The sequence below is a fragment of the Liolophura sinensis genome, chromosome 2 (assembly GCF_032854445.1).
Source record: "Liolophura sinensis isolate JHLJ2023 chromosome 2, CUHK_Ljap_v2, whole genome shotgun sequence".
Taxonomy (NCBI): Eukaryota; Metazoa; Mollusca; class Polyplacophora; order Chitonida; family Chitonidae; genus Liolophura; species Liolophura sinensis.
The window spans coordinates 18,998,688-19,070,776 of NC_088296.1; the positions used below are offsets into that span (position 1 = coordinate 18,998,688).

Genomic DNA, 72,089 nt, shown 5'->3' on the forward strand with positions numbered 1-72,089 from the left:
AAATAAACAAGCATTCCTACTGTTATAAAAACACGATAAGTACAGTAAAGTATTTTAATCCATATCGCTTTGAAATGTTTTGTTATGTACTTAAATATTTAAATTGCGGGCGAAATTGATGTTTCACCTTAACATCCTTAAGCATTACCCCAGGGCAGTCTTCAGAGATCGCTTGTTTGAATAAATTCGTGTTTTTATCCTAATGCACAAAGGGTTTTCCGTTATTGCTCTGTACTTTTGGCTCAGTATATATAAACATTCACCTTCTTCAATGGGTAAGTTGTATTATCCCGCGTCAGACAAAATACTCCGCTTTTAATTGGACAACGACGGTCACATGTAGTACAGATATATTCTCGAACTGTGCAGAGGCCGTCAATTGTGTTTGCTGAGTAGGTTATCTCCCTTTGTTGTGATACAACAATGGTCACCTCGCTGGAGCGATTCACCTGTGCATCGGTCTTCTGCACTGAATTGATAGGTCTTTGCAGGATAAATTCGTTACATGGTGACACACTGATAGGTGGTGTTTACCTGTGGTAGACAGAAGTTAAGTTGACATTTCTTAGTTAACAATCACTGTCTCCTTTCAGCTGGATTGCTGGTTTCACCCGTATTGGGGGACTGTCTGTTCTCGTCACTGACATTCAATCGGATTAAGACACCAACAAGAGAAATAAATTAACATCAAACGATTTAGTATACATATTTAGGTCATTTTATAACCACTCAGTACGACATGCACAGCGCTGGACCATCTTCATATCACTATATGTGGATAACCAATAGATATAGGTTGTGGATAAAATATAGCAACGGACACTGAAAACACAAACCATGTCGTCAGTCCAGTCCAGAACATTTCTTAGTTAACAATCACTGCCTCTTTTTAGCTGGATTGCTGGTTTCAGCAGTACTGAGGGACTGTCTGTTCTCGTCAATGACATTCAATCTGCTCACCGGCCTGCATGGTTTCTTGTGTCGCAGCCGGAATCACTCAAGAATATGGAAGTCCAGCTCATGCTGGTTTCCTCTCAGGCCGTACGTGTGAATGCCTTTCAGCAACTTCCGAATGGTGGTGGATTTCCCCTCGACTGTGCCCGGTTTCATCCCATCGAAATGCAGGGCGTTATCGAATAAGCGGAATATTCTTGAGTACGGATTAAGACACCAACAAGAGAAATAAATTAATATCATACGATTTAGTATACATATTTAGGTCATTTTATAACCACTCAGTACGACATGCACAGCGCTAAACCATCTTCATATTACTATATATGTATAACCAATAACTATAGGTTGTGGTTAAAATATAGCAACGGACACCGAAAACACAAACCATGTCGTTAGTCCAGAGCCACCAGACACCTTCAGATTCCTGATCTGACGCTCCAATTCACACCACAATTTTTCGCCAGGACGACGGCTCGAAAAATCGGGATATCCGTGGATCCAGTATCCTCGTACCCGTCCATGGCACGGTTTTCGCCAAATGCCCATCATCCCGCCCACAAAAGGCCGCTACATCTGCAAAAGTAGCGTCGTTTCCGGAAATGCTGTAGATCTTGCCCTTTTCGACATATCTGTTGATATCGGCACGGCTGAGTGCTGCAAATGTTTCATCAAATCATTACATTATCTATACCTATCTGTTATTGCATTATGTTGCGAGGCAACAATATTCATTTGTGTGACAGCTTACAAAACTTACCTTCAATAAATAATGATTTCCTTCACCAAATTGTATCTCAAATGGAGTATTAATGCTATAAAATTAATGTTACAATAATTTAAGTAATAATAATAATGATTTCTTCTCTGCATAGGTTCTGACAAAAACATTATTACATTAACTTGTACCAAATCTTTACCTTCTAAAAACAGTAACTCGCTTTATGCTGTTAGTATTAGGTTTTCATTGTTTCACGGATTTATAAGTATTGTTATAACTATACTAGGTCATTAAATATGAACATACAATCTGGGTAATGTAATACTCGTGTAATAATCAAACACATCTTTACGAGTGGGACATTATGCATTTATTTATTTAATTTATTTGTACTCAAGAATGTTTCACTTATCGGACGCTGGCCAGCATTGTCCTGTGAGGAAACCCACTACCATCCGCCATATCCGCGTCTGCAGAGGAAACCTGCATAAGCTGGACTTGAACTCACAGCTACCGCATTGGTGGGAGGCTTCTGGATCATTGCTCCGATCCAGCATGCTATACCCCTCGGCCATGGAGGACCCCGGAACACTAAGTTAACATGTTCAGGCCTGAATTGGGATTAAGACGAGAACACAAACATTGAATCTAGTATGATGTGAATATTCTTTTACTGTTTTTAATGTACTCCAAAAGAAATGTACACAAAAATATAGAAAACATGGCTGTTTGATGCAACTGCGGAAATTTCGAATACATGTGTCAGCTAATTTCTCACCTTTCCCTGTGGTCGAAATCGGCACAAGGGGTGTTGTACATGTATTTCCGCAGTGTTCAGCATCGGGGTCTTCTGGAAGCCAAAAGTACACTGTACACAAGCGAGGGAAAAACATTTCAACAGAATACTTATTTATGATACCATCATTTGAAATAATGGCTTTGTCATCCAGATTGGCCATTTTTGGCCATGGTTGCCCCAAAACGGACAACTTTCCCATTTCCAGTGCAAACTGTTTAAGCATTTCGATCAAAACCAGAAGAGAGATTAGAACAACAACCACCAGACACACCTGTACAATTGTAAACAATGTCAGAGATTAGAACAATAAATGTCTCTAAATGAACAGAAAATTCTGCCAGAGGCTGAACAGAAATTATGTTACTTTTTCGGGAAGATAATATACAGCTCATGGAAAATTGGTTTAAATGGGGTGCAAACGACTGAACAGAACGAAATTTGGGTCACAAATGTCAAGTACAGAGGCTTGAATTATCGGAAAATATACACGTAGCTTTGGGATATACTCTTAATGTCATTGTGTAATGGTTGGGTGACAACAACCACAGAGCCAAAGAGACGAGCATAATATCGCTGCAAATATAGCTGGCTCATGTGACATTCATTCACTTGGATATATATATATATATATATATATATATATATATATATATATATATATATATATATATATATATATATATATATATATATATATATATATATAATCACACACACACACATAATATATATAATCACACACACACACATAATTACTGATAAAGGCCAATGGCCCTCATGTATTACATGATGGCATCGCCAGTGAGGCTCCAGGCGATTGGTCGAACTGGACCAATCCAACCTCCAATCTCTATCTAAGCAAGGGTCATGTGCAGTGTTGGGCTTAAAAATCTCGCAAGACTAATCTCTTCCATCAAGGATCGCAACCCACAGCAAACAGGTACACCGTTATCATCAGGTACTTTACCACCTGGGGACATACGGCTCTATTATATTCATATGGGCCACATGTAGTAGCTGTAGGTTAGTCGCCGTGTACGACAAGGTTGCCTAGAGGCCTGATTTCACGCCGGAGACTCCACAGGGGGTAATGTCACTTGAATTCAATGGGTAACTGTTGCAGCTGTAGCCTAATCTCATTTTACTGGTTTCAGAAAATCCATTCAACAGTTCTCAGCTATATTTTCAACTTTGGATTCTGTTTGGAACCGAAAGTGATAACACGTACACATAAATTGCACACATCTGCTGAGGTAATTCTGTAGGAAATTGATTGCTTGCTGAATTGTGACATTCGCATATAAAGCTGAAGGCGAGCTATGCAAACCATTGTTGAGATGTCACAGAGTATAAATGTGTACAAACATCATGAGAGATTTATCTCCCTTGCATAGATCACGTCCAATTTTCAGAGCTAAGTATTTTATATTCCAGTGTGCTCAGTTTTATCAATTTGTGAAGCACGGTGGTATTTGTGTCGACAGGTAAGTCATTTAAGACGGGGTAGGTGTATTTGGGGTGGAAATACTTGTCAAGCTAGGGAGTTGTCTTTACTTGATCGTTTTACCGACTGTCAGACACTGCTTAGTTGGTTGAGTCATCCTCACATCTCCACGCCTCCACATTAATAAGACGTACAGCATACAGAGACAAACCAGAGCAGCAACGACAGTGCGATAGCTGACAAATGTTCAGACGTAACCGGTGAAATACGGCCCTTGTCAATTTACCTCAGTCAGACCTTTAATCGAACTGTTCAAGTAAATGCGTGCATAGTAGCAAATCACAAGCCCCCTAGCACCATGGTTTAAGCAGAATTAGGTAAAAAAGGCAGTGATGTTAATTGCAGACCTAAGACAGGGGCGTGTTTTTGTATAGACTCTACCCTCAGCTTGTGTGTGAACCTGTAACACTGTCGATAAACAGTCTGAATACTTACGTCAAGGTAAACAACTGGATTGGGTTCAGGATCATGCTGTTTAAGTATGTTGATCTTGTCACTACATGTACGTGTATATAAAGGGCTCTACTTTATTGAGCTTCTGAAGCTTTGACATAAAGGCCTCAAGCAGAGTTAAGCTGAAGGTCGATTAATGGCGGTAACGTGTTGTCTGTGGTACACAAAGTCCGAATGTATTGCCTTGACCATGTATCGCTGTTGATTGTTTATTTAGCAACGTTTGGCTGTGCGCTCCAAATATAAAACTGTGGTAGTCAAAAATTGATGGTTAGGGTATACACTTCCCCTTTTCCATGTACGTCAGCCCGTCTGTTATACGATAGCCTATATCAATTAATCATGACGTCAAAGTTTAAGGAATGTCTGTATACGTAAATGGTGCTAAAGTAAAGCGAATCTTAAGATTATGTACGGATGTGCACAGATTATTTGCAGCCTTACTCTAATGTATACAGAGATAACGTCTCTGTAAGGCTGTCTATTTTACCATTTTAAGACCCAAATGTATATGTATCCATAGTTAAGAGGCTACATGTATTATTAACTCCGCGCTTTTCACACAGACAGCTCTAGCTAATCTATAAGAAGGCCCACATGAAGTATACTCTCCTCCTGACCGTCCAACCTGCAACACCCTCCTTTATCGGTGAGCACTGGTCGAGGCTATCATGTCTGCTGATATAGCTTAGCCAGTCAGGGCAGCCGAATATCTCCCTGCAGACTTGCTTATAGTTTACCTAGGATTGTCTTTGTGAAGATATAACTGACGCTGACCTACTTCTACAGTCTACCTGAGGTTACATATCTGCAATCAGAATTTTGGAGTGTCTTTAAAATGTCACCGTAAGAATACTGTAGACCATATGTTTGACTCCATTATCAAATGGTCAAGTTCCAAGATTGCTTCTGGAGGCCTTTTTTGTGTTTTTCCCACTTTTATATCGAGCAAGTCATTTTCACACACTGCTTTTTTATAGAATGATAATAACGAAACTCGCCATATTTCTAAATGAGCATAAGGCATGACCTTCGAGGCAAGCTAGGCGCACATACTGATATAGGTCTTACCATGCTCTTGAATGAAAATTACATCACATCGGCCTACACACTTATATCACATGAATCAAGTGTTTTTTGAAGAAAGGGATACTGTGTAAACAAACACCGCAACACTTTATCATCATTTAGTTGGTTGGTTTCATGAGAGAAAATAAGAAAGCTATTATATGGGTGAACAAAAACAAATTAGCTTTAGAAAGGAATAAATCTTTTCTGGTTAGCCAGTGATTGGTACTTCATATTTGAAGACTTTTTATGATTACCTCATGACACTGAGTACAAAATTAAGTTGACGGGTAGAAACTTGTTCTGGAGGAAACTGTTTAATTGAACACGTAAAGTCCTTAGGTTGTTACAAATATAACATGATCAGTTCAATACAAATGACTATGTGCCTTGTGACAATATTAATAAGCAGTAAACCCCCCCCCCCAAAAAAAAGCAATGGTATTCATCTTGTATTGCAGTTGTCCCCTTGAATGTGCCCAGGCTTTGTGCAAATGAAGTTTACTTTTCAGCTCAATCGCATCAGCCGTTCTGGAGAAGAAGATTTGTTTTAGGTTGGCACAAAATCCTATATAGCCACCAAATGTCACCAAAAGCCAAAAAGCACAACTTCAGATACATTCCTAAAACATACTGAAGTTTCAGGGATGTATCACTTGTGGTTTTCTCATAAAATGTATCACCAAACTGCCTAGAATAATAATAATCATTCGAACAGAAATAATAGAGGTTTAAGCCTTGGTATTCGAGCATGTATGGCTGCGGATGGTCGTGTGTCTCCCCCGGTTAGCCCGGGTTGCTCCAACCATAATGCAGGCCGCCGCCGTATGAAAAAAATATTCTTGAGGATGGCGTAAAACACCAATCAAATAAATAAATCAGTCATTCTTGTGGGTCTTGTACCCCTAATAATCCATACTATAACATTAGGGTTTTCAAACTTTTAGTTTGGAAGCCTAAAAACAAAAACATCTGATGTTTACCTGGATCAGATATTTATTTAGATTTTAGTTAACTTAAGTTAGAAAGGAAACTCCGGAAAAGACACACGAGTTATGTAATCTTCTTTGACGTTAGCCTCAGAATAAATTACTGAACACGAATATCAAACCATCTATCTACATATATTTACACCTCCTAGTCGTAGGCAAGCCATGTTGGATGTGCTTTAAGCTTTGTAGAATGTTGACTGTATGCGATATACACCTGTTATATACTAAAGATCGGTTAGCCACAACTATTGTAGCTATAGCCTAATCTCATTATGCTGGTTTCAGAAAATCCATCCGATTTATTTACGATGTATTCTGTTGGGAACTAAACTTCATAAATATATATGATTTGAACCCATTTGCTGAAGTAGTTTTGTGGAAAACTGATTGTTTGTTGAAATGTGACATTCACATATAGGCCTAAAGTTAATGGCGAGGTGCGGAGATTTGTGTCGACAGGTAAGTTCCGTAAGACGATTATATGTAGTTTGGATGGAAACGATCACAGGTTAAGGAGTTGTCTTTACTCGGTCGTATCACCGACTGTAAGAGACAACTTAATAGGTTTTGTCGTCCTCAAATCGACACAACTTAGATATACGAATGGGGTGTTACCTTTTACAGACTTCAGCATTAGCCATGTCAGCCTGTGTGTCAACCTCTAACAGTCGATATTTGTGTATCAAGGAAAACGACTGATTTGTGTTCAAGTTCATACTGGTTAACTGTGTCGATCTTGTCACTATATATACAAGGCGATAGTACGTTACTAATGCGAGGTTCTGAAGCTTTGACCTCGAAAGGCAATATGCACTTATGCTGAAGGTCGATTACTGGTGGTAACATGCTCCCTATGGCACACAAAGTCCGAATATCTTACCTATATGGATCGCTGTTCGTTTACTTACATCGTTCGCCTGTCTGGTCCAAATATAAAAAACTGTGATAGTAAAAAAAAAACCTGCTAAGGGAACAAGCGTTCTCCTAATCCATGTACATCAGCCCGTCTGTTATATGATACCCTATATCAGTTGCTCATAGGGGAATTAGTGACAGAGGGTATCAGGACGCCAGCACGGCGCAATGACCAAGAAGCATCCTGCCATTGCGATCGCCGTGAGTTCAAGTCCAGCTCATGCTGGCTTCCTCTCTGGCCTACATAGGAAGGCCTTCCAACATCATGCAAATGATCGTGGGCTTCCCCCCGGACCATAATTCTGGCCGCCGTCGTATAAGTGAAGTATTCTTGATTAAGGCATAAAACACCAATCAAATAAATAAATATTCTTATAGGTAAATTGTTATGAAGGCCAACATTTTTAAGATTATGTGCACATTCTTGAGTTCGGCGTGAGACACCAGTAAAAAAATAGATAAAACCCATTGCGCATAACGTCAAATGTAAGGACTGTGTGTATACGTAAATGTTGCTGAAAGTAAATAGAATGTTTCAATTATGTAAGGATTTGCACGCATTATCTTCAGCCTCACTATAGTGATGTCTCCGTAAAGTCTTCATATAAATATAAATGACTTGGACCCAACTGCTGAATTAATTTTATGGAAACTGGTATGTTTGTTAAAGTATCGCATTCGCGTTTAAAGGGACTGTGCTAAAAATTGTGGGGATGTCATAGAGTGTAAATGTGTAAAAGCATATTGAAAGATTTACCTCCCCTGCTCAGATGACGTGTATTTCTCACAACTAAACATTTTCTATTTCAGTCTGCTCAGTTTTATCAAGTTGTGCAGCACGGTGGGAATTGTGTCGACAGGTAAGTCCTGTAAGATGGAGTACGCCTCTGTTTATGTAGGGGTGATTCTATCAAGTGAGGGAGTTGTCTTTACTTGATCGTGTGAACGACTCTTAGACAGTATTTAATTGGTCCTCAAATGGACACGAAGTGGACGTACGACTGGGGGTGTGTCCAGTCCCAGCCTGTGTGGGAACCTCTGACATTGTCTATAAACAGTCGGAAAATTTTCTTTTCACGGCAGACAACTGATTTAATCGGCTGAAGTTCACACTGTTTAATTATGTCGATCTTCTCACTATATCCAGGACGATAGTAAGTTATTAATGTATTTTTCTGAAGCTTTGACCTTGAAAGGCATTACGTATGGTTTTGCTGAAGGTTGTTGGTTGCCCGTGACATATTGTCTGGGGTTGGGCGTACATATATGTAAGTAGCCAGTACAACCGACATGTAAGGATCGCTGTTTGTTTACTTCCAAAGTTTGCCTATCTGGTCCATATGTAAAAACTGTAATAGTCAAAATTTCTAGTTAGGATATACATGTTCTCATATTCCAATCGAGGCAGAAACAAACACTATTTTTGAAATATTTGGTTTGACCCAGACTTGAGTTCGATCTCTGGTCTCCCGACTTCGAGGCGGGCTCAAACATAAGGAGTGTACTACACTGTATAAGTAAATCGAATCTTAAAATTATGTACTGAATTGCACACAGGGTTTTCAGTGTTACAGAACTGAAAGGCTACATGCATTATTAACTTCCCACTCAGCAAGCATTACAACCTCGCCCAATGATCACCGATAACGGGAGGTGTAACTTGACACAGCTGAGGCAGTCAGAGCTGTCCTATACTGCATGTAGGTCTACTTATACATTAGCTCGGGCTGTGTCTATGGAGATATAACTGACGCTGACCTACTTCTACAGTCTACCTGAGGTTATAAATGTCCAATCCAGGCTTTTTTGGTTCTCTTTAAACAGTCCCTGACATAAAACTGTATCTAATTGGACATGTACTTCACATTTCTACAAAAGAGTGAAGTCCGCATTTATGGTTTAAACATTCTGTTTGATAAGTGTTGATCGGAGGGTGTGGCAACTCTGTTGTAGTCAGTACTTCTGTGGTTCCTGACAATAACATAATAAAACACTGGGAGCTGGAAGACTTTAACTTTCATATCCGTTTTAATCTAAGTAAAAAGAAATTTTCGTATTACTCGTCACTATTAATAATGTGATATTCAGTATGTCTCTAAAATTCTGCAGATGGAGATGTTCCAAAAATTTGGTCCTATTATCATACAGTATATAGGATCAAATTACCTTCATAACCACACAAATCTGCTAATTATGAGTGGCAGCTATATACATATCGAACACATCTGCCCAAACTGGCTTGACCAGACCTTTGTCAAAAAAGTCTCTCGTGCGTAATAAAAGGTAGAATCGCTAAATTTCTAAATGACCAGAAACGATTCCTTTTCAGGAAAGCGATTTAGGCATACTCTCCTCGTACATGTATAGGTGCTTTAATGCTTCTTAAATGACAATTAAAGAATAGCGACAAAAGTACTGTACCCAATATGTTGTTGGAACCCGGGAACAGATGGTGGATGTGTGCTGTCTTGAACGTTAATATTTTTGTAAATAGGAACACCCTCACAGGTGCCAGTCTGAGCGATTTGCCGTTTTGATTTCAGAAAAAAAAAAACGGAGCGAAAAATGGCTGAAAACAAGCACAATCGGGATGATGTTCTCGAGTGTTCTATATGTATGGAAACATTCCGGAAACCAGTAACGCTACCCTGTCAGCACAGTTTTTGCATGGAATGCATTGCTTTGTATGTTGATAAGTCCAACTGTGTACATACAAATGAGATCTCGGGCAGCTCGGGGAATGAGGACGTTCATCGGCTGATAGCATGCCCTGTGTGTCGGGCACCGACTAATCTGGGGAGAAAAGGTTTGGCTGGTCTGGCTCCCAACTTTCATCTGGTAAAAATTGTGGAGAGGTTTTCGTCTGCTGTGAAGGTTGAGGATGACACCCCATATTGTTCCCTGTGTGAGGAGGATAATCAAGCTAAAGCTGTCAAGTTTTGTACCAAATGTAGTGTGTTCTACTGTCAGGAATGTCTTGCAAATTACCATCCAATGAGGGGGCCTCTGAAACGTCACCGACTGATTTCCCCCCTGGAGTACCTCTCCCAAGAAACCTCACAAGTTCAAGTCAGCAGAGACCACCAGTCGACTCAGCAAGGCACATGTGCTAGGCACGGTCAGCCATTCGGCTTGTACTGTGTACCGTGTCGGATGGTGATCTGTGTGGGATGTGTGGTTGACCATCCGAAACACGCTATGCAAGATATAAAATCTGCAGCTGAGAATAACAAGGTAAGGCGAAAAATACATTCGTATATCAGTCATCAACCAAAATGGATGTTCTGAGTCATTAATAGTACGGTCGATTCCCAAAACAACGATTAATATGAACTACGAAAAAAAAAACAAAAAAATTATATAAGTTCAAAATTACTTTGGAATCATGCAAAGTAGTAAACAGTGTTCAATGATATTAGAAAGAGTCAAGAAATGTTCTAGGCGAATAAGTCAAATCACTATCTAAATCGTGTATTATGCTAGTATATAAGTCGATAATCAAAATAAATATGGCATGATTTGGAAATATATGTTAACCCAAACTTTGTGATTAATAGTGAAGAATGGGGATTTTGTCCTGTACTGTAGTGAGTCGTTTGAAAGGCGAATGTTTTAATGTAGCGTTTTTTTCCATTAAAGCCAGCCCTTTTGAACAAGACTAGTCAACTGGAAAAAGTCTTACAAGAAACCAAAGAATCACTGTCAGGAGCTATGAGGCTGCACAATAAGTTACAGGTTGGTATTTTCCATGATACCTGTTCACCCTGTGTTGTACTGCATACCCTGGTGACTGATTTTGACTGTAATTCACAAATCCAGGTAACATACAGCTGCCTATCATCTAGTCTTGATAAAGCTGTCATCTGTCACATGTTATATATGTTGATTACAATTAAAGAGTTAAACCCGAACATTGCCGACTTTTTATAAGGACATGGGAAATGCACAGACTGATACGGGGATTTATTTGCGAGAAGGACAAGTCTGTTTTACCTATTTCTGTGTTGTCTAATCAGACTTTCGTATCAATAATATGAGTTTCTTCTTACTGACACACATGCGATATGTGCAGCTCAGACAACTCCATTTGATATATCATCGCCGATCATACGCTGTAATAATGATATCTATAATATATATACGTACACCATTTGATCTGATGGGGCGACAACTTTCAGGTCTGAACCAGCCCCATCCATGTATCTGAGGTACTGTCCGGAGCATCTATCGCCCTGCTCGAAGCATCAGTTGTGATCGTACGAACCTTTTGGGGATTGAACCACGTACATTTGGGTCTTGAGTCAACACTTACAAGTACATCACTGGACTAAAGGGAAATTCCCTCAATCGCGGAGGTGTATTGTAGACCCAGTTGTGTGGCGCTTATATTTCACCCTGTTACACATACATATATAACTTCTTGAACACAAACAGGTTTGGATGAAGTAATAAACGATTTTTCTGCTTGACAGGAAAAGCAGGAACTTCACACTCAGGAGGTAGAAAAAGCTTATTGTGCAGCCTTGGAAGCTTTACAAGCCTGGAGGCAGCACTCTTTAGATGGCATAAAAACCCGCTATTCACAGTGGAGTGTGGAGTCCTGCGCTATACTCAAACATTTCCAACTACAGGCCCAGGAAATAGAGAGGATGGTACAGGCTTCCAAAGATTTATTGGCGTCAATGGACGTCGAGTTTTTACAGGTAAGTCAAACATGCACAATATCTAACATTGGTTCAGCTACCTCAATGCCAGATGTTACCCATGACCCAGTCACCCTTAGAAACTATTATCACGTGTTTAAATCCATCTCATGCTGCCAGACCTCCTAAAGTTGTATATCCTCCAACAGCTCTATTTTGCTCGGTGGTACCCTGCGGTCGCTGTCCATTTTTCTTCCCATAACCGAACCACTGTCCGATTAAAGCAATAACATGGTAGCATGTAACGTCAAATATATTGCATGCTGTTTTTGGAAAACAAGGTTTGTAGGTAAACAGATCTTTGGAGAAAAATTCCATTGTATGAAACACTACTGTGGAATTGATTAGCCGGCACTGGAAGCTGATGTGGACTATGTGGTAGATCAGGGAATGGTCTATGTGTTTTAGGTAAAAGCCAAGGGTGCCTGTGTACCTGGAGAGTTAAGATCTTTCAATGATAACTGTGTTCATGTTACATGTTGAGGTGAAAAGATAGCTACAGTATCTCAGTTTTGGTTATCATCCCTACATGATTTTATATGTGTTTTCAATTCTGTTTCTTGACAGGGTTCCTCGGGCTTGACCAGAACGTATGTATAAATGTGTTATACCTCTCTAGGTTTGTTATACATATGCACGTGACTATTGTTAGCAGATGTTTTGCTGTAACGCTAAATATCAGCACTGTAGTTGTCCAAAACATGTCCCACGTGTAAACTGTACCTATTGTTCAAACATACGTTTGTCCAGGCAAATCAGATCTAGCCTCCTAGGAATAGTACATCATGGCATTCTCATAACTGCGTGGTACTCAAAAACACAACACCGCTGTCTCTAGGTTTTCTTTCCTCTTCTCACAGACTTCATGACCAGCTGAATAAGATTAAAGCAGATATGAAGAAATATGAGGCCAGCGAACAGAAGCTTCTAGATTTTGTACAACGTGACCTTGTTGTCCCTAGACACGTGACAGTCAAAGAGAGAATGACAGAAAGTCAGAACTTAGAAGCAGCAGTCGGTAGACAAATGCCACGCCCACTTGTTACAAGTAGGTTCTTATATGTATAAAAGGCATAAAACAAAAGGATACAAACTAATGTGAGGCATGCAATAGTGTGGGGAAAAATATACAAACTAATGTGAGGCATGCAACAGTGTGGGGGAAAAGATACAAACTAATGTGAGGCCCGCAATAGTGTGGGGATAAAGATACAAACTAATGTGAGGCACGCAATAGTGTGGGGATAAAGATACAAACTAATGTGAGGCACGCAATAGTGTGGGGATAAAGATACAAACTAATGTGAGGCACGCAATAGTGTGGAGATAAAGATACAAACTAATGTGAGGCATGCAACAGAGTTGACAAAAAAGATACAAACTAATGTTAGGCATGCAATAGGGTGGGCAAACACATACAAACTAATGTGAGGCATGCAATAGTGTTGGGGAAAAGATACAAACTAATGTGAGGCATGCAATAGGGTGAGCAAAAAAGATACAAACTAATATCAGGTATACGGTAAGATATGCCTAGCAGACAAAAAGTAATGTGAGGTATACAGTATGATGTGCACAGTAGACACAAACTACTGTGAGATATACGGTAGGATGTGCACAGAAGACGCAGGCTAAGGTGAGATGTACAGTAGGATGTGCCCTGAAGACACAGAGTAATTTGAGGTATACAATAGTGAGATATCGGTGCCCGGCTGATATATATCAGCAAGTGCACTGTTATAAAAGATCACATCGCAGGGTATCCCTCAGTGTCTGGGTGATATATACCTCATGTGTATAAATTAACAAGTGCAATGTTAGAACAGGACACAGGGCAGTGTACCCCTCAGTGCCTGAGTGATATATACCTCATGTGTATAAATTAGCAAGTGCAATGTTAGAACAGGACACAGGGCAGTGTACCTCTCAGTGTCTGAGAGATATATACCTCATGTGTATAAATTAACAAGTGCAATGTTAGAACAGGACACAGGGCAGTGTACCTCTCAGTGTCTGAGTGATATATACCTCATGTGTATAAATTAGCAAGTACAATGTTAGAACAGGACACATGGCAGTGTACCTCTCACTGTCTGGGTGATATATACCTCATGTGTATAAATTAGCAAGTACAATGTTAGAACAGGACACATGGCAGTGTACCCCTCAGTGTCTGAGTGATATATACCTTATGTGTATAAATTAGCAAGTACAATGTTAGAACAGGACACATGGCAGTGTACCCCTCAGTGTCTGAGTGATATATACCTCATGTGTATAAATTAGCAAGTACAATGTTAGAACAGGACACATGGCAGTGTACCCCTCAGTGTCTGAGTGATATTCACGCCAGTTATACAAATCGGCAGGAGCACTGTTAGAACAGGACACATGGCAGGGTACCCCTGAGTGTCTGAGTGATATTTACCTCATGTGTACAAAACAGCAGGAGCACTGTTAGAACAGGACACATAGAAGTGTACCCTTTGGTGTCCGGGTGATATTCACCTCATGTGAAATCAACAAGTTTACCGTTAGAACAGACCACATCGCATGTGTACAAATCAACAGGGGTACTGTTAGAACAGATCAGATAACATGTTGTACCCCTGAGTGTGTGGGTGATCTTTACCCCATGTGTACAAATCATAAGGTGTACTTTATATCATGTTGTACCCCTGAGGGTCTCAGTGATGTGAATAAATGAGCAGGTGTACTGTTAGGACAGAACAGATAACATGTTGTACCCCTGATTGTGTGGCTGATATTTACCTCGTGTGTACAAATCAGCAGGTGTACTGTTAGGACAGAACAGATAACATGTTGTACACCTGAGTGTCTGAGTGATATTTACCTCATGTGTACAAATCAGCAGGTGTATTGTTAGGACAGAACAGATAGCATGTTGTACCCCTGAGTGTGTGGGTGATATTTACCTCATGTGTACAGATCATAAGGTGCACTGTTAGGAGAGAAAATATAACATAATGTACACCTGAGTGTCTGAGTGATATTTACCCCATGTGTACAAATCAGCAGGTGTATTGTTAGGACAGAACAGATAACATATTGTACCCCTGAGTGTGTGGGTGATATTTACCTCATGTGTACAGATCATAAGGTGCACTGTTAGGAGAGAAAATATAACATAATGTACACCTGAGTGTCTGAGTGATATTTACCTCATGTGTACAAATCAGCAGGTGTATTGTTAGGACAGAACAGATAACATATTGTACCCCTGAGTGTGTGGGTGATATTTACCTCATGTGTACAGATCATAAGGTGCACTGTTAGGAGAGAAAATATAACATAATGTACACCTGAGTGTCTGAGTGATATTTACCTCATGTGTACAAATCAGCAGGTGTATTGTTAGGACAGAACAGATAACATATTGTACCCCTGAGTGTGTGGGTGATATTTACCTCATGTGTACAAATCAGCAGGTGTATTGTTAGGACAGAACAGATAGCATGTTGTACCCCTGAGTGTGTGGGTGATATTTACCTCATGTGTACAGATCATAAGGTGCACTGTTAGGAGAGAAAATATAACATAATGTACACCTGAGTGTCTGAGTGATATTTACCTCATGTGTACAAATCAGCAGGTGTATTGTTAGGACAGAACAGATAACATATTGTACCCCTGAGTGTGTGGCTGATATTTACCTCATGTGTACAGATCATAAGGTGCACTGTTAGGAGAGAAAACATAACATAATGTACACCTGAGGGTCTGAGTGATATTTACCCCATGTGGATAAATCAGCAGGTATGATGTTAGGAAAGAACAGATAACATATTTTAGCCTATCCCTCGGTGTCTAGACCTGTGATATTTAACATATAACTGATAACAGAATACATGTCATCTCTCTTAATTAATAATGAAACAAGTATCCAAGTAAAACACACTATTCAATTGTAGTCAGACTCTTTTTTTAAAGCTAAAAATCCCTCATATCTGTTTCATTATTAATATTAAAGGGTAAAGATCCCATTTCAGGTATGTATATAGAAATAATTGTAGATCTAGATGAATTTCCTCACTTGATACAAGTTTGTTTTTAATATTTAAATATGTTAAATTTCTTTTAAAAAATCTATTGAAAAAAAAAACTGAAACCACGGTATGTGTACAGATAATTACCCTTCAGTCTTACAGCGTGTGTTTATGGTTCGCAGTTGTTTATGCTGCTTCTGTTGTGTTTTTGCAGAGCCGACGCTGGTATTCACGGGGACAAACGACAGTAAGCTGAGAATTTCTGATAGCGGCTCTGTAGTAGAGGGTGAGGGCTTGTCCCGGGCGAGAGCTGTGACAGACGGCCGTTGTCAGACGGGCAGGTACTACTGGGAGCTACAGATCACCTGTTCACCTGGCTGTGTCTGTGGCTGTCATGTAGGAGTTAGACAGGAAAGCTGTGATGTGATGGGGAGGACAGACCCTGGCCGTAACATCTGGTGCATTGTGATGGAGTACCGTAGTGATGAGGTCAGGTGTGGCAGTCACCGTAGTGGTGAAATCAAACCTGACTATCTACAGTGGAGACACTACACACGACCTCATCACCTGGGTATGTACCTGGACTGTGATGACCACTCACTGACAGTCCTGGACTGTGACAACAATCAGGTAATGTACACTGTCAGTGATGTTGTTGTCACAGAGCCTCTCGTGCCATCGGTTGGGTTTGGTGTCAAGTCTGGATCTGTGTCTGGATATGTGTCTGCTCGTCTGGTAACGGGTGACTCTGCAACTCTGCCTCAATTTCTCTGTGACATGATAAACACTTCCTGACCTTCGGGTAATTATTCGTTACATCTTTTCGATCATATTATAATTTGTTTCAAATAGACTGGTTAATTATGTCTGTTTAAACAAATTTTTGCGTATAGATGTTTTAGATAAGGTCAGCAGTGTGGCTAATTCGGTAATCTACCACAAGCTTTCAGCTTGGTGTAGTTGTACACAGTCTGTCTGACTTGTCCTTAACATCAATGTCAGTTTTCTTCAAAATACATTTAGACAATAACTGAGTAGTTTTATTTTTAGTAATGGTGACTTGTAAACCAGCATTTCCAGGAGTGTCACCGAGCAAAACAGGCCACAGTTTATACATGACAATTGCTAGTCCTTCTGTTTAAACATGACACATGTAGTAATTCTTGTTGTGTAACTTTAGTTCCTAAAAAAAAAAAAATAAATGAGAGAAATATCCCTTACCCATTAAGGCTAGACAAGAGCATTGATTTTCCTTAATACTTATGTAGTAAATCTTCAACCTCAAAAATATATATACCCTAACTTTCGCGTGGTACCATACCATACCTCCACATGCAGCTTGTACTTATGTCTACAACATTCCCAGCTGCCATGTTTTTAGCTGTAGTGGCTGAAAGTGAAGTAATAACATTTTGTTACCTTGGTAACCTCTACAGAGGTAGGTAATACCAATGGAGGAAAAGTTTTCAGTTCTATCGAAAACAAATACAATTCTGATGTATTTTATTTAGGCATGCTAGATGCAAATTAGCATAGCACAGATTTAAAGTGTATGAACAACTTAAATGCCTCTGTGACAGTTTTATCCAATCAATCTGACTTCAGTTCAGAGGCAAATCTCAGACCCATTGTCCTGAATTGCGCATGTGTAACCTATTAAGAGGACACAGTTTTTAATTTTTTTTTGTTAGTAATATCTTTATATCAGTTTGGCACTAAAACCAAAATATTACAGGGCTAATGGCAATAGTCAAATTTCAGGGCCAGTGGCCCACCTGCGTCGATACTCTACACGTTAATGGCTGGGATAGGATGTTTTGTGGAGAATGGGGTTTAAATTTCTCTTCTGTCAAAAAAAACCCTGCAGAAATGAACATTTACCCTGTATTTCCTTAAAATGCAACACCTGTTGTCCTTAGATGCTAAAACTTAACCACTTCTCCCCGGCTGGGCAGAAGTTATGTAAGAATTGCTAAGGTTATCCCCACTTGGACCTGTAGAAATGAATTTAAAAACTGAACAAATTTTTACTATTATTGTTGCACAGACAGCACATTTAATCAAATTTCATCAAAGATAAGAAGCAGATCAACTTTCAGTATTTTTTTTTTGTAATTTTGTGGTCAAAAGTTTGTTTGCAGTAAAATGCCTGAATCTGATCTCTTATTTTAAAACTTTAATAAAAAAGGCTGAGGTTTATCCCAGGTACATAATCACTGCATTATACTCCAAAACTTTTAAAGTTTCTAAGGTGAGCCTTATGTACATCCTCTAACATGTGCAAGTGTTGGTAATTTTCAGTTGCTAAGGTGTATTTCAGATATATTATCTCATATTCAAATATTGTTCTGTGTTCTTTACGTATATCTGAGGTATAGACATATGACTGGTGTAAACGTGAGGTACAATATACCTCAGATAATATAGATGGGGTGCACATCTATACCTCACACGGAGGTATACATGAGATGCACACCCCATAGGTGGGAAGGCCCTACAGCAACCTGCGGATGGTTATGTGTTTCTCCTGGGCTCCCACCATGATGCTGACAACTGTCGTATAAGTATGTACGGCCTAAACACCAATCAAATGACTCAAATCTTGATATCATTGTTTCCTGTATGTTTGGCTATTTTTTTTTTAACTTTGTTTATTGAAACTTTACCTTCACTAACACATTCTTACTACATGTACCTGGCCATAGTTTGGGTAAATACATGAATAGTGTTATGCATTAAAATGTAAACATGTCACATCTTTAGAATATTAAACATTTTGAGGAGTATTCAAGTTTATCAGCTGTCTACACTCAATACAAACGTGTTTACTGGAACATGTCTTTTTGTTAATATATCCACCCCAATACTATGTAAATATCTGATGTGTTTACCATAATAAACACATCTCTTAATTCCTTCACATATTTTCTTATATAATAAAAGACATATATAATAAAAATCAATATGTGTTTCAAATTGTAACAGAAATGTGTTTAAAAACTGGACTCATTTTTAGTATGGTAGTAGAGTGAGGAAGGATGCTATGCATTTATTATAAATTATAAATATTTCCTTTAAACGAGATTTCCATTTAAGTGCTGTGATGTTAGATACTATGAATTACTGCACATTGTATTCACTAAGCACGTAGATCTCTGCCCTGTAAGTATTACACCATGTCTGGTGATTATATTTGATGACATTGTGATAATTTCGCTCAGTGCAAATCATATGTTTTAGCTGTCTTATATGCTTTTCTTAATAAATGTATATGCGTTGATTATACTGTATATATGCCGTGTGTCAGTTGTTTAAGGATTTTGCCGAAAGTGGGAAGGTCTTGCAGCAACCTGTGGATGGTCGTGGGTTTCTCCTGGGCTTTGCCCGGTTTTATCCCACCATGATGCTGGCGGCGGTCATATAAGCGAAATATTCTTGAGTTCGGCCGACACCAATCAAATTAATAAATAAGTATTTTGTTCAGAATATAAACTGTGTTTGGCTTGGATGTGCTTATTACGGTGAACTGATAGGTGTATTGTTGTTACACCGTCTTGCTTTGGTTTTTCTTTTTGAAATTTTGATGTGAACAATAATTGCAACAATTATTGTTCACAATTTTTCTTTCAAAAACCTAGTCAATTTATGTTGTACATGTACTGAGGGCTAATTCTCTTATATTGCATACATGTATGAAAAACTACAACATGAGCTGTCTCCTTCTTGTGTTTCATTAACTTCACCCAGGTCTGTATACCTACACGTGCTTAAAGTAAATTGACATGTATAATATATACCCTGACATTGTCTGCTTGTAAGACACTCACAGACAGCTGGTAATGGCACGTATGTGTGCTCTACAGAATGGGTAGATAGTTCCATTTTAAGTTTAACCCCACAGACCTTTGTATTCCAACTTCGGAGAAATGTGCTAAATAAAAATGAATGATTGTGTATTGTGTAATTCTCGTTTTAATGGTTGAGGTAGTGTCAGTGAAATGTAGTTATACACACTTAAAATCATGAACAGTATGTAGTATTGTTACACATTTTTTTACGTATACCAATTTCATAGCCAACATATTTAAGGTACCTGATGGGTATCTTATCAGTATTGCTGGGTTTCCTCTCAAATACCGAGTCCTTCCATTACCTGATCTGTGTCTTCTCAGGAGAGCTGGTTTTCCTCTCTTTCTAATACCGGGTCCACACATTACCTGATGTGTAACTTCTCAGGAGAACTGGTTTTCCTCTCTCTCTTATACCGGGTCCGAACATTATACACGATGTGTAAATTCTCAGGACAGCTAGTTTTCCTCTCTCCCTAATAACGGATGCACGCATTACCTACTGTGTAACTTCCCAGGAGGGCTGTTTTTCCTCCCTCACTAATACCGGATACACGCATTTACCTAATGTGTATCTTCTCAGGAGAGCTGGTTTTCCCAGCTCTCTAATACCAGGTCCACACACTATCTGATGTGTAACTTCTCAGGAGAGATGGTTTTGCTCTTTCCCGAACAACGGGTCTACACATTATACACCATGTGTAACTTCCCAGGAGGGCTGGTTTTTCTCTCTCTCTAATACCGGGTCCACACATTACCTGATATGTATCTTCTTGGAAGCTGGTTTTCACCTATCTTTCTAATACTGGGTCAACAAATTACCTGATGTGTAAATTATTAGGAGAGCTGACATTCCCCCCTCTCTAATACTGGGTCTACACATTAGACATGACTTGTAACTTCTCAGCTGAGCTGGTTTTACGCTCTCTGTAATACCGGGTCCATGCAATATACATGTTGGGTAACTTCTCAGGAGAGCTGGTTTTCCTCTCTCCCTAATACCGGGTCCACACATTACCTGATGTGTAACTTCTCTCGACGGATGGTTTTCCTCCCTCTCTAATACCAGGTCTACACATTAGATATGATTTGTAACTTCTCAGGAGAGATGGTTTTTCTGCTCTCTCTAAGACCGCGTCCACACATAACATAATTTGTAACTTCTCAGGAATGCCCACATGGGACAAATAATTAATAAATCTCATGAAGTATTAAATATCAAAAGAAGTGTATCTGGGAAATCCTGGGGGGGGGGGGGGCAGGGGAGGTGGGGAGGGATTGCAGATAGACAGGGTTTTCTTTTACTGTATCGTTCCTTAATCCGTTCTCGGCTGGACTACTACTGTGAAGTGTATGACTCTGCCTGTAAGACACTTAAGGGTGGGTTATATTCGATTCAGTGCGCTGCGCTGCAGATTTGTACCGGGGTTACGATTGACGCCACTACACGTTACGCAGGTTTTCTGTAAGGAGTGGCGCTTGTGCATCCGTCGGCGTCAACACACTCTGAGAGTCTCTCTAATCCTTATGTCTTCTGTTAATAACTCTCTGCTGTTCTTTATATTCGATTCAGTGCGCTGGGCTGCAGACTTGTACCGGGGTTACGACTGACGCCACTAAACGTTACGCAGGTTTTCTGTAAGGAGTGGCGCTTGTGGATCCGTCGGCGTCAACACACTCTGAGAGTCTCTCTAATCCTTATGTCTTCTGTTAATAACTCTCTGCTGTTCTTTATATTCGATTCAGTGCGCTGCGCTGCAGATTTGTACCGGGGTTACGACTGACGCCACTAAACGTTACGCAGGTTTTCTGTAAGGAGTGGCGCTTGTGCATCCGTCGGCGTCAACACACTCTGAGAGTCTCTCTAATCCTTATGTCTTCTGTTAATAACTCTCTGCTGTTCTTCAAACTTCATTTTATGATTGCTTCTATAATTTACGTCGCTGTAGGTTCAAGTCCAGCTCATGCTGGCTTCCTCTCCGGCCGTAAGTGGGAAGGTCTGCCAGCAACCTGCGGATGGCCGTGGGTTTCCCCCGGGCTCTGCCCGGTTTCCACCCACCATAATGCTGGCCGCCGTCGTATAAGTGAAATATTCTTGCGTACGGCGTAAAACACCAATCAAATAAATAAATAAATTATATAATTTACAGGATTCTCATGCAGTACCGTTCAGTTTAATATCCAAACAAATTTCTTCCTTATCGCAGTGTAATGATTTAAATCTTCAATTATCGTTTGTACCTTCCTTTCCTCCTGTGGGAGTTGCACATACCATATACATCCGCGGAACTACACTCAATGATCAGTCAATGTGACAATTCAACTGCGTCACTGTTATGTGCCAAGGATCAATTTCATTGTAATTGGTCACAATATCTTCACGTATTTACAGGCACTTCAAAATATGATACAGATACCAAATAGTGGGTTTCATCCTTCACCGTACCAACGTATAATACATGTCAATGGTTTAGAATATCTGATTTAATTTCAGTTTTTACAGCTGAACCGACTGCCATTATATCTGTTAAATGTGTTGTGGGTGAGGGCATTGACCATTTACTGTTCCATTGTCACGGTCATACTTACGCTCTAAGTTACTTTATAGATAATTACGTACCTTTGGTATAATGAGGATGAGTACAATATCCATTTTATGTCCCACTAACAACCACAATAATGTATTTCAGGCAGTTGCCAATTTTTTTAACACGTTGCTATCGTTTTTTTAATTTATCCTAGGATATAACGGCATTCTTCTAGTCAATAACATGATGTTATCATTAAGACGTATTATTTATGATAATAAACAGTTGCCAATTTTTTTAACACGTTGCCATCGTTTTTAACTTTATCCTAGGATATAACGGCATTCTTCTAGTCAATAACATGATGTTGTCAGTAAGACATATTATTTATGATAATAAACAGTTGCCAATTTTTTTAACACGTTGCTATCGGTTTTAACTTTATCCTAGGATATAACGGCATTCTTCTAGTCAATAACATGATGTTATCAGTAAGACATATCATTTATGATAATAAGCAGTTGCCAAGTTTTTCAACACGTTGCCATCGTTTTTAACTTTATCCTAGGATATAACGGCATTCTTCTAGTCAATAACATGATGTTATCAGTAAGACATATCATTTATGATAATAAGCAGTTGCCAAGTTTTTCAACACGTTGCCATCGTTTTTAACTTTATTCTAGGATATAACGGCATTCTTCTAGTCAATAACATGATGTTATCAGTAAGACATATCATTTATGATAATAAACAGTTGCCAATTTTTTCAACACGTTGCCATCGTTTTTAACTTTATTCTAGGATATAACGGCATTCTTCTAGTCAATAACATGATGTTGTCAGTAAGACATATTATTTATGATAATAAACAGTTGCCAATTTTTTTAACACGTTGCTATCGTTTTTAACTTTATCCTAGGATATAACGGCATTCTTCTAGTCAATAACATGATGTTATCAGTAAGACATATCATTTATGATAATAAGCAGTTGCCAAGTTTTTCAACACGTTGCCATCGTTTTTAACTTTATCCTAGGATATAACGGCATTCTTCTAGTCAATAACATGATGTTATCAGTAAGACATATTATTTATGATAATAAACAGTTGCCAATTTTTTTAACACGTTGCTATCGTTTTTAACTTTATCCTAGGATATAACGGCATTCTTCTAGTCAATAACATGATGTTATCAGTAAGACATATCATTTATGATAATAAGCAGTTGCCAAGTTTTTCAACACGTTGCCATCGTTTTTAACTTTATCCTAGGATATAACGGCATTCTTCTAGTCAATAACATGATGTTATCAGTAAGACATATTATTCATGATAATAAACCCAACATATTAAAAACATGTATATATAGGGGTAAATAGAGGCTAAGTATATATATACATATATATATATATATATATATATATATATATATATATATATATATATATATATATATATATATATATATATATACTTAGGCCCTATATATGAACATTGTCTTGTGTGCGTCAGAATAAACGGTACATGATGGGATCGACAATCAATATCTCACCACAATTTGTAGATTAGCATTTTGGCAACATGAACTGGCCCTGCCACAAGAACACACAGTAGGCCTATATGGGCACACACCTAATGATTCTACATTCTATCTGACAAAACTGCTAAGCATGACGCCAAAACCCAAGGATACATACATACATGCACGCATGCATACCTTACCAAATTTACATTAGAATGTTTTGCATGAAGCGAGAGTGGCAGGACAAAAATAACATGTGTACTGACTGCGTTTTAAAAGGACAAAGGGGAAATAACCCACGGCTCTCCACTCACGTAATATCACTGCCACGAGTAGACAAGCTTGACCTGTGTGTCCTTAGCGACATACCTGGGGCAGTTTTGGCTCAGTCGGACCTATAGGCCTATCCATATGTCGTCAACAACCCTGCTTCAGGTGGCATGATAGAATCATCCTATACTCACATGGAAAAAGGATAATTCATATATTTGTCAAGTTTTGATATACACAGATTTCTTGCTGACGTTGTTGAAAGAAGAAAAAAAGAACGCGTGAAAACATTCTTTGGTGCTGAAAACAAAGGGAAAAAACCAAAGGCTAACATAAAATTCAACACCAATGAGTTATCTCCCTTTTCATTACGCCTGTTTTGAATCTGGGAAACTGTTGTGGTAGAAAATGTAAGGGAAGAGTTACGACACTGTGGAACTCTTCCATGTTTTATCGTCTCTGAAGTTCGCCGTGTCCCAGGTCTGAGGTCGAGGTATCCTAATACTGTACTTATCGTCGTTAGAATTATCGTCTCGACCTGAAAACGCGAGCAAAGGCATATCATGAAACTGATTTATTGTTCTTACTTATTGTGTTAGTTATCTATTTACTTTTTTATTTTTTTTTTCACTCTTTAATCGTTCTTTTTATTATTTTAATTCTTGTTTAACACCAGAATTTTGTCATTTCCACCATGGCAGTCATTTTTATTGGTTGAAGGAAGCAGCGGTGCCCGAGATAAATCTTCGACCTTTGACAAGTTACTGTTAATTTGTTTGATGGTGTTTTACGCCATACCCAAAAATATTTCACTTAAACGACGGCGGCCAGCACTATTGTGGGAGGAAACCTGACATAGACCAGGTGAAACCCATGACATCAATTTACTGATGACCTTTCTCTCGTGTGACATATAGATATATGAATACCGGTTCATTTTTAATGTGACAAAGCAGAGGAGTGTTGATCAGTTAAGAAATAATGACTTTTTATCGAGTCATTGATCTTTTTTTTTTATTTCATGCATTTGATTGTTTTTATACGGTTCTTCAAAAGTATTTCACTTAAAAGAGGGCGGCTAGTATTATCGTAAAAAATCGATTAGAGCTCAGGGAAAACCCACGACCACCCGTAGGTTGCAGCCAGACCTTCTCATTTAAAACAGAAACCTATGTGTTTTTCTATGATGTGGGCCTTATTATGTAGCCCTCCTGTCTCTCACTAATCAGTCAGGGCTAGAACATTCAGACATGTGTCCTTCTTTCTTCCCGGTTAACAGTCAATGAAAAGGTTTCAAAACGCGTACTGACGACAATTGATCGTTCCTTTACCACTGACGTCACGGGGGGTATGTCAAGGAATTATCTTTGTCCTTCCTCTATATTTAGAAACACTGACCAACGTCAAATAAGTAGTACGATGTTAATTTCCCAATTAAATAAATCACTTTGAAAGATAAATAAGGCTGTAATACCTGTAGAGAATCTCACAGACGTAAGCTGATGTAAGACTGCACTAAACACTTCACAAATTCGACCAGAGAACAATAGGCTAATTTTAGGTGTGATTTGAGAACATAATACATAGTATTATGAAAAGTGACGTGTGTTGTTTTGGCAGGAGCGCAAATGTAGAAGTTATAAAAATAATAAAATAACCAGCCCAGATCATATAATATCCATCTTCCTCTCCGGCCGTACGTGGGAAGGTCTTCAGCAGCCTGCCGATGGTCATGGGTTTCCCCCGGGCTATGCATTGTTTCCTACAACTATAATGCTGGCGGCCGTCATAAAGGTGAAATATTCTTCACTACGGTGTGAAATTCCAATGAAATAGATAAATAAAGAATATTCATTTATTATACAAAAGACGCACTCTATAAAATTGACTTTGAGCTTGTTGAGGAATTAGTGTAATTTAGACCAGATGCCGCTTGACGCAATGCAATTGGTTTGTCACCACGTGACGCACATTCACCAAGCATCCTACAGCGTTGCAACATAGGTGCACTTAGATGACTTCTCGTGAAACTGAAGTCGAGTGTACCTGCGAGTGCTGGCATCGAAATGTGTGCATCGAAATGGCTGATGATGATAGTACAAACTATTGTCATCTCATCAGGTTTGTATTTAATTTTATTTACTATGGTTAAAAAAGCAAATTATAAAACCAACTGATTTATTACCAAGTACATGTAATTAACCAATATCTTCTGTCTGCATACTGAGGTCAAAATGAATCTCCGTAATCAACTATTTGACCACAGACTGCAATACAGTGGGATTTGAACCCAGACCTTCCCTGTCCACAGAAAGCTTGGACTGTAAAGATATACTGGACAAGCACCACAGCCGCAGCACATCCGAGGGCAGCACTGTTTGCTTGTAACATCAGCATTCCAAAGATTTTTCGTAAACCAGGAATTAAAGCTACATGTATTGTTTTAATCATGAAGGAATCATGCCCCGAAAAAGGATCTTGCCTAAAGGTGTTTCTTATTTATTTATTTTATTGGTGTTTTACGCCATAATCGAGCATATTTCACCTATACGACGGCGAGGAGTATTATGGTAGGACAAAACCATAATGACCTCTTCTATAGGACTTGACATCTTGTATATCCTGTGTAAAAGCGTAAAGTCTGTGTGGGCTTCACTCTCTCCTCAAACGTGGCAGCCATTTTGTTTGTTTACAACGAGCGAGTGTATGCTAATATACGGTTCTGAACTCAGCTCATTTTTCAGGTTACTAGTTGTTTCAGCATGTTCTGAAATTTTGTAAGTGTTCCGAGAATAATTTTTCACTTTCTTAAGAGGAAGTTTTGATGTAAGCTTTTTCTGATGTGGACTTTTTTCTTGCGTGACATTTCCCTACGCTCCCACAGCAGTGCTTGGAGTCGGGAGTAGGGGGACATTCAACTGTGTTTTTTATTAGTTGGGTTATATTGCTCCTCAGAATATATTGTTAAGTAAACAAAATCGCCTTGGTCATGCTGATCGAAAGAATTCTTACTACGGTCTGCACTTGACACTGCGTAATGTGGAAGTGGGGATAGCCATACCCCAAACTGTTTGATCCCTTGCTAACTTTTTGTCAATTTTCCTTATTCAGTGTACATATTTGGTGCTTTGTAAACTTCAAGAAAACGCTCTCACATACGCACAAAAGCTCTTGTTATATAAAGTTTTATAGTTACAGTTTTCTGTGTTTTGTCTGGGAAAAGTTCTCAAAATCTGGCCGATCAGTAAAGCTATGTCCTGATTGGTTGACTTAGGTCACGTGACCATAGGCCTTTGGAGTGTAAACACGGGAGCCTTCCCAGTATTTGGTATGACACACAGCATCTCAAACGGTAAACATGCATCTAACTATGTAATAATACATCCTTTAGTAAATACCACTGTATTTAGTGGTAAATATATGGATGATTTGGTATTATATGTACATAAAATACCGTGGTTTAATATGGGAAGTTGGGCTTATTTATTACTGAAAAATTGTTATGTACGACGTTAAGCTCACCTCCTTTTCAGGAATATTCATTTCTGGGATCAATTGAATATGGGTCACGACGTGTTCTACACTGATTGGTGGCCGCTGGAAAGCTGGTTTGACGAGACTACTTTGTTTTCCCGTGCCTGCCACATACGAAGGGGACGAAGCCGAACTTCAAGGGCGTGTATTAGGCTCTGCAAGAACTGTGTTACAGATATTTTATCAACTGTGTATATATTGAGATTCCGTGTGTTACCTCCAGTTTAAAGATATCAGAAATTCGGTGAGTTTTACTTCTTCCTAAATTGTATATCTGAAGAACAGCAAAACGGACTTGTACAGTTCCCAGATTTCAACACTATTAAAAACAATGATTTCATACACTCTGCACTTTATTCTGTCCAAATGTGAGCCATGTAGTCGCCCTGTTTGCGGAAGGGTCCAATTTTTAGAAAGTACTAGGTTAGCTGGCAGCCATTTTGGCCTGTCAACATTCAGTTGTAGGGCTGACCCTGAATGGCATTATGCAGAGTTATGCTGAAGGTCGATTACTGGCGGTGACATGAGGCCCAGTACACAAAACCGGGACAACCCAACGAGGGATCGCTGTTTGTTTCTTTGCTTACTTGTATACTTTGTTTACCACGCTTGCCTGCCTCAACCAAATATAAACACTTGTATATAAGCGACAGATGTATATTTATGTATGAAGTGACTGCATGTTGTATTAACGCCACACACAGCAGACATTACAGCCTTCCCTAAGATCACGGATAATTTAGGGTGTAACTTGACACACTTAGCCGGTCAGGACAGCCACATACAGGTCTGCTGATACATTAGCCAGGGTTGTTTGTGTGAAGTTTACACAGACACTAACCTACTTCTACAGCGGACAGCTTACATAACTCCTGTCCAGGCTGGTAGGTTGTCTTTATATTGTACCGCTACGATGGTGGCAGCCCTGTATCTGTCTAGACATGTATGTCACATTTCTGGTGCGCAGTGAAGTCAACACTTACGGTTTGAACATTGTGTGTTTTATCAGTCTTAATCGCACGATACAGCAGCATTATTGTAGTCTGTACTCCTGTGTTTCCTCACAATAACACAAACACGGGAAGCTAAAGAGGTTGACCTGTTACAAGTTTTTTCAGATAGAGAAACTTTAGACATTCGTCCCAATTATCATATAATGTCTGGTTCTCTTCACTACCACTGTAGTCCAGACGTTTGACTCGATTATCCTACAGGGTGATGCTTCCTTCAATATCGCTATAGTCCAGATGTTTGACCCAATTATCTTATACCTGAAGTCCCACCGTTTCTGTTGAAGGTGTTTGCTAATTAGCTGGTCTTACCTTTAAATCAGCAGACTCTCGTTTTCACGCAACAATCTGCTATTCATGGATGGAACTTTTTATAAAGGTGTCATCACCTACAAACACGTCTGGCCAAACTGGCTTGACCAGATGTTTGTCAAAAAAATGTCTCATACATGATAAATGCTTAAATCGACAAATGTCTAACTAAGCAGTTATTTCTACTCAAGGAAGCGAGGCGCTCAAACTCTCATATACTATATGTATAGTAATGCTGCTTCAGCAATAGCGACAAAAAATACTGTACCCCATATGTTGTTGGAAGACAGAAACAGGTACTGAACTGCAGATGGAGACTGTGTACTGTGTTGAAATTTTATATTTTCATAAATGGGAAGACCTGTATTGGTACCAGAGAAAGTAATTAGCTGGTTTTGTTTCAGTGAAAAACCGAGCGTGTAATGGCTGAAAGCAAGGAAAATCATGAAGAGGTTCTCACATGTCCGATTTGTGTGGAAACATTCCGGAAACCAGTAATGTTACCTTGTCAGCACAGTTTTTGTAGAGAGTGTATTGGTGTGTATGCTGACAAATCTAAACCTGGACAGACAGATGAGGTCTCCTGTAGCACGGGGAGTGAGGGTGTTCACCAGCTGATCTCATGCCCTGTATGTCGGACACCAACCAGTCTGGGGATAGAAGGTGTAGCTGGTCTGCCTCCCAACTTTCATCTGGCTGAAATAGTGGAGAGGTTCTCTTCTGCCGTGAAAATTGAGGATGACACCCCATATTGTTCTCTGTGTGATGATGATAATCAGACTAAAGCTGTCAAGTTTTGTACCGATTGTTGTTTTCTGTATTGTAAAGACTGTCTGGCTTCTTGTCATCCCATGAGAGGGGCTATGAAACGTCACCGGCTGATTTCGTCCTTGGAGTACCTCTCACAGGAAATCTCACAGAGACAAACCAGCGGCAGGGATGAACAATCAAATCAGCAAGCGTCATGTGCAAGACATGGTGAGCCATTCTGCTTGTACTGTGTACCGTGCCAGATGGTGATCTGTGTGGGGTGTGTGGTTGAGCATCCGGAACATGCTGTGCGGGATATATCATCTGCAGCTGAGAATGACAAGGTAATGCGAAAAAGATATTCTTATATCAGCCAACAACCAAAATGGATGTTCTGGGTCATTAACTGTAACGTTAATTCCCAGTGCAACGATTAATACGAAAAACTAAAAAATTGTGTAAGTTCAAAATTACTTTGAAATCATGCAAAGAGAAACAGTAAACAGTTTTCAATGATGTTAGAAAGACGCAAGGATGTTCTACGCGAATGACTTAAATCACAATCTAAATCGTGCACCACTCTAGTATATAGGTCTATAGTCAATGTAAATATGTCATGATTTGGAACCAAATATTGACCCTTAGTTTGTAATTTATAGTGAAGAATGGGGCTTTTTGTCTTGTACTGTAGTGGCTTGAAAAGTGGATTTTGTAATGTAGCATCTTTTCCATTACAGCAAGCTGTGTTGAACAAGACTTGCGAACTGGAGAAAGTGCTACAAGAAACTAAAGAATCACTGTCAGGAGTTTCGAGGCTGCACAATAAGATACAGGTTGGTATTTTTGATGACGTGGTCAACATGTGATTTATTGCATACTTGGTGACTCATTTTGCATATGTAATTTATTGCTATCATTCACAAACTCAGGAAACATACAGCTGTTAATTATGTACCGACAACTCTAATACATCATTGCCGATCATACACTGTCATAATATCTATATTGTATATACGTACTCCACATATGTGATGGGGACTGGCCCCGATAACACAGTTGGTGGAGTGTCCGCTTAGATCCAGGGTCAAACCTGGGTGAAGTAACGCCTAAGACTTTAGAGGAAGAGGAAGTTGTAACTTACTCCCTTGGTGTTCAGCTTGAAGGGGATAATGCAACGACTGGTTGACCCGTATCAGTATAATGGTTCAGGCGGGCCAGCTTACCTGCCTTCGGTAAGGCGTCTCACTGAAGCAACTAGATAAAAGAGCTGTGGAAATCTGTCTTGCAACAAGGAGGCACATTACACGCACTCTAAGGATATCTTCATCGTCATATGACTGAAAAATTGTTTAGTACGACCTTAAACCCCAAGCACTCGCTCACCCATATGTGATGGTGCGACACCTGGGATTAATAGACGTCTCTTAATCCAAGGGTGACACTCTTGGTGTTTGAACCAAACCACTGGTGATCACAGCATAAGGGCGGCAACATCTCACCCTGCACGGACCACCAGTTGTGATATTGAACCAACAACGTTTGAGTCGAAATATGAACCCCGATAGACTAAAGTGAAATCCCCTCCAGCCAGGAAGTACATTGTAGATACAGTTGTGTATAATCTCTTGAACACACCTGTAATGGTCAGGATGAGATAATAAACATTCTTTCTGTTTGTCAGGAAACTCAGGAACTTCACACTCAAGAGGTTGAAAGGGCTTATTGTGCAGCCTTGGAAGCCTTACAAGCCTGGAAACAACATTCCTTAGATGGCATAAAAAACCGCTATTCACAGTGGAGTGTGGAGTGTAGTGTTGTACTTAAACATTTCCAGCTACAGGCCCAGGAAATGGAGAGGATGGTACAGGCTTCCAAGGATTTAGTAGCGTCAATGGACGTCGAGTTTTTACAGGTAAGTCAGTCATGCACAATCTCTAACATTGGTTCAGCTACCTCAACTCCAGTTAAATACTTTTCAACTAACCACACAGGACAACCTGTCAATAATTTTTCAGCTTCAGAGAACATATATAGTTTTCTTACATGTATGGGCTGTAGATATCTTGGCTCTGACCGCTCATTTGTAAACAAATGTGATACGTATGTTGTGTATGTACACAGAGGCATCTCATTTACCTTTGTCACATTATTGAACCTGTGACCAGCCTCATACAGTGACACTAATGAACAGTGATGAGGTGTTCAAATCAATCTCATGTTGCCAGATCTACTTTTAGCTCCAGGGTTTAACTGCTTCACTTAGTTCAGTGGTTCTCTCCGGTCGCCCTCTATTGTTCTATCCATAAACGTAACCGCTCTGCGATTAGACTAATAAACAACTCCACGATCCTATGTAATATTATGTAATATTAAAAAAAGAGTACGTTGTTTGATGTTTTTCGAAATGACGTGTGAATACGAATAGTAATAAAGTCTTTATCAGTGTTTGAAACAATAAATTAACCAATGTACAAACCGTATATAGACAACCATATCTCAGTTGATGTCCCCCCAGGCTCTGCCCAGTTTCCTTCAACCACAATGATATCCGGATGATATCGACTGCTTCCTGATCAGAAAGTTCAGACTCATAGGCGATAAGCCATTAACACACGGCTACTTTCTCAAGCTTGTAACACACAAAATATGATAGCGTTTACTATGTTTGAGGTATTTGTTTTTGTGCAGTTTTAAACATCATCTTTACTTTATGAACAAATATATTTCATTTAAACCTAAAGTTTGCTATAGGCTATTGTTTTCATAAACATGCCGTAAAATAACCATAAAACAGCCGTAACAAAGGACAACTAACAGGAAGACAAGAATTAAACCATTTTTTCATTATGCTGATATCATTGGTTTATATCCCTCTCTTTAGAACACTTCTACCCTGATCTTCTGATTTATAGTCTTTGCACAGCTGTTACGCGAAGGGGAGATAACTCTAGTGTCTTTCACTATTATAAAACTTTCTGCCAAAATACTTGTGAAATTGATAAAGGATTGCTTCTCTGACAGTAGCATAGAATTAAATCCTTATCACAAGGTAGGATTTATACAGCGACTAACTTCAAGTTGTTTACTGTTTTACTTGTACTCGGTGGAATAAATGGTTTCATTTTCAACAAAGATTGGGTGATCGGGAAATCTTTGGGTCAAAATTGTACTGTAAAAAGCTCCATAGAATTTATTACACTGGAATTTAGAGCTGATTTTGACTGTGTGATTGACTAGGAAGTGGTCTAATTGTTAAAGGGAAGAGCCAATGGCCCCTGTGTACTACAGGGGATGTAAGACATTTCAATTTTAACTGTGTCTTTGTTACATGTTGTGGTGAAAGTATACCCCAATTCTTCTAAAACTTGGGACAGATATTAGTAGTGTTGAAAGTAGAATATTACATTGCTTTACCAGCCATTTGGAAAAGTAAAGATACAAGTATGTTGTCCATTAGATGGTCTAACCATGTGAGAGAAAAGAAACTCAATATTTCTGCTAGGATTATAAATATATTGGCTAAAATAAGCAAACCAGGTGACCCAGAGTTTAGAACGAATAGAGTAGGTAAAGAATCTTTGTTTCAGTTTTTATGATTACATGATTTTATACGATGCTCAATTCTGTTTGTTGACAGGGTTCCACGGACTTCACCAAAACGTATGTATAAATGTGTTATAAATCTCTAGGTTTGTTATACATGTGCACATGACAGTTGTCAGCAGATGTGTTTCTGTAACACCGAGTAACAGCACTGTAGTTGTCCAAAACATGACCCAACTGTAAAATATATCTAGTGTTCAAACATACATTTCTTCAGACAAATCAGACCTAACCTGCTAGGTACATCATGACATTTTCATAACTGTGTGATACACAGGATTACCACACAACTGTGTTTCTTTGTTTTCTGTCCTCTGTTCACAGAATTGATGACCAACTGAATGAGATAAGAGCCGATCTGGAGAAACATGAGGTCAGCAGACAAAAGCTTCTAGATTCTCTACAACATGACCAAGTTGTTCCTAGACAGGTGACTGTAAAAGAAACAGTGCAAGAACGTCAGGACTTAGAAGCAGCAGTCGGTGGACCAATGTCACCCCTATGTGTTACAAGTAGGTTCTTATATGTATAAAAGGTGTACAATAGGGTGTGCTCAGAGGACATAAACGACTTTAGGGTTTACACTAGGATGTGCATCAAAGACACAAACATAAAGTGGAGAAGGGGCACAGTTGTGCGTGTGCAAAACACATGGCAGACTGTGTTAAGAAGAAAACAAACCATAATAAGCTGTAATACAGCAGGGGGCACCCAAAAAATGAACAGTATACTAAGAGTAACAAAGGTAAGAAGAGTTTACGAAAAGCATAGATAGTTTGAGGTCTACATTAGTGTGTGAACAAAACACAAACTGATGTCAGGCTTACGATAGGGTGTGGGCAAAACACACAAACTAATGCGGTGTAGAATAAGGTGTACACAGACGACACAAACTAATGTGAGGCATGCATTAGGGTGTGCAAAAAAGATACAAACTCATGTGAAGCATGCATTAGTGTGTGCAAAAAAGATACAAATGCATGTGAGGCATGCATTAGGGTGTGCAAAAAAGATACAAACTAATGTGAGGCATGCATTAGGGTGTGCAAAAAAGATACAAACTCATGTGAGGCATGCATTAGGGTGTGCAAAAAAAATACAAACTAATGTGAGGCATGCGTTAGGGTGTGCAAAAAAGATACAGCCCATGTGAAGCATGCATTAGTGTGTGCAAAAAAGATACAAACTCGTGAGGCATGCATTGGGGTGTGCAAAAAAGATACAAACTGAAGTGAAGCATGCATTAGGGTGTGCAAAAAAGATACAAACTGATGTGAAGCAGGCATGAGTGTGTGCAAAAAGATGCAAACTCATGTGAGGCATACATTAGGGTGTGCAAAAAAGATACAAACTAATGTGAGGCATGCATGAGTGTGTGCTAAAAGGATACAAACTCGTGTGAAGCATGCATTAGGGTGTGCAAAAAAGATACAAACTCATGTGAAGCATGCATTAGGGTGTGCACAAATATAAACTTATGTCCTGCATTAATTAAGGTTTCCACAACAGACACAAACTAATATGAGGTATACAGTAGGTTATGCCCAAAAAGTGATATTAACATTTTTGCTGACGACACGTCACTATTGGAAGAGATCAATAATTTAAGTGACTCAGAGGCTAAACTAAATAGAGATCTTGATCGCTTGTCAAAATAGGCAAATCAATGGGTTGTTAACTTTAAGTCTCTTAAAACTATTTACTTGGTTATATCTTTAAAATGTAATCAGATGCCAAACCTATTTCCTGTGGGCTACCTCAGGGTTCTGTACTAGGTCCATTACTTTACTTAATATTTGTAAATGATATTATTACAAACATTGAAAGTCATATTAACAACTTTGCTGGCGACACGTCACTATTGGAAGAGATCAATAATTTAAGTGACTCATAGGCTAAACTAAATCGAGATCTTGATCGTTTGTCAAAATGGGCAAGTCAATGGGTTATTAACTTTAAAGCTCTTAAATCTGTTTACTTTTTTATATCTTTAAAATGTAACCCTTGCAATCCTAATTTAATGTAAGGAGCGTTCGGTCCCACAAACACCCCGTCATCATTCTGCAATATAATGGTAAGTAAAACAAACACATTCGAGCTGTAGTAAAGAAATCAAACAGGACATTAAGCATTTTCTACAGAACAAAGAAAACTCTCTCCAGAAAATGTCTCGTCACTCTCTCCCAAAGCTTATTAAGGTCGTCAATCAAATATGGCAATGTTCTGTACAACAACTCTAGCCTTAAATCGGCAAACTCTCTTGAAGCTATCCAAAGACGCCTGGCATTTCTCTGTACTGGAGGATAACGTCAGACATCATACAATAGTTTATTAAATGGACTCGAATGGGAATCTTTACATAATCGATGGCATAGAATTCTTCCATAAAATTGTAAATGGACTCTCCCTTATCTAAAAAGGATATTAGATGGCAGAAATATCACTAATACAAACACATACAACCTTCGAAACGGGGACAATGTTCGACTTTTTAAAATTTGCATTCAGTTATTTTCCTCCTCTTTCTTCCCCAAAACTCTCAAAGATTGGAACATTTTTACTGTCTCATATCCGCAATGCCTCAGTTGGAATAATAAAGCAATTTCTGTTTTTCAAGAAAAATAAAGAACTCACTCAACTGTACAACATGTTCGATTCGTACCACTCTGTTATTCAGTGCCGAATGAGAATGGGACTTAACGCTCTGAATGCTGATCTTTTTAAGTACAATTTAAGCAATGTTTGCATGTGCCCAAATTGTAATCATTTATGTGAACATTTAGTTCATTATTTCTTTGAATGTCCTAATGTGCCACTCAAAGACTGCATATGCTCGAACAAATTACATCAACAATATCTCCAAGCGTAAACTACTCAATATTGATTCTTTTGTGTTTAAGATATGTCGGTGATGTAGTATTATTTGGATCCGATCCGATCTAAAACCTGACGAAAACAAAATTGTCTTAAAAACTATGCATAAATTTATTGCAGAATCAAAGAGATTTGAAATCGATGGGTAACATGGAAATTTGTTTCTTATATTAAATGATAATGATAAATATTATTTCAGTAAGTAGTCATTATGTCCTTGCATTATAGCCTCATTTTATTACATATGGTATGATTCATTCTTTTGTAGTGTACATACTTTTGTTGTTACATATATTACATACATATGTGTATAGTCTATTCGGTCTATTATCTGTCTATATCATTACTTTTATTTACGTTTGTAACCAATTCCTTGTTGTGTCCTATATTTATGTCATATGTTGTCCAGGAGACCCCCGAGTGGCATTACTTTGCAAAGACACAAATTAATGTGGGGTATATACTAGGGTGTGTACAGAGAGCACAAACTATTGTGAGGCATACAGTAGGGTGTGCCCAAAAGACACAAACTGATGTGAGGTATACAATAGGGTGTGCACAGAAAACACAAACTGATGTGAGGTATACAATAGGGTGTGCACAGAAAACAGAAACTAATGTGAGGTATACAATAGGGTGTGCACAGAAAACAGAAACTGATGTGAGGTATACAATAGGGTGTGCACAGAAAACAGAAACTAATGTGAGGTATACAATAGGGTGTGCACAGAAAACAGAAACTAATGTGAGGTATACAATAGGGTGTGCACAGAAAACAGAAACTAATGTGAGGTATACAATAGGGTGTGCACAGAAAACAGAAACTGATGTGAGGTATACAATAGGGTGTGCACAGAAAACAGAAACTAATGTGAGGTATACAATAGGGTGTGTACAGAGAGCACAAACTATTGTGAGGCATACAGTAGGGTGTGCCCAAAGGACACAAACTGATGTGAGGTATACAATAAGGTGTGCACAGAAAACACAAACTGATCTGAGGTATACAATAGGGTGTGCACAGAAAACAAAAACTGATGGGAGGGATACAATAGGGTGTGCACAGAAAACAGAAACTAATGTGAGGTATACAGTAGGGTGTGCACAGAAAACAGAAACTAATGTGAAGTATATAGCAGGGTGTGTACAGTTAGAACAGGGCAGTAGGTAGTGTACCCCTCGGTGTCTGGGTGATGTTTACCTCATGCTTACAAATCAGCAAGTGCACTGTTAGAACAGGACAACTGGCAGGGTACCTCTCACTGTCTGGGTGATATATACATCATGTGTACAAATCAGCAAGTGCACTTTTAGAACAGGACACATGGCAGGGTACCTCTCACTGTCTGGGTGATATATACATCATGTGTACAAATCAGCAAGTACACTGTTAGAACAGGACACATGGCAGGGTACCTCTCACTGTCTGGGTGATATTTACCTGATGCGTACAAATCAGCCAGTGCACTGTTAGAACAGGGCACATGGCAGGGTACTGCATGTTTGCAAATCAGCAGGTGTACTGTTAATACGGATTACATATTGTTCCCCTGAGTGCAGGGCAAAAAAGATACAAACTAATGTGAGGCATTCAACAGGGTGTGCAAAAAGGATACAAACTAATGTGAGGCATGCAATAGGGTGGGCAAAACAGACACAAACTAATGTGAGGCATGCATCAGATACAAACTAATGTGAGGTATGCTATAGTGTGAGCAAAACCGATAAAAATTAATTTGAGGTATACAGTACGATGTACACATAGGATATAAACTAATGTGAGGCATACAGTAGGGTGTGCGCAGAAGATGCACACTAATGTGAGGTACATGTATACGAGAAGATGTTCCCAGAAGACACAAACTAATGTGAGGTATACAGTAGGATGTGCACAGAAGACAAACTAATATGAGACAGATGGAAGTCTTCCATCAGTGTCTGGGTGATATTTACCTCGTGCACAAATCAACAAGTGCAATGTTAGAACAGAACACATGGCAGGGCACCCTCAGTGTCTGGATGATATTTACCTCATGTTTGCAAATCAGCAGGTGTAGTGTTAATACAGAACAGATAACATATTGTACCCTTGAGTGAGATTTACCTCATGAGTGTGAGTGTACTGTTAGAAGAGGATAGATAACACAGTGTACCCCTCTGTAAAATAAAAAGAAAGTAACTCCGAATATTGACGTGATAATATAAGTGTGTGTTTCTATCACTATGTTTGTGCCATCATCAGGAAATATATATGGTAAAGAATACATAGGCTTATATACATGTAGGTGCGTAGGTATACAATGCATGCGTGTATAAAGACAAAACAAAGTGTGGTAAGTTAGAAGAAAGGCAGGAATGGTTGAGCCTGAATTACATAATGTTAAGCTGGTATTGTATGAAAAACTGAAGAAAAGAGAATAAAATGTAGAGTTGAAGCTAGAATTTCAAAAACAGGGTGGTTGGGTGGAGGGTGGTGAATATAATATATATAAAACAGATACTGGTGAAAACATGACATGTTTTATTATTATTAAAGGGTAGAGAATCCATGTATGTACGTCTATATATTAATAATTGTTGATCTACATTTATCTCCTCACTTGATATACGTTTGATTTTTTTAAAATTTTGAAATATTTAACTCTATTTAAAAATCTGCTGCAGAAAATTTAAGCGAATACTTCTTTATTACTAATAATTGTGATAAATAAAATAGCCTTTGAGGTATCGTGGCAAAGAAAGTAAGTTGTGTGTGGCGAGTTACCTCCCTTACTACACACACCGCTTTGGCAAGGTGTTACGCCACGAATGCCAGCAAGCTTACTACAGCGTCATAGTGACTTTTCTGTTCCAATGTGCCATGGCTGACAACTAAAACCCTGTGTCGGATAGAGGAAGGTATTGTTCTTGTTGTAGGTGATAAGTTTTAAACAAATTAGAGCGTTAAAAGGCTGTATTTTAATCCAGTACTAGGTCTGTCGTACCCGTCATTTAGTGATGGATCCAGTTCTTGTCGAAGCTCAACTCTTTTAAACCGTCTGAAAATGACAGAAATTTGTGTATAAATTACATTCTTGTCACAGCAATATGTGTGATTTTATTCCAAGAGACTGTGTTCAGAAAGTAAAACCACTGTATGTGTACAGGTATTTACACCTCAGTCTTACAGCGTGTGTTTATGGTTTGCTGTTGTTTATGATACTTCTGTTGTGTTTTTGCAGAGCCGACGCTGAGATTCACAGAGACAGACGACAGTCGGCTGAGAATCACTGACAGCGGCTCAGTGGTAAAGGCTGAGGAGGGCTTGTCCGCGGGGTGGTATGGGAGAGCTGTGACAGACGGGCGTTACCAGACGGGCAGGTACTACTGGGAGGTGCAGATCACCCGTTCACATGACTGTAACTGTTGTGTAGGAGTGAGACAGGAGAGCTGTGGTGTGAGGGGGAGGCTAGACCCTGGCCGTAACTGCTGGTACATTAGGATGGGCTACCGTGGTGATGAGGTCATGTGTTATAGTCACCGTGGTGGTGGTGAGATCAAACCTGGCTATCTACAGTACAGACGTTACACACGACCTCATCACCTGGGTGTGTACCTGGACTGTGATGAGCACACACTGACAGTCCTGGACTGTGACAACAACCAGGTAATGTACACTGACAGTGATGTTATCGTCTCACTTGAATAAAAGTGTCAATAAAATGTAGTAATACAAACGTAAATCATGCACAGTATGTCGTATTTTTACACAGAGTTATACGTATACCAATTTCACAATCAACATTTTCAAGTTACCTGATGTGTCTCTTCTCAGTAGTGCTGGTTTCCTCTCTGTTTGATAACTTGTCGGTGGATTATTTGATGTGTATCTTTTCAATTGTGATGGGTTTCCTGTCTGATACCTTGTGCAAATATTTACATGTACCTGATGTGTATCTTCTCCGGTGTGATGGGTTTCCTGACTCTGACACTTGGTCCACATATAACCTGATGTGTATCTCTATAAGTGCGGTAGGTTTCCTTTCTGTGATACCTGGTCCGTATGTTACGTAATATGTTTCTTCAGCTCTACAGGGTCCACACATTACATGATGTGTAACTTCTCAGGAGGGCTGGTTTTACTCTCTCTCTAAAATAGATTCCACACACTAGCTGATGTGTAACTTCTCACGAGGGATGGTTTTCCTCTCTCTATTAGCTCTACTCATATTGAAGGCTGGGTTTTATATTCCCTGATATAAAGAACGCCAAGTCCAGCTCATGCTTCCGCTCCGGTCGTACATGTGGGCGGAACGGTCTACAGCAACCTGTGGATGGTCGTATCAATGAAACATTATTGAGTGCGGCGTAATACACCAACCAAATAAATGTGTTTTAAGAAGGTTCCTTATTAACTCTCCATCGGTGAGGTTCTAAAAGCACCAAGGCTAGGTTTCAAACTCATGTGATGGGCAGGACCCAACATTTTAACTGACGATTTCCTGGCGGAAACGTAACTGATAGACCCACAGTGCATGTACTGCCTAACTTCCTATGTGCGGGGAAGGAATGAATTTAGTTAATCCACGACCTTTTCCCTTGTGTAGGATGACATGATTTCTTGATGGAATGAAGACATGACGAGCGCCATATCATGGACTTCGTCCCACTCTCGGCCCACGAGACTCACGTGTAAGGCCGTATGGACAGCCTTGCTCCTGTCTTCAACCAAAATAGTGTAGAAATTTTGAGTATTTCGTACTCCATGTATTTAGTATACAACACCTGGAGCCTGTATAAATATTTCGTTACCCCCTCACCCCTCACCCCCACACACCTCCCACACACACATATATCACCACCCCACCTCATTACCCCCTCTAGTTGGATATAGCACGTTTTGGGGAACTTCTGACGAGCTTATTTTTTTTGATATAGAAACTATATTCAAGAAAACTTGACTTTTTGTGTTCGAACATTCCTGAATGTGAGACATTCCAATGAATCCATGTCTTTTGAGTCTGGCTGCGACTTTAGGTCAACTTTGCTAATTGTTTTCTTAAGGGCGGAAAATTAATTCCGGCACGCCGGTTTCCCGCACACCCATAGACCAGACCGATGTGCTGTGAGTGATCAGTTCTTATGTACGATGTTTAAACACTAATCAGATAAATGCTATGAATAAATTAACATGGTTATTGGTGGCAACACGCATATGAAAAGGAAAATATAGTGTGACAAACTTGAGGTTGTTAAACAGGTTAAATTCGTGACTGCTGTCAAATCGACTTGCGTTATTCTGTAATGTTTGTATATTTTTAAGCATATTTTTGTTTAAAAGGTGTTATTTTTTTGTTCTTTCTCAGTTATGATGTTAGCCTTTGCTCTTTCTTTATTTTCCATCAGTGTGCATTTATGGGACTATGACGGTTCCTTTTTGGGGGTTTTTCACTCGATTTGACATTTTATCGACATCATTTTACACTACAAAAATAAATAAACTTAAATTTAACAGAAAGTATGTTGTCTGAATTATAAAATATATAAAGTAAAATGTATTCTGCCATTGCAGCGGATAATTCTGTTCAATTTAACACATATTCTATTAATTCAACATACATATCCTATTACACTGAAAAGAAATTACGTTGATAGAATATGACAGAATATTATGTTATAACAACAAAATACATTTCTGATAAAGTTAACAGATTAATTTTTTGAGTGCGCCGAACCCCTGCGGTTTCCTCGTTTTCTGCCACACGTATAACTAACGGCCATCTTTTGAGTGAATGCAGCGATAGAAATAACTGATACAAGAAATAAGAATATTGTACATCGTATTAACCGTGAAAACACAGCAATTCCACGTATACAATCGTTTTGCAGGAGCTACAGGTGGATCTGCTTGGGGAACTTTTCGAAAACTGCATTTGAGCATTGGACAAGCTGTTTCCATACATTTCTCTGATTGAACGACGAGAGACATTTGTTCATATATCGATTGTCTCCGTTATCAGCTGTCCCATTATCAGTGACAACCTGTTTATCTAAGTAAAGATACTGCAGGTAAATAATCATGTCTTAGAGTATCCTCTACTTTCCTGTAGCACTGACAATTTTTATCATCATATATGATTTATATGGTTCATATGTAGTAAATCTCTACAAATATGCCACGTTCTATACCCAGGCACAAAATCATGTCTCTACTTCACACACATAGCAGACAGAAGTGCCCATAAACAAAACTAGGTATATCATATATGTCAGATCACAGAGAACTGTAGCGTAGGCGTATGACCGATGACATATGGTTGGAGGGCATATGTTAACCTTATATAAAAGGTTCAAAACGTTATGCGTAATTAAAGCTACTTTCAAATACGTCTTGTATCCAAATAGCAATGAGTCGTTTCGGTAAACATTTAAGACTGTACCAAATATCTTTTCAAAATTTTGACACTTCAAATATAGCTTTTCTTTGTTCTTTAGCCAATACAAATATTTGGCCCGTCAAGGGTCTGGTGAAATCAATCTCGATACCGCTCTTCGCTCTCCTAAGACCCTGTCCTTTGAACTTGATCATGAGTTAAAGCAACTTGTTAGTGTTTTATAGTTCTAGGCTACAAAAACGTCCTTAGGTTAAGTCCTCGACGTATTGCGGCCCGACGCTGCCAGTTGGCGGGGAATCCCCGTATTTGTCATCTTGTGTTCGAACTCTCTTAAAACTTCATTGTTATATTTAACACTGTGACGATCACGAGGAGTGACTGCACTTATAACAGTTACATGTATCTGACCAGTTTTATTAAGTGCTAATTTTTCTACACTTTTCAAGGGTGTACATATTTCTACTCCATTAAAAGTGAAAAAAAAATTTAACTGTGTTTCAAGTGTTTGTTTACAATGTTGATTAACCAACTTTTAATGGATTTATTTATTTGATTTATTTGATTGGCATTTTACGCCGTACTCAAGAATATTTCACTTATACGACTTATGGTGGGTGGAAACCGGGCACAGCCCGGGGGAAACCCACGACCGTCCGCAGGTTGTTGGCAGACCTTCCCACGTACGGCCGGAGAGGAAGACTTTTAATGGAGATGGAATGTGAAAACTTTGACACTCTTATAAAAGTGTCCTGATAATTCTTATAAATTCAGTCCCTCCTCGCACATGATCTTTACAATGTTAACTTTAACATTTTAGCTTTAAGAGTAAAAGGTCATCATACGTAACGCCACCTTTGCTTCACACTAAAGACACTCACTGACGACTGGCATCATAGGTTCAAATCCAGCATTCGCTGATTTAGCAGCAACTTAAAGACAGGTAATCGTATCTACCAGCCGTCAACAAACATGAGGGTTCCGGATCAATAGTCACAAGTTCAGTTCCCAAACAGACGTTTAACACGTGCCAACAAAACAACTAAGAAAGTATATGAAGTATACGAGAATGGTAATGGAATGGTTTAAGGGAGTTGTTTTTCTTTACCCATAAATATGCGCGACGACCTCAGCAGAAGTGGAATGCTATTAATGTGACTGCGTGTTAAATGTCATGACAACACAGCATTTTGAGTATTTCTAGACCAGTGACGTGTAATATATTGCTATTAAATTCATAATTCTGCCTAAGCCATGGTGCTAGGAGGCGTGTAGATTGCTACTATTTATGCATTTACTTGAACAGTTAAAATAAAACCCTGACTGAGACAAATTGATAAGAGGTGGTGTTTCACCGGTTACCTGTGACTAATTGTCGGCTATCCCGTTGTCGTCGATGCTCTGGTTTTACTCCCTGTGCTGTGCGTCTTTAATTATATTGATTGCGATGTATATAAAAAAAATTGATCAAATTGGAAAATATAAATGTATTATAAATATAGGAGAAATGTCAGGTATACCTGGCGAACAGTCTTGACTTCCAGAGGGCTTTATCTAGTGAAGAAGAAAATCGGTTAAGAAATTCAAGTTATGTTGTTTGGAGGTTTGTTTCACTTATAAAAAGACTGTCAGCATTATGGCGGGAGAAGGGCAGACAGAACCCTGGAAAACCCAGGAGTACGCAGACAAAACGTCTCACGCACGACTAGAGAGGAAGATAAAGAAATAAGAAGTAAAACAGATTTAACGTCCATTTTATCAACAAACAGCAAACATATGCTCAGATTCAGCAAGAATGCGGATACATTTTTTTCAAAAAATCATTTCAATTTGTTTCCATGGAAACAGAAATCTTTACATAGCCATGCTAATTGGCAGGTCCTTTTTGCTTTCCACTTTTCCCTGACATAAAACCTATGCATAAGCAATGTGGAGCGAATCTTTTGATTGGACCATACTAACCCTTAACATAACTCGTGATCTCGTGAGTGTATTATAAATCGACTTTGTAATTCAAGCAAATCAACAATCAGAAGTATGTGAATTTGGCAACACATGAAATAGAGCAAATCTCGCGTGATTTATATTAATTAGTTTATTTGATTGGGGTTTTACGATGTGCATATGGATATTTCACTTGTACGACGGCGGCTGGCAATACGGTGGGAGGAAACCGGACTCTGGCCTGGAGAAACCCACGACCATCCGCAGGTTGACGCAGGACCTTCCCACGTCCAGGAGATTTTGTAAACAGGACGGTGGGGTAAACGTTGGAGTACATTTAAAGTCACCTTGTAATCTAAAAACGTTTCAAGGGCATAGCCTTTATATGATTTTACCGACACAGAGGGTACAGATGGAATACGTACCAATGAGAAAGCAACTAGATATTGGTCGATGCCTGGCCGTGTAGACATACCCGAAAGACGTGACGTGCAGTCTGCCAGCTGGAGAGACCACTATTCTGAATGACGCTAGTATCTATGGCATCGATAAATAGTGCAAAACATTAAGTTGTAACAGTGTAGTACCAGTGCTGTGACGATGGCAGGGTTAAGAGCTAAGAACGTGTTACTCTTCGTTGTGGTGTTTTCTGTGATTTTATGTAGCACATGGGTATCAGGTAAGACCATTTCACACACTGTGATTAAATCAAATAATTTAACTGTTCGAAGAAAAAAACTGCATCATTTTACAGTTTGCCAATTGACTGGTGAACGCATTCACGATATGGTGTTCAACATCTGATGGAATGAATTAACTAATACCAGTATCTACTCATCATCCTAGGAACACTGAAATATATATATATATATATATATATATATATATATATATATATATATATATATATATATATATATATATATATATATATATATATATATTCGGTTGGATCTATTTTACATGGATTCTCATTTCAATCCTGGAGCTATTGGCTAACGGGACTTGTTTTAATTACAGTATGCTACAGCATAAGGTCGTTTCGAGGGAATTTAAAAACACTGCCTTTCTTTGGTGGCCTCACATCCTGCTACAGGAATACATTTTATCTCCCTTGCTTAAGGTATCAGATTGATATTACTCTAAGGTCGTTTGACAAGCGTCTCCGTCGCATAAGTAAAACACTCTTGACTAAGGCATAAAACAGCAATTAAATCAATTTGAAAAGAAGACACGGCCACTTCCGGGTTTACATTATGTCACACACGGCGGTTTTTATATTTGGCATATTACAATCATATTTATTCCCCACATCAAAGAGACAGTTTAAAAACAGTTCTGTCCCGTTAAAATGTCTCAACTGGACCTATTTTCTCGCTTTTTCATTGGTAAATAAAAATCAGATTTGCATATATGCAACATTTCTTTGTAGCACATCTGCTCGAGCTAGTCTTGGAATTACCAAATCAATATTGTTTATTATAACAGGCTATGCCAATGGTTTTGGGAAAATCGGTAATTAAATTCTAATTTGATAACTGAATCCAATATGAGCTCAAACAATTAGCACTAGCTAAATTTGTTTAAACCCATTCGATTATGGTCAAAAATGCATATTACGTAATCAAACATGGTCGCCAAGCGGAGAGATCTACTTTACACTGGTCAGCTGCCATGTTTTATACATACATATCTACCATATACATGTACGTGTGAAATTTCTAGCCTCAGTGGTATACATTCTGGGAACAGTTAACAACCATAGAAAAAAACATAACCAATACAACATGGCTCAGAAATTATTCTAGAAACCCTAGAAGTGAAAGTTGAGAAATGTTCTTTTATGCATTGACAGAGAAAGATAAAACTTATACCCATTCATGAACATTTTTGATTGATTTGTTTGATTTACTTACTTATGCACCACAGTATCAGTGATCGAGAAGTTTTCTTTATTTTCGACTAGCACAATGCCGGGCAAACACAAGTCCCGCGGCAAGACGCCTCATGTCCACAAATCAGCCATGTTTCATGCTTAACAGGAAAATTCCCATCTAGACAAACAATACACAAGCATAGTGTATATATATCCAGCATATCTTGGGAGAATTTCCTTCAGTGCCCATATCATAACGCAGAGCATACTTAGAGAAATAACACATGGATATCTTTGTAATTCCCTTCAAAGTTTTAATTTTTTTATTTATATATTGCCTAACGCCATTGTCTGTAATTGTCCACATAGCCGTTGGTTTTATGAGTGATAGAAACTTGTCTTCAAAGAAAGTTAGACTTTGCAAACGCCCACCCCAGCGACGATAAAGGCTTATTTTCAACAATTCGCCATTTACATTGCGAGCGGGGAAAAGTACAAATTCCCTTTCCAAGAAATGACATAACAAATAATCATTACTTTAGCCAATTTTATGTCATTTATGTGAACTGATATTGAGACCATGTCTTAAATACTTACACACAAATATTTGAATTCCACAGACACCGTACGTGAGGTTAGACAAACAATGTTGATTGATAGCAATTTATACTGGAAGCAAACAATCTCGCATACACGTGTTTCGAGTGGCATATTTCTTATTTACGTTAAGCAGAGTAGATTTTCTTTCAAATGTTCAGATTCGATATGGGTGAGTGAGTGAGTGCTTGGGGTTTAACGTCGTACTCAACAATTTTTCAGTCATATGACGACGAAGGAATCATTAGGGTGCATGCACGTGTAATGTGCCTCCTTGTTGCAGGGCGGATTTCCACCACTCTTTTATTTAGTGCTGCATCACTGAGACGACTTACCGAAGGCAAGTAAGCCGTCCCGCCCGAGCCATTATACTGATACGGGTCAACCAGTCGTTGCACTATCCCCTTCATGCTGAACGCCAAGCGAGGAAGTTACAACTTCCTCTTTTAAAGTCTTAGGTGTGACTCGACCAAGGATTGATCCTGGATCTACCGGACCCGAAGCGGACGCTCTACCAACTGTGCTATCCGGGCCGGTCGATTCGATATGGAGCAAGAACTTTGTTTTCTTTGACATGTTGCCAATCTCTGCGACATGTTTTTTGTTGTTGGGTACATACCAAAATGAAAAAAGTGGCTTCTCGGTTTCGTTCCTAGGCACTGTTTACACATACCTGGACATGTATAAGGACCCAAATGGCATGCGCAAATCGACAGTTTATATCACTTTCTTTAGAGCTTCGACTGTACCTTTTTCATACAAGCCCAGTATTTCTTGTCTGGTTTTCTGTTTCATTTTCGATCTACATATACTGTTAATCCCGCTTATCCAATGGATAAAACAGACGTGTACGTAAGCTCTGGCATTTTTTGTCTACATATGGAATTATTATTGTGTGTGTGGAATGGACATTGGCACAGCGATTAAAGCGCTTCTCGGATGCTTGCTCGGATATACACAAACTGTAGGATCAGTTCTGGTCATACCAATCTTTACTGTATCAATCAGAAAAATGCTTTTACTGAAATATTCACGTCTATAATTCCATGAGCTGCCAAAGCTAACATTTGTCTCCACATGTAAAAATGTAATCTTCATAATGAGATATGCTTTGACATATTATGGCAAGGTTAAAATCCATGTTTCTGCCCTAGTCCTTAAGGCGGTCACCATAGTACGATGAAAAAATATATATTTCAAAACGAAAACAAAAACAAATGTGATGGGTTATACAAGGCTGTCATAGATATAACTTAGCCTCACTCGATTGACAGATAACAGGAGAAGAGGATTAAAATAGAATTGGAAAAAGAAGTGGCTTAACAGGTGTGTCAACAGATGTCACCCACAGCTACAGACAGTCAGTTTCCCTTCTTGTGGTGCATAGTTTCTTGGGTGGATTCCCCGTCTTACCATATCAGTCCTTTCATCAGATAGGGACGGAGATTTTCCATACAGTGCAACGTATTGGTACATGTAACAACTCCATTTCTGAATTAAAATTCCCACGAAATGTGACATCGACTATACCAGGCTAGATACATACATCCCATATACGCGGAACATACAACATTTCTGTCTATTTTTAGTAAATGGATACAAAAGCACAGGGGTGCTCATGATGACTTCAGCTCCGGTCGTAGGCCCCCCTACGTCTCCAGCAACCTGCGGATGGTCGTAAGTTTGAGCCCGATTTCCTCCCATCACAATGCTGGCCGCCGTCGTATAAGTGAAATATTCTTGTGTACGGCGTAATACACCAAATAAATAAACAAAAAAAATACGTACCTGTTTGAAAGAATACTGCGAGGACACATAAAACAAGTAGCTCACTACAGCCTCCTGACACGGCATGGGGCACCATTGTACTTCATGAGAAGAGAAACGCTAAACACAAAGAGAATTAACAGTACAATTGCGGCACTATTCAGCCCCAAATACTTTATGCCGATTTAGACAGAGGTAAATGGAAAAAAAACAATGATCATTTCTAAAAAAATGTATTCAATTTATTTTTTAATATCGTCAGAGATACAGCGTTGAGGAAAAACCTTTATAGATATACAGTTTAAATGAATGACATGCAAATTATTCCAGTATATATGCATGAGCCTAAATGATCATCTTCGTAAAAGTTCATGAATTTCCTTAAAATCAGCTTAAACAGTGTGTTTTCACAAAAAAGAAAATAGTGGATAGCATGGAAATGATTTAAGAATACTCCTGCAAAAACCGGAGAAACATTTTACCATATTCGATGTGGTTTCTCCTCATAGTTGTACCACGAACAATATGCCACAAAGAGGTTTCCTTTGTGAACAAACCAAGAAAAGTATGCCACATTCAGTGACGTTTCTTCTGTGACGATACCATGAACAATATCCCTCATTACCAGACACAAAATCCGTCATTCTGACAGGTTTTTGTGTGGAGATACCAGACACAAAATCCGTCATTCTGGCAGGTTACCGTGAGGGGAATTCTGTAATTCTGGGAGGATATTGTGAGGGGATAGCAGGAGCAATATGTCTCATTCTGGGAGATTTCCGTGAGGGAATGCCAAGAACAATACGCGACATTCTGCCAGGTTTCCATGAGTGGATACTACGAAAAATATGCGTCATTCTAGTTGCTTTCCGTGAGGGGAAAACACGCACACTATGCGTCATTCTCGAAGGTTTCCATGAGGGGATACTACAAACAATATGCCTCAGTCTGGCAGGATCCCGTGAGGTGATAACACGCATAATATGCGTCATTCTGGCTGCCTTTCGTGAGAGCATACCAGGAAAAATATGCGTCATTCTGGCATATTTCCGTGAGGGGACATTACAAACAATATGCGTCATTCTGGCTGGTTTCCTTGACGGAAAACTACAAACAATATGCGTCATTCTGGCAGGTTTCTGTGAGAGCATGCCAGGAACAATATGTCTCATTCTGGCTGCTTTCCTTGACGGGATACCACAAACAATATGCGTCATTCTGGCTGGTTTCCATGAGGTGATAACGCGCACAATATTCATCACCAGGAACACTCTGCCTCATTCTGGCAGATTTCCGTGAGGGGATACTACGAACAACATGCGTCATTTTGACAGGTTTCCATGAGGTGATAACACGAACAATATGAGAGAATTTGACTGGTATCCGCGATGGAACACAATGAACAATATGTCATTTTGACAGGTTTCTAGGAATAAGATGGGTAAGCTCATTGTAAAATCTTTGTTCTAAACGTGATTTGCATTTAAAAACAGAAAATAGACGTTTGCCAAAGCTTACCCTTTGAAGGGGTTGGATCAGGTGTCGCAGCATCTGTAAGCGAGACAAACATGACGCTTAAGAAGATATTTAAAATTATACTCAGGTTCTGAGTAAAACTTTTCCTGTGTTAGAGTCCTTGATGGCAATATTTTGTAGACGATACTTTGGAATGTAATATAAAATAAGGTAAAAATCAGCCAGTCACTATCTTTAGGTGATACACTTTAATTCATCAGTAATTTGATGGATTCTGAAGTAGGGTTTAAGAGAAAAAATTAAAGCAATATGATGTAATATGATCATTTTCAGTGTTCCACAGTCATCGCACAGGCCCATGTCATGGAAAGCCATTGACGAGCTAGTATCGCTCTACTGGGCAGAGTCGTGGCGAGTACTACGAAATACGGCACATTACATATAGCGGTATAGAAAGTAGAAAAGTCACTACTTAATGTAAAATTAACGCTAAAGAAAATGATGTAACTCATTTTGCAAAACTCACGAGAAATTTTGACAACATTTCCACACAAATATCATGAAAAACCGTTTTAAAACATAAGACAGCTTCTTTACATAAACTTTTAGTGCCGGTTTTTATGTGTAGTGTTGAGAATTTGCATATGAAATGTTGAGAAAATTTTCACACAAATCACGTTTAAAACGATTATTATCAAGTAGAAATACATTTCTGGTGACAAATTTATTGGAAAATGTCACTTGTCGTGAAAGACTACACATTTCTTTCTTTATTTTGAAACCAAAATTCACCACTGGGCTAAACCTTCCAGCTTTAGTCACGCTTGAAAAAAATCTGCCATATCTAAAATTCAGCTTAAGTTGGACATTTGAGATTTGCTTCTCTCACAAAATCCAACGGCAATCATTTAATCACCCAACCATTGTTCATGTAAGGGTTATACATGGGTGTCCTCACCGTACTGGCTCACGAAATTGACCATTCCGTCGCACTCTCTTTGTCTCCAAATATACTGAATTGTGATGTGTTAGAATCGACAGACAACGCCACAATCCCGCATCATCAGGAATTCATTTGCAACACACTCAAGTAAGTCAATCCGCTAAGTGTACATCATACTACATGTAATGATTACAACGTTAAGAGGTATAGAGATTGCATCAGGTTTTTTACTATTTGATTAATTTATGGCATAAAGGTTTTAATGATGCCATAAGACAATGCGACGAGAAAACGAAAGTGAAAATTCCAGCTTCGTGCATGAGATGAACATGAACGGAAGATTGTTGGCAAGTCTCCATATTCCTCTTCTGTCGCACCTGGGAATATCTTCACGCAATCCGCGGTTGGTAGTGGGTTCCCAGAGTCTCTGGCGAGTTTCTTCCCACAATAATGCTGGCCTCAGTTGCATAAGTCATAGGATTGAGTGTCGTGTAATACAGCAGTAAAATAGATAAATAAATCCTCTGTAATCACGGGAAATCAATCACCTCAATTCGAGTTAACGAAGCCTGGCATCTTTACCTCTCGAATCTACCTGTCGCACGTTACAGGCACAAGTTTTCCAGTAGAGTCATTTTTCGTATAGGGTGTCTGACATAATGGAAGAAAACACTAGATCTTCACGTCACAGCAGAGGAAGAAATATATATCATATATACCATTTGTTCTTTATTTTCAGTATCATTTCTTTATCAGAAATACTCATACCTCATTTTAATTAAGATCTACAATATCGAACTAAGACCAGAGCACAGTAATCGGTGAAACATGACCTCTTGACAATATACCTTAGTTTGGCTTTTATTCTAGCTCTTTATGTAAATGCATAGACAGTAGCAAATTGCAAGCCCCTAGCACTATGGCTTAGTTAGAATTAGATAAAAAAACGCAGTAAAGTGAACTGCAATTAATGTCACTGGTCTAGAATTTACCGGTACTCAAAATGTTATGTTGTCATCACATTTAACATACAATAACTTTAAAACAATGCAAAGGGACGAGACCTCAGCATTGGAATCTATAACATTCAATGACAGAACATAGTTATTGTAACATTATTAATAAGGAGGTGCATTGTTAAAAACAATAAAGCATTTGTCAATGAATAAGGTATAACTCAAGCTCTGGTTTGACCGGCCAAAGTACCTGCAAAGTTGGAGGGTCTAAAGGCAGGGCCCGTATTTATCAAACAGCTTAAGGCGTCACTCCCAAATTGCAAGTGCTTAACTCAGAATAGGAAAGAACTTTTATTCTGGTTAGCACATGGCTCTGCAGTAAAGAATTCGTGCATTTATAAACTTTCAAAAACAATTTTAGTTGTAGCCGTGTTTGAAATGTTTTAGTTAAAGACGCTTATTACTGGACCCAGGGAGCCTCTGTGGGTCACTTGGTTTGCGCGCTAGCGCAGCGTAATGACTCAGGAGTCTGTCACCAATGCGGCTGCTGTGACTTCAAGTACTTCCTCTGGCCGTAAGTGGGAAGGTCTGCAGCTACCTGCGGATGGTCGTGGGTCTCCCCCGGGCTCTGCCCGGTTTCCACCCACCATAATGCTGGCCGCCGTCGTATAAGTGAATATTCGGCGTAAATCAGCAATCAAATAAATAAATAAATTCTAGACCCAGTATTTCAGCAGCATGCCACGGTTATCAGGCACGCACTCACTGTCGATCCCCCCCCCCCCCCCCTCCCAGTCTCCCTTAATACGATGATCTGTTAAGCCGAGTCATAGACATCCTCTGAAGAAAACCTTCTCCAATAGCTGCCTGAAGTCCGGGTGCTTTCCAATCAAATTGTCGTCAATCGTGGCAAGTTGCCCTCCACGATTTCCACAACGTCTTTTGGCCTCATACCATGCCAGCAAGTAGTTCAGCTCGTAACATTTGTTGTCGTATTCGCACGGAATACGACAAGGATGCGGACACATTTCCTTGGTTGTTACACAAGGGTTGGTCATTGTGTACTGCAAATCATGTATATTTATTAAACAGGCCATCTTAGACATAACTCATAGAGACATAAATAAATTAGTAAAAGTATAATTATGTAAAGTTTTATTGGTCTTTCTTTTGAAGTATTTTTACAGATTCTTTCAAAGTACAAGATTTGTGGGTATGCCTTCTTTTCTGCAATGTTTATTTAATGAATATTTTAATGAATATTTGATTGAGATTGGCTGTATTTTAGACGTACCATGGAGGGAACATATCAATATCAGAAAACAGTTATGGCTTTTCACAAGAGAATAAATAAATCCAAAATCAAAATAAGAAAATTTTGCGGCTTTAAAACCAGAAAAAGAAAGAAAGCGATATCATTTATTTCTGTACATATACTCTTAAATGAATATATTCATAAAGTGTTGTGAATGAATGAATTAAAGGTTTAGTTCCAGGTATCATCATACAACCAGGAAACAACTGTCTTTCCACGTGAGAACTGCAGTAACTAATATCGCAACAAACAGGAAATGAACTTTTTAAACCAACTAAATAGCATAGCACCCATCTAAAAAAATGTGTTTTGAAAGGGTTGAACTCATTTTGAATACATCGTAGATCTCAGATTGCGCCCAGCTTGCTTAAGGGGCATGAGTCCTACTGTATCTCTTTCACACCGGAGAGTCCACGAGTTGCCTTCGAGCACTGTCTATAATGCCAATTTACGTGAAATAAATAAACTTTAAAAACAATTCTTAAAGAAGAAAGGCAATTTAAATGATTCTTGATTTCACATTAATGCATCTAATCACTGTTTACAATATGGAGTACAAATCACTTTACTCATAGCTCTCCAATACGACCAGTAAATACATTAGCTTTAAACCTGGGGCCATTATGTGAAGAAGACTGTTCAACGTTTGCACCATTGTAAATTCTACACCTTTGTATCACAGTTGTATTTTTTTCTTCTTGTTCAAAGGCGATCACTCTTTCTGCAATTTCGCTGTCTGTTGTTGGCTCTTAAAGAGAACAGTTTCCAAGCCTAGAATGAACATGTATTGTTATTGTTTTAATTGGTCTCATAAAAAAGACAACATCATAAGACCTTGTCCTCAGTCCTATTCTTTATAATGAATAAGACGAAAATCCCGTACAACTTCTGAGTGAAGAACAGAATCGATCAAATCTATCTAACCAGATATAAAATATTTACTTGCTGCAAAGAAGAACAGTTGATATTTACCAATACAGACATGTGTATCTACTGCGCCTCCTAGTATATGTTAGATCCTGTGTGTTATGTGAAACCGGAGCAACTGTCTCTATATTCATCGTGTTGAATTAAATCGCCTCGTTGGATATATGAACGGCTGCCATCAAAGCGCAATTGAGATACATATTTTATTATCAACCACGTATATTCTACCATGGTAGAGGATTTTAACACTGATTTCACTCAGTCGCCTAGAACATACATTGCGTCTTTCCAACATGATTAAAAACTGTTGACTGCTTCTCTTTACATGCTTCCATCCTAGTTTATCTTCGTACTTTATATACATTCTTAGTTTTTTTGGTAATTTGTGATAAACACTGTTTTGGAAATTGGTCTTTGGATTATTGATCTCGAACGTCCATCTTGGTCGACGGCTGGTATATAAATATATATTTCGACCAATAGATTTAAGCCAGTTTTTTTTTCGAACTCGTTATGTATTAGTCCAAATATAGCAACGTATATGTATAAGCCCTCTAGCACCATAGCTTCGGCAGAATTAGGTAAAAATATATGATGTGATTCTTGCGATTTATCTCTGGTCTAGTTTCTCAGAATATTGCCTTGTGGTCATAAGTAATATGCCACTTTCTAGTACCACTTAATGAAAGATTTACAACGAATCCTAAAGAGGCAAATGTTACCCGTTTTACACACGCGTGTTTGAGTTGTACGCCGTGTAAACCAGATGTTTATCACAGGTGTACAGTTTGTATATATTAAAAGTGTAGATACGTTACGATGATACATGGAAGGTATGCATGAATATTTTAATTTGTTACAATTAGTGTGTGCCTGTTGTACACATCTTGTGTATTTTTTTGTACACATTTGGTTGAAGAGAGAGTAACGTGCGAAATAAATTAAGAAATAGTGGTGTTATTTTTTGAAGTAAAATAATCCTCTAAATGCATAGTGTTTGCACGGGAGCTCAGTGATAATATTTATTCTTGTGTAGAATATTTTGTTTCAGAGAGTTTGTGTGTGTGTGTCCTGATTTGTTAAATAGACAGATGCTGGTGAATACGCCAACACTACTCACATTTGAGAAAGTCATTCCAGAAGATCCTAATCACATGTGACAGGTCACCTAATATTTTTGTGATTGTACGTACATGTAAATAGCATTTTGTTAAAGCAGGGGAGAGCACTCAGCATATGGTACTCCACCGTTCTCAAGTTGTCTCTCTTTTATCGTGATTCTATATTGAAGTTTCGGTGATCTTTTGTGTTGGAGATAATTTTCTCTGAGCGGAAACAACCATCGTCCATCTGGAATGTTGCATATTCAGGTCATAGAGATTTATGGCTTCCATATGCGACAATGTTAACGTCTAGCGCTGTAGCTCAGTCCCTAACATTCCGTGGCCAATAAGCTTTGGTGCATACCTGGCTCAGCCTGTGAGAAAGAAGCCATAAAAATCTTGACATAGGTTGACCGTCAAAATCTGGACCTTCCCATGCCGGCAGCTGGGAGGCGTGCCTAACAACGCCAAGGGGACATCACACGCACCTCATCACTACCTCACACCTTGTTTTCCTCTCGCCAAGAATTTCAAACTTTCATCAGTAAAGCTCATACCTCCTTAAAGTTTAGACAGTTTCCAGCATTTTGAAACCAAGCATGCACCTGTACACCAAACATGGCCTCTCCGGAGCCAAGAAAGACTTTATAACCTAAAATACACAGAACTACAATCGTAACGGGGGTATGTGTCCTTATGGTATTTTCATACACAAATAGTTTTTTGTGTCTAGAACTTTCATGGTAGTTCAGTGAATATATAATACACAAGTGTGGACAGTTAAGACTGTGTTTGAGTTTTTTTATGGCTCAAGTTAATCAAACATTGCAGACAATGTCATATCATGTGACCATGATTTCCCGCCTTTTGCTCAATGCTTTATAATCGACAGTGTAACCTTAGAATGCCAATAATGTTTTGGGTTTTATTTTTTGTGTGGATATTTTCTGTCTGATATGTTCATGATAAGAGTCATTGAAAGTTCGGATAGAATAACCGTTAGCGTTAGACTTGTTCTTGTGTAATTTTCAAAGTACTTATCTAGTAGGTTCTCTGTGAGTACAAGTACAAACAGGATGAAACATTGTAACTGAGGAAAAGGGCTGAAACAAGATTCTTATACCGTTATGCTGTCCATATGACATGTAAAGTTATCTGTAATGCTTGCATAAATACGCAGGTTATGGAATGTGACATGTTAACACGTTATATCATTCGTAGCATACTTTTTTGGAATTTATTCATATTAAGGTTGTGCGTGAGAGCTTAATTCTGTGTTCAGACAATTCTTGTTGTTACATGAGTTTGTTAGATGTATCTGGCATTGGGTGCTGTATATTGTCATTGGAGAGAATAGATTATTCATAACTGTTTTGTGTTATTGCATACTATAGTATATATATTCTGTGCGACAGTAATTTAGCGTACGCAGGGTAATTATGTCATTACGTAAAGCCATATGTAAAACTTGTGTATGTTAAGTCTAGTGATGTTACCATTATCTCTATGCTGTCATAAGTGTACAGATACATGTAATATATGCATGGTAATATCAAGGTGATTCATACGTGTAATAATAGAGCACATTAGGTTGTATTGTTGATATATGTTCAAAGTTGGACTCAGTAAGGTACAGGAGTAATGACAGTTTAAAATTTTAAAAGGTCACAAGTCCAGAATTACTCCAAATGCTGTGTTGCCATCAAATTTAACACACAATTGCATTAAACGTGGAGACTAATGGTATGGCAAACAGAAAGAATATAACAGTAAAATAAAAAGGTATGGCACTAACACAGAAAATAGTAAAGCGGTGAAACATTGTACTCGACGCAGAAAGAAATAATCCCCAGAACTGAGAAATACATTTTATGTCACTCACAAACAAACGACAAGGCAGTGACCTATAAAACATGACCTTATAGAAAAAAGAACAAGACAGTCACCCATAAAATATTAAAGAATTAAATAAAAACACGGCAGTGACCAATGAAACGTCGCATTAAAGAAAACACAAGAGAGCAAAATAAAAGATATTTCTCTGATTGTAAGCGTATCGGGTAAAACAATATTTTATGAAATGTGATTGAAAGCATTAACTAAAAGCTTTCTGGATTGTTAAGGTGCAGTAGTTAAATTACGTTGTTTTCAGTCTCAAAAATTCGATGAAGACACGGCATTTCCTCTCTTACGATCCAGTATTTATGAACCCCATGTACCTATTTGCTTTGCAAGTACAACTATTTAGATACTGTGAAAAGTTAAAGAAAAAGTAATAATTCGCCTGAACCGGATTGCGCTCCGTTTGAGGCATCCGTGTGTAATGAATTCCCCTGTCAACTACCTCTCCCTCAACACTAAAAGTTTTTGAACATACAGACATATTCTAACTGGAGCCCGGGGCTCTCTCGTTTATCTTGGGTTTCAAGTTAGCATATTTGTCAGGTTTCAAATGACGGACGGGTGTTTACTCTGAACTCTCATGTATTCCTGAATCCTGCGTGTGCGTGAAAAAGTCTTTAATACAATGTTTAAACATCTAACAAACAAAAAATTAAAAAAAAAATAATGTATGCGAAATGTGATAACAGCAAAGTATTTTGCGTAGTTCTGGATCAATGACGTCGAATATATCGCAATTATCCTCATTGCCTTATTTTGCCTTATTCTGTGAAACTATGATGCAGGGGGACGTGCAATTTACCACTATTTAAGCCTTTACCTGAACAGTTGGAATAAAACCCTAACTGAACTAAATTGACATGAGGCCGTATTTCTTGCATTAGCTCGATTTGAACTCACATCGATCACATTGGTGAGAGGCTTCCAAGTCATTGCACCGTTCTGGCGTGCTAAGCATAGAGGCCACACGTAGCTTTTCATGTTTCTCTGGACCGGTCACCTTTAATAAACTGACATTACTGCAATTTTTGCCTAATTCGGCCTAAGCAAGGTACTAAGGGGCGTGTAATTTTATACATTTAAATGAATAGTTAAAATAAACCTTGACTGATGTAAAGTGACAAATACCCGTCTTTCACCAGTTAAGTATCGCCACTTGCCAGTTATTTCATCGTCGCCGCTGCTCTATTATTTTTCTCTCTATGCTATATGCCGTAATGTCTTAAATCTGTAAATACATAAATGTAATATTCCATGCTCTGGGTGATACTGAGTCATTTACACACCCGGTAACCTTTCTGTAAAAGTTCTGCAATGCTGGCGGGAAACCGGATAGGAAGCCCAGGTCGAGTCATCCGCGAGTATTGTGAATTATGCTTCTAATCCAGATTTGAATAGCATTAAAAGAACAAATGGTGGAGTAATAGACAAAGACCATTAAACTATTTAGAGTTGTCATCATTTACCGGTTTTAACGAATGAAACAGCCTTGGCTAGCCGCCATACACAACTAAAGAATGACTAATGCTGATACTGTTGTGTTATGTAGACACCAAATGTCGTCAAAGTCAAAATAGGTATGGATAAATGCAGGAAAAAAACAGCTGAGGAGAAAAACAATACTAGAGATCTCCTACAGCAAACTTTTATTTCTTAGTGCCAAAAACTTTCTATAAACCTAATTTTTTGTTTCGCCAATGGCAAATTAAAATAACTTATTTAATATTAAGTAAGTCCGGCAATGAAAATCTTACAGAATGAGAAGGACCGTATATTGCCTTCAAGACTTGACTTGTTTTCTACGGAGTTTAGTGCAGGCTTTTACTGATGATGACAGCATTGATACCGTGGCGGATATCATAGCCATCTTATATTTGCAAAAAAAAAATTGCATCAAATGTTTGGCCACATAGTGATAATCTTTTTAAACATGGTCATTTGAAAACTTCAGAAAAAGGCTGTATATAAAAAAAAGGAAAAACGACGATTATACATCCACTTAAACCGCGCAAGAAACAAAAGAAGAACCTGTGTGTACTCAAAATGGTATGTGTCCAGGTATGATATTTTCCCAAAGTGACATTCTCTCTCAACTGCTTTTGCCTAAGAATAATAATCCCAAAATGCAACCATTGGAGCATGCGACATTTTAAACTTTACATCGACATACAAAGCAAATAGATGAGCGTTGTGTGAAAAAAACAGATGTACATAAAGCAACACTAAGCAACAAAATATCCCCAAACATATCCCTCCTCTGGTGATTTAGAAGAAAAAAAAAACAGATAGAGTGCAGAGGAAACCAGGGAGCCCACATGAGGCCACCACTGGTCAACCACTTCACGAAGGTCGCTAATCAGCACTTCAACTTTCCAAGCGAACGAGGTCTCTGCTGTATTTCGTCTGGGCCTGGGTCATTGAATGAAATCAATGTGTGAAACTGTTATATTCTACACATCAGTAATATGTAAAAACTGTAGAATGTAAAAACTATTGCACAGGCAGTAAAAAATAGCAATGACGACAGTGTCGAAGCTGGAAAATATCACTGGTAACCGCTAAAGTAAAGCCTCCTATCCGTTATGAATGCCGCGGTGGCCAGCGCGGTTAGCGTGCCAGAGGGGCGCAGTGACATAGGAGCATCTCGCCAATGCGGTAACTGTCAGATCAACTCCGGCTGGCTTCTCCTCTAGCCGTTCGTGGGAAGGCCTGCAGATACCCCACCCCCACTCCACCCCCACCCCGCCGTCATACAAGTCAAATATCCTTGGGTACGGCGTAAAAGATCAATCAAATAAATAAATAAATCTCATCAGTTAGAGTTTGGCAAATGTTTATGTGTTTCGACAGCAACAATTTGCCCGCCTTCCACCACCATGATTTAGGAAGAAGTGGGTAACAAAGGCAGCGATGTGATTTGTAATTTGAGACATCAGATATCTGACATTATTCAGAATGCTGTGTGGTTTTTAAGTGTAAGATTCTAGAACATTAAACCAATGCAAAAAACATAGCCAGTGTTTTGGGCATATATTTGATTAGATAATATTTAAATCAGAAAATATGCTTTGGGCGTTATTCGCTGGCATCAACAACTCAAGGCGGGTGGGGCCAGACCTGGTCACCGAGTGGCACCTTTGCCTATGACTTCGGGGAATCCCCGCTGTTGCCATGACACCGCAAGGTCGAGCCTGAGTCTAACAATTGAGTTATTTAATCAAAACAATAAAGGTTTAAATTGTTCAGTTGTAGGTAAACCTTTATTCTGCAATGATCGAACTTCCCAATTTGATGACGCTTAATACAAAATACAAAAGAACTCAGAAAGTATATAAAGTACGCAAATAGGACGGACTACTACAAAGAGAAGCAGTCAACAGTTATCAGTGACGTAGGAAAGACGCAAGATATGTTCTAGGTGGATGTATGCAATCAGTGTTCAGAAACAGAGACCCTGTTTTTCAACCTGTTTTGCCACAACAAGCCAGTTGTTTCCCATCATCTTTACTCACCAATAGTGGTACCCTTACAAATAAATTTGTTACACAAGCGAAAAAAACGCCATGGACGAGGAAAGTAATCAATGCATTGTCACATTCCACTTAGTCTGGACTGAAGGAGAACTAAATATAAAGTTTTCGAGGTTGGTGAATTTTTAAAATATGTTTTCTCAGGAACTAAAGTCTTCATTAACAATGTAAAATATTTGGTCTGAGAGACCGTATTTGTTACACATTAATATTTTAGTGAATCCGCCGGTTATACTCACATTTCAGAATATCACTCCAGACGATAGCAACCAACAGACATGCGTGCAGCGTCAAACTCAATGTAACAGGACCACATATAACTCCGCAGTGTTGAAGTGAGACAACAAATGACGAGGACAATAAGGTAGTTCATACATACATCGGTGTATTGCATCTCTGACTTCTTTAAACAGTAAATAATTGATTAATTCATAATTAGAGACAAAGGTAGTTACGACGTGTATGTTCCAATAATGGATTGGCAAGTGGATAGAAAATATATGCTTAGCAACACTGTAGCGTATTGATTAAACTATCAACAGTTGCGCAATACTGTGGTTATCAAAACATGGCAACACGAAACAAAGATAATGTGAAGGCTGTTAGTCTTTTGCAGTGTGTATTAAAACACTTTCTTGTTCTGGCAACGTATTGTTCTGACTTACCGCTGTCGGGATTTTAAGGACTGTCCCATTTTTATTACACAGGGATAGTATATTTCGAAGCCAGGGTAAATAATAAACAAGCCATTTAACACAACATGAAAAGTTCCCTAACTGCATTTTGCGTTTTTGCATCAAGACAAAGAAAATATTATATAAACTTTAAGCATTTGTTTTGCAGTAAAGGAGGAGTAGTCAAGTATGATCTGTAAACATGTTAGCTGTGATATCAACTCAATTTCCATTTGTCAGAATTTATTGTTTTAGATCCTTAGACAAATCTTGAAAATGACCGGAACTCAAAAAGATAAAACGTCCAACACAGAGAAGGGCCGCCTGACCAAAGGGTCTTAAAGCTCTCGCAGGAGTCGGGCTCTCGCGGGAAAGTGAGAATGTTTGCCATTTACTCAGGTCACTTACGGTATCTTCTATATATTAAACAGACTCCTATGTAAACTGACGGCCAAAAGAAACTTTACATAGAGTCCAAATCAATTTATTTTGCCAAAGCAAAAAACAGGATGACTGAATTTTAATACATTGAAAAGACCAATGACTTTAGATATTGAAAGAGTAAAAGCGGACAAACCAGCCCTCAAACCATTTTGCAAGTGAACAAACAGAGCAGGGGCAGAAAAAAATAGCCATTCCATCTTGGTTAACCTTGATCAGAGTATACAAAAGGCTGATTATTTTCAAAATCAGTCAATATCAAAACCAATCAATATAGCGTGTGGCCACCCCTTGATTCAATGCATGCAAAAACTCTCCGACGCATAGAAAACGTCAGTTGTCTGATGAGATGACATGGGATTCGTTGCCATTCATCTTGGAGAGCGAACGCCAGTTCTTGTCAGTTGGCTGCAAGGTGTTGCCGTTGTCTTACTCGACGACCAATGATATCCCAAAGGTGTTTTATGGGGGACATATCTGGGGAACGTACAGGCCACGGCAAAACGTTTACGTCATTGGCGTCCAGGAAGTTCTGCACACCTCGAGCTGTATGGGTTCTGGCGTGGTCACGCTGGTACAGGACACCACGTGGCTGCTGTTGAAGAAATGGCAGGACAATAGGACGTAGAATCCACGTAACGTTGAGCTGTTAGGTTCCCGTCCCGCACCATCACGTTACCTTCACAAAACGATACCACCTCCTGGACGCATGGCGCTGCCGTTCATTCGCCTCTTCGACGGTAAACTCGCTGTCAGCCATCGGCTCGGAACAGGCAGAAGCGGCTTTCATCCGTGAAAACAACAGGTTTTCAGTCACGCCTCTGACAACGGCGTACAATTCGAGCCCATGGCAACCTCTGGCGACGATGTTCGGCTGTCAACAACTGCCCTCTGAATGGTCGATTGGCCGTAATTCCGTGAGCCATGAGTGTCCTCGACACGGTCTGCCGACTGACCCGGTGACCTAAGGCACTGGTTGCCGATGACGTCACTGTCAAGAAGCGGTTCTCATGTGTAAGGTGCGCGGTTACCTGTCTTCCTGACACAGTTACTCGAGAGCAGCCGAAGGTCCTTGCAATGTGGGCATGGCTGGCTCCCATGTATACCATACCCAGGGACCTCTGGCGTTGTTCTAGAGTCAATCAAGGCCTTACTTTGGTGGTTTGTAGTCAGTGTGCAAGTCCAGCACACTGTGTGTAACGCTTTTATACATTTTTTACATGTGTAGTTGCGGCCATTGATGGGTCACGTGATTTTTCAACTTGCTTCATTGTCTTAAAACAAATTCGTGTAGGCGTATATGGCGCTTGTCTCACATAGGAATATGCTTCGTACAATGTTTTCCTACAATAATTTGGTATTACTTTGCTGAAAAGCCTGGTTAAATTTGACTTACGGAGTCGTAAAGTTTCTTTGGCCGTCAGTTTGTATGTGGATAATCCTAATGCGGTGTTAAAATTCCAGTCTTTTAAAGAATTAATGAAATTTTCTGTATCAGAATCATATATAGTCAACGTTTGTGTTTGTTTGTTTATTTTGTTTGTTTTTTGGGGAGGTCTTTTTTTCTGAAATTACCAATTTAGGGGTGGGCGGGGAGAAGAATCCATCCCGTATACGCTATCGTACTCAGAAATCAGCCTCTGCCTTGCAAGAGGTACGTCACAGTTCAACCGCTACGTCGTGCCTTGCATGTTATCGACACAAGAATTTATTTACTTGCCCAGGTTGGCACTTAGTATATTAAAACACTAAATAAAGAAACGATGCTTTCACAGATGACACGGTTGAAATATTTACAGTCGACCTACTTAACACTGGAGAGCGCGTATAACCCTGTTTACAGGAAATAACGTTGGGAAGTCGCCGTGCACACGTTAATAATTGAAAATGTTGTTTTCATCCACAGTACATATAACAACTGTGTCTAGTTTCTCACCCTGTTTGTGAAACCCTCTAGCTAGTTCAGTATTTACTTTATCGACTGTTGTATATTACACCGCACTCAAGAATTCTTCAACTCATTGATAGGGGGAACCCTTGTAAACAACCGCACTGTGGCATTTTACAGACGGACTTTCCATGGATGGTTTACAGATACACCAAGAAACACAAGCTGTGTTCAGCATAAGAACAAACGATTTCGTACGTCATTAAACTCTTATATGTAGTACCATTGCCCCAGGAATCATGAGAGTGGGGGAATGTTCTAAATTCCCTGTCCATTACCGAACTTCCCACATCTTAACGATTAACGAAGCTTTCCAAATAAGGGAGAATATTAAGTTAAGAAACAACAAGTCGGGGGAATCCACTGAGTACAGTTTATTTTTACAGGTGTGTAATATATAAGACTATCAATTAAGCTTTTGTTACTGTATTCGACAAATTAAGTGCTTAGGAAAAAAGCATCTGCATTTATTGGTTTCGAACAACCTCATTCAAAGAGGAGGTGACGGGTTTTTTCATTTTTTTTTTTCATTTTATTTTTATAAATTTTATAGCTTTACTTTGAAACAAGATAATCCTTTGATCTTTATACATTAGGTTCATCTCCAATTAACAAAACCCCAGTCAAAGAAATCACTTAAAATGTTACGAAATCATAGTTCATCTATGATAAATAACAATGGAGAAGTATTCCCCTCTTTAGTCGAGGGTGGTATAAAAGGTCAAATACAATTTACTGTACAGTGTGCGGTGAGTATGAACCCAATTATGGCACAGTCAAGAAAACAACTACACGCATATGTAAGTCACTGCGATTCTAGGGGAGTTTCGAGTTCAGAGCTCTTTGGCCAGAAAAGGTTAAAAAGTCCCTTATCATGTTGCTTGTGAAACATGTTAGGCAAGTGTCGCTAACAACAGTTTAGAGATTACCTTTATCGCTCTGATCTAGAGGCACAGATGACATCTTTCCTTCAGGAACTTCTAATGTTCACAACAATTTAGCTGCCCAATGTCCTCCATTGTTCGTCTTCTATAAATAACATTTTGTGAAACTTTTTCCCGCCTCCATATTACAGTAAACATAATCAAAAGTAGCTACTTAAAAGTTTTGACAGTTTATATGGTACAGTATTACTTTTATTACCTTCAGCGATAAGAGATCTCGAACTCAAAACTCCGCTAGTTGTTACACTAAAATACACATATATCATGGATTGATAATGGTTGTGTTTCGTGTTCTCATATGCGTTTTTTTTACGTTTCAAACTTTTGTGATGCGGAGCCACGCTTGTGACCATGTCTGCATGAATTAAAATTAAAAGTTTAGAACAAGTTTCAAGTTAATTTTCACCGTTATTTAACATCACTGTGGATAATCAGACAATGCTATTTTGTGAACACCCTTCTGGCTGACGGATCAGACGAAAGGTACTGTTGCTATCTATAGTACCTATACTATCTATAGTATTCGGACGATAGTCACAAAATGTATCAGGAAACTACGCATAACGGCTCGCGTTAGACGAACACTTGGATGGAAATGTAGGTCTACACTTTGTACAAGCACGAATAGATCGACACTAGAATATGGTGATGTCTTGTTTGATAACTGCAGTCAATTCTGGTCACAAAAAGTTGAAAATGTACAACATGGAGCAGCCATTTTGTGCACAGGACGAATACGTCGCACATCGTACAAAACCCTATTGACCCAACATTATTTGGAATATCTGTCCTCACGCCCAAAAACAACACAGTTTGTTCTTTTTATAAAATAATCAATGGTCTTTATCCACTTTATATTATGCAAGTCTATTCTAAAAGAGTAATAAACGACAATACGCACAACTTAAGAAATAAATACAATCTGCCCCTGTTCAAGTGTAGGCTACGTACATTCAGCTCGTCTCCCTTTCCCCATGCTACTAAGGATTGGAATTCCGTTGCCATAGAAATAAGAGAATCATTTTTACAGAAATTTAAAAACTACCTTAGCCCATTATAGAAAATAATGTTATCGTCCTTGTATACCTCTTGCAATGATTTTGGGACTGAGCGCTCGTCGCGTCCATTTATTTAAATATTACAAGAAGTGGTCACAATAACCTGCATGTGGATCTGAAGATGAAGATGGTCAACACTGTTCAATAAATCGCCACGCATTTGCTGTACAAGGGGAGCACATACTTAAATCATTCTCCAATATTGTTTGCCCTGGTGTGTATCACTCTGTCGTTCTTAAGAAATTCTGATTGCAATGCCTGTCTACCAAAGTGACTTGTACCCATAATGTATATGTCCTAAATCATATTCTCATATCATATTATTATATCGCAGTAATGAATTGGGGATTCCATGGAAATCTTGTACATGTCATTGTTTAAATACTGTATATATCTTTGAGGAGACTACCAAGTGGCCCCTGGCTGTGGGGAATCCTCGATTTCCGACGGATGGATGCACTTCCGGATTACAGTCGAAATACATGCATGGAACAAATAAAAGTAAAGGGAGTGCTGAGAGAGAGTTTGTACCATTTCACCATGGAGAAAGCATCATTGAGAAAATCTCTATTAAACGCATTTAATAATATGGTTTCACACACCAGCACTATTACAGTCTATATGTAGAAAATGTTGACACAGTAACAGTAATGGTGTAAAAGTACAGTAAAGACAGGCAATGATCGAAATTGTATATATATATATATATATATATATATATATATATATATATATATATATATATATATATATATATATATATATATATATATATATATATATATGAAATAAGATATTTCATTAAAACATCGACTGGCTAAGGCGTAATGTTGAGTAAACTATGCCTAATTCACAGTTGTCATTTAGATTCTGTACCATATTGGAGTCTTGTAGAATACGGGGCCTCCGTGGCTCAGTTTGTTAGCGCGCTAGCGCAGCGTAATGACCCAGGAGTCTCTCACCAATACCGTCGCTGTGAGTTCAAGTCCAGCTCATGCTGTCTTCCTCTCTGGCCGTAAGTGGGAAGGTCTGGCAGCAACCTTCGGATGGTCGTGGGTTTCCCCCGGGCTCTGCCCGGTTTCCACCCACCATAATGCTGACCGCCGTCGTATAAGTGAAATATTCTTGAGTACGGCGTAAAACACCAATAGATACTTGTAGAATACTATACAGCTGGTTGAATATTGATACGTTGGTGGTACCATCGATATTGGGTTGTAGTATTTTTTAGTCAGTTCCTTTTCATCACCACCTATATAGTTTGATAACTATCGGTGAATATTTTGTTCATTTTCAGTTTTACCTTTTGTTCTTTGTGGAACATTGAAACGTTGGTGTCCAAAGACTTTAAGAGTTTGTATTCAACCATGACGTGAGATTTACAGTGAAATTCTTGACTTTACCTATGACCAACTGTGTCCAATGTAGGTTTTCCATGCGATTCAATATACCGAAAACAACGCTAGTCCTTACCAGAGTATAGCTCTATGTTTGTTCTGGTTAACTCTGACTCATTCATGTGTCCTAAATGTGTGTCTTTTTAAAGCTTTCATTGTGAAAGATCAGAAATTAAATCTTTAAACTAGATACTTTTGACGATCCAGGCTGTCCATTCGGGATTCCTCTCGTATTTTACAAAAGAACCCCGACTATATCCTCTGCATTCTTGTGCAGTAATGTTGAAATTATAAAGATCACACGATTCTCTCTGCAAGCAAGCGCGAGAGCACATTGTTGTCATGGAAACTGATAATGTAAATAGCCGATCTCCAATAATTAGTACACGCTCTGCCATCCGCATATATGTAAAAACTGAAAGAGAAGAAAAACACTTGAGATAAAAAAGACGTAGTTTGGGAAAAAATTGTTAATGCTCTTGCTTAACGCTGGGTTTTCAGTCGCACTGACTTTACGAGAAAACGGATAGATTGGATTTTGATAATGTGAATTAACATAAGGAAAGTCCTGCATTTGGCGTTGTCTATGCTTTGCCGTATACATTGTAGCACCTGTTCGATTAGGTGTGTGTCATGTGACGATTCCACACAACGCCACGAAATTCTTACCACAAAAACTAATGAGTGAACCCAAGTATACTCACCGTGTTGAATGTTGTTGACATTTTTTTGAATATATGGACAGCTTTAATCATGTCTCTACTGAAACACGGTCTGATCAACGAGAACTTTCAAACTTGTAAATTACAGAATTTCTGCACTGATTTCATTCATCCTGAGTGTTCATTGCTCAATTGGTTAGTGACTGATTGCAACTGTTCATATATCCAAAGTAGCGATTTAATTCCGCATTGTGGGCTCTCCAGATGGTACGTCTTATCTCGATCCATATTTGTACATAAGACCAAAACGGTTTCCTCTCTCACAGGCTTTACGACAAGACAAATAGTTTCAATGTTGACATTGTAAATTATCCTTACTTGGACAGCAATATACTGAAGAGTCCAGCATGTGGCGTGTACATATCTCGCCTTGTAGCATTGGTTAGATCCTGCGTGTTGTGTGACGATTTTATTCAACGTCACAAGTTATTACTGCGAAAACTAGTGTTTCAAGATTATTCTTTCAAACCTCTTCACTCCAACTTTCTTAAGTTAAGTTATACAATGAGTATAATTCTCGTGTAAGTAAATATGGACAGAGCGTCCAGAATCTCTTCATGGTAGTGTCTAATTCCGCTTATTCTGAGGCTAGGGGTACTATATTCATGGTGTTCAATTAGATCGCCCCTTTGGATATATGCACAGTTACAATCAAAGCGCAACGAAATACATATTTTATTATCGACAACTGATATTCTAGCGTGGTACACGATTTAAATATAATTAAGACGTACATCACAGAGAGTAAAACCCATAGCAGCGAGGAAAGTGTGATGGCTGGCAAATGGTCACATCTGTATACTGATTTCACTCATTAACCTGGAACATACCTTGCGTCTTTCCTATATCACTGAAAACTGTTTTCTGACTGCTTCTTTTTCTATAAATCCGTCCTATTTCCGTACTTTAAATACTTTCTTAGTTCTTTGGTGATTTGTGTTAAATGTCGTTTTGGGAATTGGCCTTACGATTATTGACCCGGAACGTCCTTATTGGTTGACTGCAGTAAACGATTATCTGCTTAGACGCATGGATACTGCCCCTAGCCCAGGATTAAGCGGAATTAGAGAAAAACAAAATCATGAAGCAGAAATTCAGCGCGCCATGTCTATATGGTTGAGTGATTGAATGCGTGCTTGGGGTTTAACGTCGTACTTAACAATTTCTCAGTCATATGACGACGAAGGAATCCTTAAAGTGCATGTAATGTGCCTCCTTGTTTGAGGGTGGATTCCCACCGCTCTTTTATCTAACGCTGCTTCACCGAGACACCTTACCGAAGGCAAGTATTACACCTCACCCCAGCCATTATACTGATACAGGTCAACCAGTCGCTGCACTATCCCCTTCATTCTGAACGCCAAGCGAAGTTAGAACTTCATCATTTTAATGTCTTAGGTGCGACTTAATCCAGGATTGACCCTGGATCTAACAATCCCGAAGAGGACGCTTTACCAATTGTGCTATCGGGGCCGGTCCCATATGTTTGATGGGATGACCTTGACACACCTTTTTTACAGTAATAAATTTTGCCGTTGATTGAAACCGTCACAGAACACAGAACACACGGATCTAGAAAATGATACAGGTCTAGACATCAACATGGACCCCTCGGAGACAACAAATAGCCCTTACGGTACACATTGTTTGGACCTATATGTGCTCATAAATGCCTCCAGGGTAAATTGTAAGCTTTCGTATTGGGATAGCAATACACCAAAGGGTCCTGCTTATGGGGTATACATATCTCGCATTGCAGACTTTGTTAGATATTGAGTTAGAAGCTATGATTTAATTTACGTCCAAAGTGAAGGCAGATATGTTACTCACATAAAGGAATGCTCAGTGATTTACCCTTGGGCAGTTTGGTTTAAGTAACCATCCATGAAGGATTTTTGAGTATGGCGCCAAGCAACAGTTCTATAAAGAAACTAATATTTATACACTCTTAACTGTAAAGTTTTAACACTGCCAAGATCACGAGGAGAGTCTACACTGATGTGTCAACACTTGCCGAAATGTTCACATTCCAACTCCATTTAAAGTTGGTTAATTAACATCTTAAACCAAGTGTTTAAAAAAGATGTAACACTTTTCAAGAAGTTGGAATATGAACAACTTTAAAGAGTGTTGAAACATTCGATAAAAACTGGTCAGAACTTTAATAAGTCACACCTCATAATTTTTACAGTGTAAACGTTAAATCTTTCCTTTTAAGAGAGTACATTATGCCTCTTACCTTGCTTAATAGGTTTAACACTGACTGGTGTCTTACTTCTTCTTGTCGCCTGGCCTGAAAAAAAAAAACTGAGGCGTAAATGTCTTCTTTGAGTTTTTTGTCTCTGTACATAATAACTGACCTACTGAATATTTTGTATCGCCTAAAAATCAGTTGTACTGTTCACAGATCTTTGAAACGGCATGACGCTCAGCTCCCCAAACTATCCTGTATTAAATACGCCTTGCATAAAATAACCACCATTGTATAGGTTTATGCATAGGGTTAACCAACAGCACAAGCAGACATTCTGCTTAAAGTAGATCCCCAGAGCTTGAAACGCCAGACTGCAGATAGATCATTTAATAATTCAACTCATTTAAATCACCGAACACGGACGAAAACGGTAAAGTTTGGTGATCAAACATCACAAAATCTACTTCAATACGATTCTGACAATCGCCATAGTTTTTTTTTAAAGTAATTTTACGGACGTGACACCCCACTGCATGCCGTACACTGAAGCCGGTTATGGCGAAACGGGGACTCAGTCAAAATTAAATTTGACATTTAGTCACCAGTTTGCTTTCAGCAAGATTCACGATTGGGTTATTTTTGTCGGTGGTATTTTTTTTTTATAACATCAGCTCGATTCCTATTTTCACCGGCTAGGCTCATCACCACAATGTATCGAGCTCGACTGCATGGTTCCTCGTCTCAATGGAGGTATCGCTAGCATTCACCTCGAAATGGCCATAAAATATTAACTTCTGTGGACTGCGAAACCGTGCCACATTCTCCACTGGAACTGCCATAATCTTATGGATGTCTAACTTATATCAAATCAGCGGGATCGTGGTTGTGTTGTCGTCTTCGGTGGCCGGTATGTGAGATGAAAAGTTGTAATCGTGTCGCGCAGTCGAGCCACTGAACGCGGTCTTTAATACAAAGTAATACAACTCCGTTATCTTTCAAAATATTCGCTGTAAAACTGTTTCACATGTATGGCGTTCATGGTTCGAATGAAGAGGTGTACAGGTGCGGATGATTATGGAGTAAGACATAGCATAGATTATGGAAAGACACACATTGGATAGGGGGTCGTCAAGTCTTTCCAGGGCTTTTCAATACAGAATCCCGACAGGCTACCCGGTCAGGGCTCTGCGGACGACAGCATAGGTAGACGGTCATCCAACTTTTAATGTTTGTTTTTAGGTTACACTGGTTAGTATTATACTTTTAAAATTCAGCTTACAGACTAACATAGTTTATATATTGTGTCTATGGAACATTTAGTGTGGCAATAATAGTGTTGGAGTTCTGATCTTACCTATCTGAATGGCTTCCTGAACATCAGGCGCCAAGTTTGGTTTCGACACAGGCTCATCTGAAAACAAATGGTTCACATTTGCGTCTTACTCAATGATAAGTCTAAATTTATAGTCGCGATACATAAGCCCCAACGTCCTCAATTGAACTGTGTCAACTAATGAAAGTCAGTCGTATTTTTTAACGACTTGCAAAGAGGACAACCCACAGTTGACATTCCAAATAGTCTGATGGACTTCAACTGTCCGCCGTTAAAATACTACATCAGGCAACTAGGAAA

The 72,089-nt window shown here is 38.9% G+C and overlaps 2 protein-coding genes across 2 annotated transcripts; both read left to right on the top strand.

Moving 5' to 3' along the window:
• The first annotated feature begins 9,955 nt into the window (after positions 1 to 9,955).
• On the top strand, positions 9,956 to 17,165 carry LOC135462906 (E3 ubiquitin-protein ligase Midline-1-like). The gene is made up of 6 exons (XM_064740211.1): positions 9,956 to 10,640; positions 11,046 to 11,141; positions 11,879 to 12,109; positions 12,677 to 12,699; positions 12,970 to 13,157; positions 16,331 to 17,165. The coding sequence occupies exons 1-6, from the start codon at positions 9,972 to 9,974 to the stop codon at positions 16,909 to 16,911; spliced, it is 1,788 nt and encodes a 595-aa protein (XP_064596281.1). The 5' UTR covers positions 9,956 to 9,971; the 3' UTR covers positions 16,912 to 17,165.
• Positions 17,166 to 27,932: 10,767 nt separating this feature from the next.
• On the top strand, positions 27,933 to 40,059 carry LOC135462561 (E3 ubiquitin-protein ligase TRIM36-like). The gene is made up of 7 exons (XM_064739786.1): positions 27,933 to 28,066; positions 29,549 to 30,238; positions 30,632 to 30,727; positions 31,576 to 31,806; positions 33,532 to 33,554; positions 33,822 to 34,009; positions 39,593 to 40,059. Exons 2-7 carry the CDS (start codon positions 29,567 to 29,569, stop codon positions 40,057 to 40,059), a joined length of 1,677 nt encoding a protein of 558 aa, XP_064595856.1. The 5' UTR covers positions 27,933 to 28,066; positions 29,549 to 29,566.
• The last annotated feature ends 32,030 nt before the right edge of the window (positions 40,060 to 72,089 follow it).

Coding starts and splice junctions, on each gene's coding strand:
- LOC135462906 (XM_064740211.1), top strand. CDS start 9,972: ATGGCTGAAAACAAGCACAATCGGGATGATGTTCTCGAGTGTTCTATA. Junction 10,641..11,045: donor CTGCAGCTGAGAATAACAAG/GTAAGGCGAAAA, acceptor TTTCCATTAAAG/CCAGCCCTTTTGAACAAGAC. Junction 11,142..11,878: donor GGCTGCACAATAAGTTACAG/GTTGGTATTTTC, acceptor TCTGCTTGACAG/GAAAAGCAGGAACTTCACAC.
- LOC135462561 (XM_064739786.1), top strand. CDS start 29,567: ATGGCTGAAAGCAAGGAAAATCATGAAGAGGTTCTCACATGTCCGATT. Junction 33,555..33,821: donor TCCACGGACTTCACCAAAAC/GTATGTATAAAT, acceptor CTCTGTTCACAG/AATTGATGACCAACTGAATG. Junction 34,010..39,592: donor GTCACCCCTATGTGTTACAA/GTAGGTTCTTAT, acceptor GTGTTTTTGCAG/AGCCGACGCTGAGATTCACA.